Source organism: Phaseolus vulgaris, chromosome 9 (genome assembly GCF_000499845.2).
Source record: "Phaseolus vulgaris cultivar G19833 chromosome 9, P. vulgaris v2.0, whole genome shotgun sequence".
Taxonomy (NCBI): domain Eukaryota; kingdom Viridiplantae; phylum Streptophyta; class Magnoliopsida; order Fabales; family Fabaceae; genus Phaseolus; species Phaseolus vulgaris.
Genome location: NC_023751.2, coordinates 19690802 through 19762890, shown reverse-complemented (window position 1 = coordinate 19762890; position 72089 = coordinate 19690802). Strand labels below are relative to the sequence as shown.

The window sequence follows — 72089 nt, the reverse complement described above, 5'->3', positions numbered from 1 at the left end:
GGAAAAGGTCATTCGGTGGCAGGCTCCAAGTTCCAAGTCAGGGAAGTGTGGCGTTGCATGTGTGATAAGGGGGTTGTTTCTTCCTGCACATCCATACCTTCTTCTGACAGCCTCATAAATATTGTGTATTTCAAAAATGCCTTTTTTTAATATTCTGGATTACATAATCAAATTTTTTTTTCTAGATCCAGAATTAACTTCTGGATTATGTAATTCGGAAGCCTTTTGTGATTAGCTTCCGGAATACATAATCTAGAAGTCTTTTCTATACATAAGATTAATTTTCGGATTATGTAATCCAGAAGTATTTTTTTCAGATGTGTGATTAGCTTCCAGATTACATAATTTGAAAGTTTTTTCTAAATATGAGATTGACTTCCGGATTATTACATAATCCACAGGCTTATTTCGAGTCCAAAAAAGAATTCTGAATTTTATAAATCTTAATAACACTTTTGGATCCAAAAACATCTTCTAGATTATGTATGAGGGTGGCACAAAAAAGGATAAAATGGTATTTTTAACATTTAGTATGGGGTGGCACAAGAAGGTATGGAGGTGTAGGAAGAAAGAGTCTGATAACTGATAGAAATGATGTTTTCCTTTGTGGGCTTTCAAATAAGCTTCATCGCGTGCCAGTCATAATTAATCGGGTGCAAGAAGCAATTGTCTAAGCTTCATACCTGTTCAGTTTTTTTTTGGAAATTCTTCCTACACCACCATACCTTCTTTCTACATCTCGATAGAAGAACTTAAATGACAATTTTGTCCTCCTTTTCGTCTTCTCCCCTCTTCTCCTTTTTTTCTGTTTTAGACTACAATTTAAAATGTAAATTTGTATTTCAAATTCTATAATTCAGAATAAAACGTATTATGGATTCTATAATTTAAAATATAAATTTTATATTTTAAATGATAAAATTTAGAATTCTAAATTCAAAATACATTTTGTATTTTAGATTTTAAAGTTTAAGATATAAAATTTTGTATTATATATTGGAGAGTACAAAAATTTGAATGATTATAAAATCTGAAATAAATAATTTTAATATTTTTAAGAATATGAAGGGCCAGAAGAAACTTTGGAAGAGTATAAGAATTTGTCAAGTTTTTTATGTCAAGAATTTGGAAGAGTTTAAGAATTTGTCGAGAATGACGTCATCTAACTTAGTTAAAGGTATCCAGCATTACATTCATATCATAAGCATGAAGGGCACATTGTTTGGACAATCTACCAGCACTGTTGCAAAACGTGATTTGAAGTTGCACAGTTGTTGTTAGTTTTCTTCTCTTTCTATAATTCACCAAAATCATATCTATGTAACGAGTGTACTCCTAGAAAGAGGTGGCTTTTATATGAACTATTCTAATAATTGTGATAAATGATAAATTGCAGAGGTAACACAATGACCATTTATTTCTATTTAATAGAGAGAAATAGGATTGTTAAAATAAAAAAGAGCAAAAATAAAAGAAAAATTAAACTTATCTAATCAAGAGAAAGAACCGTAAAAAATAAATAAAATAATTTCAAATAATACCATAAATCTCACTATTTTACTCTTTTATGAAATAAAATTAATTTTATTTTTTAACCTTTTCAAATTAATTAAAGATAAAATTATATTATATTATTTATAAAAAATAAAAAATTATATTATATTATTTATGTAAGAACCGAGAAAAATAGTCTTAGAGTAGAAATGGTACAATTAAAATGGCACCTGAATATTTTATTATTAAAGTGAAAAGGCTATATAAATAGAAATTTAGTTATTCAAGTTTCATTTTAAAAAAACTATCATCTCTCTAAAAACTCCTTTTTCCTTTTCTCTGCCTTCTCTCTAAAATTCCGACCTCCTCGCTCATCTGTTTGACGACCGGAGTCCACCATTGGACTCCTGGCAGCGAGATCTACAATATTGACCGATCAGAATCTTTCATAGAGTATGTTCATTTTTGTTCCCTTTTTCCTTTCCTCTCCCTTCTCTCTTAGATTCTAACCTCCTCTTTCGTCAGTTTGATAATCAGAGTCTGCCATTGGACTCTTGACAGTGAACTCTACAAGATTGACCGATCAAAATCTTACATAGAGTAAGTTCATTCTTGGCTCTTTTTCCTTTGAGTTAGTTTTGATCTGGTTGGGTTGCCTTTTAATTTAAGTTTGCATGTGAAGTTTTTATCTACAGAATTAGTCTCTGTTAGCTCAGGGTTCTAGTGATGTAGTTAGATTTGTGATCAGGACTCTGTGGTGCAGGTTAGGGTATCCTTAAGCTTTTGGTGGGTTTGGAGCTCTTAGTGAGCATCTGCTAAAGTTCAGGTAAGGGAAGCTGGTTTAAAATCTTCAATAGAACCCTAGGTTAGAAGATTTGAATGTGAGTGTGACGTGGTCACCAATTCCAAATTTTGTTGCAAGATTTCTTGTTTTGAGTAGATTGTAGTTTGATTGAAATTGAAAGTGTTGTGATTGAGAATTGGTTGTTTGATTTAAATGGTTGTAGAATTAGAAATCATATATATATATATATATATATATATATATATATATATGTATATGTATATGTATAGATGGAGATAATAACTCAATGATTTAATGAGAGTGATTGTATCATGCTGAATAGGAACTACCAATGTAATGTGTAGATTTATAATTTATGAATCAAATGAGATGTTGATTTATAATCCGATAGGTATATTAAGTTATGCAGAATTTTTCTGCATATTTCGCCCAAGCTAGCAAGTTCTAGCTCAAGCTAGAAAATTATGGGTGCTCTCTGGAGGATTTTAGCTCAAGCTAGCGAATTCTAGCTCAAGCTAAAATTTTGGGTGCTCTCTGGAGGATTTTAGCCCAAGCTAGCGAATTTTAGCTCAAGCTAAAATTCTGGGTGCTCTCTAGTGGATTTTAGCTCAAGCTAGCGAATTCTAGCTCAAGCTAAAGTCTAAAATAATAATAATAATAATACATAAATAAAAATAAAATATACATTAAACTAATTTTTATTTGCTTTTAAAAGATTGATTTATTTATTTCTATATAGTTTTTCTTATAAAGTATGTAAACTTTTATTTCATGTATAGTTAATTGAAAATCTCTTTAATTAGACATTTATATGATTAGTCAATGAATTGTTGTGTATTTTGAAAATTTTAAACATTGGTATGATTTGATTGTTTGATGGTGGATATTTTGAGGTTCAAAATATGAATTCTAATCAAGACATAGTATTTTTAGGAAAGAAAATACCGTGTTAAGATTGGTTAGGATGTGCATTGACTAGGGATTCGTCTAGAAGGAGATATCCTGACTCTCCTGGGATAATGGAATCATATAGATGAAGTTATTCAGGTGGTGAGAGTCGAAGGAGGTTCATATGAATGAGTAAGTTGTTTGAAAGATAATTAACTTGACCTGTTATATGAATTAACCCTGTCATACTAGGAGAGAGATGATTTGAGATTAATTATGCGCATAGCTGTGTGGATTTCACAGTGATGTAGTATGACAGGTGCAGATCTATGAGTCTAAGTCAACGCACGAGTCTTTCGGAAATATAGTCAAGTGTCTGTGTTATGAGTAAGTAGAAGTCTGACATGAGAAATATGAATATTGAAATTGTTGATAGACACTTGATGGTTATGTGAAATGCATGAGAAATGATGAGTTTATTGAATTTATATTTGTGTTATAAGTTTTAAAAATACCCAGCTTACCCTTTGTTTTGTTTTGTGGTTGTTTTTCTTTGATATGTGATGATCGTGTATTTTACACGGGAGCAGATGATGTTACAGGTGATAAAATTTCTCGGTATGAAGATGGATAATGGAAAAGGTTTATTTTTTTCTTTTGAAATTTTGTTTTAAATTTTATGTAAATGTTTCAAGTATTATGAAGAGAGAGATAATTTGAAACATTATAATAATAAAATTTTAGATATATTTGTATTATGTTTATATATTTATTTTAATATTTCATACAGATTATGGTTATAAATATGGGAAAATATAGGGATGTTGCAATTTATGTAATTGTTTATGAATTATAATTTATTTTATTATAATTTTTTTATGAAATTCTTTTCTATTCTTAATTATGTTATATTTTTGTTGTTGTAGTATTTTTTTTATTTTTCATTACTATATGGTTTTTAATATTAAAAATAATATTTTTTTATTTATATAAGATTTAATTTATTTTCTAATTTTATAGTACATGTTTATTGAAATTTGTGAGTGATGTAATGATTGTTAGAGAATTTTTTATTTTTTTAAAGATTTAGAATATAAGTTTACAAATTTACCCTTATCTTTATGAATATTTGAATAATGAAATAAGATATTTTTGGGTAGATTTGAGTTAATTAACATTTTGTAAATTAAATTTTTTTAATATTAATTTTTTTTTTAAATACGAGTTATTTATAAGTTTTGGAAGATGAAATTTTTTCCTTTTTTTGTTATAAATTGAATTGTAATATTAAAGATTATAAAAATATGTTTAAAAAATTATTTAAAATAAAGTAAAATATATATTAAAAATATTTATTTTTAAAAATATAACCTTAATATTTTAAAAATATAAATGATTAATATTATTATTCTATAAACAAAATTTAAATAAAAATAAATAATATTTAAATATTCATTATTGTAAGAATTTAATTAAAAATAATTATTATTTCAAATTTAGATAATAATAATACTTTTTATTTTTGTAATCAACGTTGTTATTACATAAATTTATATTTTTACTATAAATAATTATATATTCACTATTATTAATTGTTAATATTTATTTTTAGTAATAATATTATTAAATATCATTTTATTATATTATATAATCGATTGATTACATGTTAAGTTTATAACATGTAATAGATTATATCTATATATAATCGTTATATGTTAAGTTTATAACATATAATCGATTATATATATATATATATATATATATTCGATTATTATATTTATATATAATAATAAATTAATATTTTAAAATTTAAATTATAAAATGATATTTTGTATGATGTCGTTTTCTCTCAAATCTTAATTTATATATATATATATATATATATATATATATATGTGTGTGTGTGTGAAGAGCATTTTGTTACAATAAGATTGATACAAACATGCTTTCTCTCTCAAATACATATTGGACAACCATATTTATGCTGATACAAACAGAGGTTAATTGAAAATAATCTTACATCAACAAAAATATATATTTAATATAGTTACCAACATCATCTATTGTTGTAAAGAAAAAAAAAAGACTAAAATAAGTTAAAAAATAATATTAACCTACACTTACAAAATATAATCTTAGTAATAACCATGGAAAAATAGATGTAATGAAAAAGTTCAGCTGATCATAATGACGTAGCTCTGAGTTTGGTACTGTGATATTGAAGGTTAACACAAGTTGAGGGTTTACATGGCAGCTCAATAATTTGTTAAGTATCTCTTTCTTGAATAATACAATTTGATTATTCTTTTTGTTCTGGATGCCATGCCACAAAGAAATTGATTTTTCATAGGCTAAACATTTTGTCAAAGAATGTGAACTTGATATCAGAAGTTTCGCAGCAATGGCAATAAAGAAATAAGAAGAAAATGTTGGAGACTTAGATTCTCTTCAAAATGTACGGTCAAACCTGTTGTACAGTATTTCAATATCACCCAATCCCATTCAATTGCTTTAAACACCTTCAATCTTCCCCTTTACTACACTTGCTTTATCATGACATATGTATCATACATCTTTTTCTATTTTATTATTTAATATACAAATTATTGAAATTTCATTTTATAATATATAACGAGGGTAAATTTTACTTTTAAAATTTTTTTTATGTGATTGAATTAGATTTAAAATTTATTTTATAAATAATTTTATAAAATTGAGTTAAATTTCAATTTTATTTTTTAATCTAAATTTGATTGCATCTTTAAGTCATCAAAGCTTTTAATATTTTATTTAAATATAATTGAATGTAATTTTTGTGCTTCACACATAGATTAATTTTGTATAGTACTCCATGTTGCTGATTTGTTTTCCTTTTCTTCTCATAATTATGTCCACAGTTAATGTTCATAAAAACACGAAGTTGACTAGGGAAAACATGCGTTTCCCATACGCGTATTGTATTTTTAATAAATTAAAAAAATATTATTTTTATAAATAATTAATTAAAAAACAAATGATATATATATACATATATATGATTTTATAAAAATAGTTTTTAAAAACTATACAATCATTGTTTTTAAACACGTGAAATTATTTAATTGTTTTAAAATAAAAAAAATTATTCAATTTTTTATTTTATTAAATAAATAAATAATTTATTTTTATTTGTTAAAAATAAAAAATTTTAATTAAAAGATGTGATCACACAAAAAGTTACATGTATTATTAATTTATTTCATGATGATGTAGATAATTGATAAAATTTAAAGTCTCATTTACAGTGTCGTGGCACATGAGCAATTTATTAATGCCACAAAATAAGACCAAGGAGAAGAAACGAATGGATTAGGAAATTTGAGAGCGCCACCAAATGAATAGTGTAGTTTTAAAAATTCACAATTGCTTAAAGAAAGATAGAATTAAATAAAGTTGATTCAACATGGTTCATGGAATGCACGTATGACTTAGGTTTTGGAAGTAAATAATGTCACCTAAGGAATGAATTTTTTTTCTCCTAAACTCATTGTCATGCCCTATCTATAATCTATATTTGCTGACAAAAAAAAACCTATAATCTATTTTTTAAAATATTTTTTTTTATGTTAAGCCCTCAAGTAACAACAATCATTTGTCATCACATGAAAGAAAATACAAAAATATGAGAATACTAGACAAAAGCTCATATGTTAACAAAAACGATACATAAGTAAACTATACTTATTCATAAAAAATTATAAACACAGACTAGATGGTAGTCTATACCAATTAAAAGATTTTATATGAATAAATCATAAATTAGTTAACTTATCAACACATGCATCCTCTTCACAAAAAATATGAATAATCTTAAACCTGATTTTCTTACCATAATTAAAACACATATCAATTACGAAGTATCCAAAGCACATTGATTAAAAACCTATAATCTATTTACTATGTATAAATTGCTCGTATATAGTAACTACAGTTTTTTATTTTAAAATTTAATCAATTAATATATTCAACTTCTAATAAATATATCTTTTAATATTAATATATTTCCAAATCATTTTTTTATTTCAATAAAAATGATATATTTATAGAGAGAGTATAATTATTTTAAAAAATAATATATTATTATTATGCTTGCTAGCAAAAATAAATTACCGTCGTTATAGTGTATAAATAATAGCATTAAATCTTTTGATATCGCAAATCACATTTTGATAATGTAGTCACAATTCAGTATTATTTAATGATTTTCATTTGGTAATGTGTAATTATCTGACACTTGTGAAATAAGCTTTTATTGCTAAAACAATTTAATGCAATGAAGAGACTATAATTTTTATTCTACGATTGTGGAAATCCGTTTTCAAATTTCAAACGGCAATATTAAATTTATTTTCATATTTGACAGCATAAATTTAATTTAGTAAACTAAATTTTTTATATATGAATAATATAATAATTTATGCTCCGTAATATAGTGCTAGAAATGGAGTTGTCATCTGGTCGTTGCAAAATTAAAATACAACTAGTTTTAAAAACAACTTTTGATAGTTTACTAATTGACAAAATGATATATTTTATTTATTTTGATAATATTTTAAATTTTTTTTATCTATTTTTATTATTAAAAAGTAAAATTATACTAAATTATTAAAAATTCCTCAAATTACATGTATTATTTTGAATGTTGGACATAAAGATTAATAAAAGAGGTACTTAAGTCAATATTGTTGGTTTTAATTTAAGAAGTCTATGGCTAACTTCGACTCTTAATGTTATTATAAGAAAGGATGGTTTCATTGATAGCTAGTTAAATGCAATTATAAATAGTGCCTCTAGAATATCTTAGATCATTTTATGAAAAGTCATCTTTTTTTTTTCTCTTTTCTTTAAAGATAAACACAAGAAGAAGAATATTATAATTAAAGACTTAAAAAGTTAGCCTATTAAAGTCAGAAGAATATCACATAGAAAAATAATTTTCTTAATTGTTTGTAAATGTGAAAAAAGATTAATGTATGCAAGAAAAACTACATAAGCCCCCACGCAGCCATTTTTGGTCGTGCATTACATACTTTCAGTTGTGTAAACGAAACTCTTCAACCTTTTACTTCTAGACCAAATTAACCATATAAAACTGCTTCAACTAACTTCTTTTGTTTATTTATCCGTTAATTTTTATCATTAATGGCACCAGAAAGAAAATAAAAAGAAAAGAGAAAGCAACAATAATTGTATTTTTTATTTAGTAAAAGAGAAAATATAATTTTTTTTATCAAATTTCCTTTTCCTTTTTTTTTGTTTTTAAATCAGTTTTCTAAAATATTCCCATAAAATTAGTTATCCATCCAAACTCTATCAATTTTTGAAACTACTTTTTAAATAAGTATTCTAAAAGCCAAAAAAAACAACATACACGTATTTTTCTCATTCTCTTTTTTCTTGACATGAAGTAGACTTGGTATGCATGGACCTTCATCCCGTCATGACGGTTGATTTTGCTAACTTTTATTCATAATTTCAAAATTAAAAATTTGAATAAGGAGTTAGTTCAAATTTTAAATTTATAAAAAAAAATACCGAATTAAAATTTCATATGTGATTAAGAAAAACACTATTAAAAATAACTAGTTAGATTTCTAAACAAACTAATGATAAATAATGATAAATAAAAGTTATAATATTGAAGATTTCTCGACTAAAAATAATGATAAAAATATTTTATATATGATTAAGAAAAACACTTCTAAAAAAATTAGTTAGATTTTTATATAAATTAATAACATATAAAAGTGATAAATATTGGAGATTTAGCATCAACATTTCATAATATATGTGATACAAATTTCATCTTACAAGTCGCGGTTTTATAAGCTTATGTTAACTTAAAGTCCATTACTTCTTAATATGATATAGACTCATTTAAAGTTTATTCTAGCGATAATTTATTCTTTTTAACGAGAGTTTGTTAGACTTATCAGTCACTTGTTATCAGACCATTTATAGTATATAATCTTGTGTATGAAGTGTCATGTCCTTTACGTGAAAAAATGTATGTATTGAAAATATCACATTGATTAAAGATAAAAGACATTTCATAATATTTTTTCTAATTTTTTCTTTTTATTTACTTTGTTTCAAACTAAATTTGGGAATTCTTTCCTAAAGAAAGAAGGGTAAAGTCTCTTGATACAGCACTAGTAGCAGCAACTAATATAGAACACTTATGAATAACGTACATAATCATAAAAACACATATATACAGAGACAGAAGAGGAAAGAATGATGATCAGGCTTTGGAAACCAACATCATATTCTTGAACTCCTGAAAATCAAGACGACCATCGAAGTTGGTGTCATAGAATCGAATCATGGTTCCAGAATCATTGCAATTGGTTTCATCCCACATGCCAAGCCTTTTCAACACAGACTCAAGCTCATGGCTGGTGATGAACCCATCTCCATCCAAGTCAAACACCCTGAAGGTTTTGATCAGGTCGCTCTCCAACTCCAATTCCTCTGAGTCACCACCACCACTCGCTCTACTTTCTCCGTTGTAAAAGAACAAGAACTGGCTGAAATCAAGGCTCTGGTTTTCCACCAGCGATTCCAACTCTTGTATGGTATAGTGGGAGTTACCTGTCATTTGAAGCATCCGATTGAGCTCCTCAAGGCTCACGAAGCCATCGCCATTGACGTCCACTTTCTCAAAAATACGCTTCAACTCAGATTGGCTTAGGAGACACATATTCAAAACTCTGCTCTTCTTTTGCTGCTTATTAACTTATTATTACTCACCAATACCTTCATACATGTATATATGAAAAGAGAGAGGTTTGCCAAACCGTGTGTTGCATTTGGGAGTATTTATATAGATATTGTGTGTTTGTAAAGGGTGTCCTTTGTGTACGGGAATAACTATAGTTGTGGACCCCAAAAGTTTCTAATTTCATCAATAGGGGAATGGTCTTCGCCAACCCAATTTCTCCCAAACTTTCCTACTCTTTTCTCTCAAACCTCTTTCACTTTGGTTTAAATATCTCTTTTTTTCTTTATATTTTTACTTAAAGTTAGTCTTTTTCTTTTATAATCTAAATTTTAAACTTTATGAATAATTGAACTAATATAATTATCATTCTAAATGTAAGTACAGAGTGTTTACGATTACGTCAACCCATAATACTTTTGCTGGAATATTTTTGGGATTTATTATGTTAAATTTTCCCTATATATCTGTCAAATTATTGATATGAAATTATTTTTTCTTTATTAAATCCATATAAGCTAAAGTAAAATATTAGTTGAGCTGGTTTTTCTGGGGGAAGTCAATATACAAAAATCGAAAGCATTTTGGTGAAATCTTTGGTACTATCCCCATTATAGGGGTATAAACTATAACTAATTGGTTACCATGATCAATATAATTCATTAGAAAATGTAATAAAACAAGATAAAATAATGCATTAAAGCATGTAATAGAATAACACTTATATATTTTAATAGCCAATTTGCAAATTCCACGTCAATCAAAGATATAATTATTTCACAACGACTTACGTATATTATTTTTCTTTAGCGACTTAAAAAACAAGAAAGCTATGCGCGTTGAGAACGCGTACCATGTCATGTTTTAGTAAGGAGGAGGTGAAGTCAAGGGTGGTTTTAGGGTTTATGAAGACTTGTTAATTCCCATAATAGGCTTGTTATGGCAGATAGAGACAAAATACTAAGAGAACAAACACAAATGCCACACAAACAAAATCAAGGGAAAATATATTTTGTTTCAAAGTAAATTAATTTAAGGTTTTACGTCTGCTTCCAAGAAAGGGAAGGATAAGACCAAAAGAAGAAAAAAAAAATATAATTATTTAAAAATAAATAAATAAAGATTTATACTGCCGACGAGTGTTAAGACATCTAATCAATTATGTAAAAAGACATAATAAACATGGTAATGGATTCTATAATAATACATAATACATAATCTATCATTTTTTAATGTAATTAAATATAATTAATGTATAAGCTTTTATTATAATAAAATAAATCATTAAACTAATAAATAAATTTAATTTTTGGTGCTTTATCAAATAACTTATTTTAATTTTTATTAATATACAATATCTGTTATATGTTTAAAATTTTATTTTATGAATTTTTATTTTAATTTAAAATTTACCTTAATTATAATTAAAATTACTTTTGCATTAAATTATTTTATACATACACTTACAATATTCACTACAAGCAAATCATAAAATATAAATCAATTTTAGAGACAAAAATAATTAGTTACTACAGTAAACTAAAATTTTTTTGGTTTCTAAATTAGTTTAAATGATTTCTAAATTGATATTTAATTAGCTACCAAGGTTTTTGTTACCAAATTTAGAATCTAAATAATTGGTAGTTAAAACTTTGGTAACTAATTATATATCAATTTATAAACTATTTAACAATAATAAAAATTAATTTAAAAACAATTTTTTTTAGTTTATAAGATTGTTTCTAATTTATTTCATGATTTTCTTGTAGTGATTAAATAAATAATTACTATTTTATTAGTAATTACCCGACTCATTAGACGGTTTAACCAAGCGGACAATATACTTTTAAATACTTTTTTAACATTTAATCAAATACCATTTTTCATACAAGAACTTTGATCATATTCTAAATATATTGATTTGTAATTTTTTCTACTATACATCAATTAAATAAATAACTTATAAATATTTTACTCTTTTTTTAACGTAAGCGATCTCATTTTGTAGTTTAGTTTTTTTTTCTTTTTCACTCTCTAATTCAAATAAAAGCTTAATTTAAAATTTTAATCAATTAGATAAAAAAATAAAAAGATAAATGAGTTGATATTTTAGTTGTTTGACTTATATCACCTCAATTAGTGTTCATAATATAACTTAATAAAATAATTTCTTCCATTATGCATATGGCAATTACAACCACACCTTGATTGCTATAATAACTACTAGGTATGATAATGAAAATTAATGTAGATTAGATCACAGTAAAAAATGTGAGGTGAGTTAAATATTTCAGTTGGTTAACTATAACCTACATAGCTTTCTCGGTCATCTATATAATTATTATTTTTTTAATTATTTATTTTTGTGTATAATTATTCTTGTATAAAAATTATTTAGATATTTTATTTATTATTTCATCAATATTATATTTATATATTTATTATATTATCAATAGCGTATCAATACTTTGTTACTTATTTACTTGTAATAAATAGAAAATTCTTAATTTTTAATATCATTTTGTTTGTAGTAAATTTTGATTTTATTGGAAAGATTCAAATTTAAGATGAAAGAGTTGTTAATAGACTTGTTTGAAATTTTTGTGTATAACCATCATTACTTCACCATTGTTAAATTTTTTTGTCACTGTCATTTATTTTTGTCCTTACTATTATAGTGTCATTTTTATAATATTTAATCTTATCTTATCATATTTTTATTTGAACTTTATATCGTGTTTTGCCTTATATTATCCTATCATAATTCTATAACATTTATTCCTACAAGTCTAAATAAAATAGTCTGCCATTTTATTTAAAATGTTAAATTGAATATAATAAAATAAAAGTTGCTCCTATAGGTCTTAGGTGGAATTAGATCCACTACCTTTACGCTGTGTGTTTTTCATGCCATGTATTGTTCACGAGCATGGAAACGCAAGGATGATAAATGTTTGTACTAGTGTGTATGAGGGTGAGTGAAAAGACGAAAAAGTGAGTGAATAAGTATTTTTCTCCTTCTCTCTATAGTGGAGAAGCTAAAGTAAAGTTGGGTAGACACAAATTATTTTACATCAATTGTATTCACTAAACTCTATTTTTTTTAAAGCAATAATTGGTTATTTGCATACATAATTGAGAGTAACCAATGGTTTTGAATGCATAATTAATTATGAAATAATCGATTATGTAGTATGTTATATATTAGACATAATCAATTATCCATAATTAATTAAGTATTTTTTTATAAAGAATTAAATAAATTAAATTAAAGGAAAATTTTAGAGACGTTCCAATCCTTATAGAAACTCACTAATAGGTTAGAAAAAAAAAAACTTAACCTATTACATCATCTTGTAAAACCCTGTTAACATATTTAACAAAACTTATGCATCCACACAATACATAATCTTAACAGCAACGTAAATAAAACATAAAGCTGGACCCGAAAGCCATTTTCTGAACCCGGCAACACAAAGCTCACTACCTAATGCTAGTATAGTGATTTCACATTGTTAAGTGTCAAACTCTTGCTTGACCCTACCTGTCGTGCTCACCACACCAGGATGAACTCCCCAAAGTTCTCTTGATATAGCCAAAGGTTCTCCACAATGTCAACTCCTGCTATTCAACAATCCCAACAACAGAGGCATGCGCAACAGCTCATAGAGTATGGTTCAACGAAGTAGTATGATATAAATGAAACATCATTAATTATCTATTAGTTTTGAAGACATAATTATGTAGTAGTTATAAATTAGACATAATTAATTATTCTCGTGATATATGTCGGTTTAGGGTTTAGGGTTATTGGATTTGTGTTTTTATTTTTTTATATTTTTTTTATAAAATGATTATTTTTTACAGTAATATGTGTAAAATATAGTGTAAATATTGATTTTTATTAGTATTATACAATTAATAATACTATTTAAATTTAATATAAAATTATTTTTTAATTATATTTCATAAATCTATGAATATTTAAATTATTTATATCTATCTAACAAATTTTAATTTTTACATATATTGATAATTTTTCATTTTTTTTTACAATTATAAGTATCAAAATTTTAATTTTAATGCAAACACAATTATTTCCTGATAAATTTACATAATCTGTATTTTTTCAAAGTTCCAAAAATAATATTTTAGTTACAAACAACTAAATATACAAATAAATAAATAAATTATTAATTTTAAAATTATTTTAAATCTAACAATAAATTTGTATATAAAAAATTAATAAATATGAATCACTTCATGATTGATCCAAGCCTTATATTGTACTTTATCCTACTCTTACCAGAAAATGTCTACCATACCAACAAATTGTCTTTTAAGAATAAAAGCATAATAGACTACCGGCCTAAAAAACGAATAATACCTCAAATGTAATAATTGATTCTAATGATACTATCTCTCAGATTTAAATATGTATATGCCTAAATAATATAATTTTTATAACAAATTATAAACCCTAAACCCTTTCTATGTTTCGAGTAAGAGTGGTTATGGATTGGATTTTGGTTAATCCAATCCAAATATTTGGATCAAATTTATTATAATCCAAATTCAAATATTTGGATTAGATTTTAAATCAAAATCCATATTTTTATAAAAAAATAATTGTTTTTTAAATTAAAATTAATGTTTTCTAAAAAAAATTAATATAATATTAATATAATAATATGTTAAAAAGTTAAATATTATGTAAATATTAAGAAAATATAATAAAATTATAATTTAATAATATCAAAAAAATTAAAGATAACATAATATATAAATTCTTAACATTAAAATACACTTACCTATAATACTTTAATTAAACTTTGAAAATATTATATCAATAATATATAAAATATTGGGACAAATAAAATTATAAAAAAATTATAAAAAAATGTATAAAACTTAATTGCTTTTTCACGTGTGTGAGAGCAAATAAAATTCTAAAAAGTAGAGGTGCAGGAGAGAGAAAAAGGAACCGCAAATGAGAGCAACTATAAAAAAATAGTTTAGTAAAAGCAGGAGAGACTATTTCTAAAAATTTGGATTGAAAATCTATATTATCCAATTTTTAAAATCTATATAAATAAAATAAAATTCTGATATGAAAATATAATAAAATATAGATTAGACAAAAAAAATTTAAATAAATAATTTTTTAATAGATTAGAGCAATGTAAAAGTGGATTAAAAAACTAAATTTTTTATCCATCTCTAGTTTTTACAAGATTAAATAACTCGTATTTTTTAAAAATAATTATTCAACCATGAAAAATAATTTACAAATTTTTAATTAACTTAAATCTACACAAAAATATATTATATTTTATTATTCAAATATTTTTAAAAACAAAAGTAAATAATTAAAGTTATATTTTATAATATTTAAAAAATTCACACACTTCAATAATATTTCCTTCCAAATTCTCTTTTAACATATCATAATCTAAACAATATCATTGTTATACTGTATTATAATGAAAAATAGTTGTACTGTATGTTGGGAAATCGCTATGATTATACTATTGGACGTTGCAATATTTTTTAAATTGAAAGAATATTTTTAAGATAATTTATATTGTTTGTATTACATAAATGAATATTTTTAAAGTAAAATTAATAAAAAGAAATGAAACTATTCGTTATAGCCAATTCTACGTCTACATTAAATGAAAATACGAAGATAGAATTATAGGATTAGTTTGTCACATATTTTAAAAAGTAATTCTAATATAAATTATGTAATCATTATTTTCTAGTGATTTTTTATAAAAAATAGAAGCTATTTCATGTTTATTTAAAATAAAATAAAAAACAATTTTTTAAAAGTAACAGATGTGATAAGCTTTTCGAAATAGCTTATGACTTTAATTGGAATCGAAATTATGTTTGGCTTTGACTATTTTTGAAAACTAAAACAAAATATTAAAGTACTTCTTCAAAATATTTTTTGTTGAGTAAAACTGTAACAAACAAACCTATAATCTTTATTAGTTTACTTATTAAAAAAGCTATTTCCTTAAAAAAAAAAAACTAAACTGCCAAATAGGTGTAAATAATGATAACATTTGTCAAGAAAAAAATTATATACTTAAAAAATAATCTATTTTGATTATATTAGGAATATAGAAAGAAGGAAAAAAAACTTGTATAAAGTAGCAATATCTCCAATTATATTTAAAGTTCAACCATAAAGACATATACATTTAATAAAATACATAGTAGCAGAATAAAAGTTTAATAAGATGGAAGAAAAAGAGGTAAAAGTAATAAAAGAGTGAGAATAAGCTTTTTTGGAAAAAATGTCAGCGTGCGCAGACTAGCTTGCTCTCGGGGGAAGTAGCAGATGCGTTACATTTCAAAACAATTATATATTTTGGGATTTAAGATAGAGTAGAGATAAAAATGAAATTGAGTATTAAATATCCTTACAAATTTTTGCCCATAGGATGCAACAAAACAATAAAAATGAACTCAGATTCTTTACACATTGAACCAGGAATGTAAAAAATAGTTTCTCTAATCAAAGTGGGGACAAAACTTATGAACAAAATAGTACACCAAAGGCTAGGAGATAAGAGAGAAATTATGCAAAACTTCATATGACAGAAGAACCAAAGAGTGGAGGAAGGACATACAAATAATAATGAATGATGTAGAATGAAAGCTAAAACATCTTTGCCAGAGCATGCATGTTCAAGCCTTCAAGTGAAATTTGCCGGGCTCAGAGTATTTCGTTTCCAGCTGCTCGGCTTTGTTAAATTTAAAACCCCTGATTCTCAATACCTCAGGCTCCGTCGTATCTTTATAGTCTACAGTTTCAAGGATCCAACCATTGTTTTGAACAGAACCACTCACGTTTACCTAATTTTTTAAAATAAATTCCAGCCTCAGTTTAAAATATTCAACATACAGTAACATGTGCATCAGTGGTGGAGTATAATAATAAAACTAAGAATGGGAAACACTAGATTATGTGCAATTATTGGAGTACGAAATTTTAAGTTGGGAATTTAGTGTTCAGGAGATTCATTTTTTTTAAGAATGTCTTTCATTTAAATTGCGAGAACAGGATTATTTAGTTGGGTAATAATTAAGAAAAGCTAGACTCAACTAGTTTCATGGATTGCTATGTAATTTGAGATCTCAATCTATGTTATACTGTTGAAAATTGAAACTATATCTCCTGTAATTATCTTTTGAATTATCTTCTTAGTACACCCCATTCTACATCTGTGTTATCAACTATGGCTAAAATGTTTTTGACTATTCAACAAAAGTTATCTTCCAACCTGGCACTGGCACCCATGAGAAAAAGCATATCTGGTATGGATAATTAGAAGTATAGTAGATAATAGTGAGGTGAATGAGGAGGTGCACACTCTAGTAATGTCTGTCATACATCAAATGGTAACTGGTCCTCTCAAGCTATTAACATGCAACTCAGGAAAGAAAAAAATAAATTTATTGATAAATTGTATTGCCATACCTCTGCATCATCCACAGCATCAATGATGAGAGCCCCATCTAAGGACAGATTTTCAATAAAAATATTTTGACCCTTGATGGCCAGTGTAGACCTTAGGGAAATGGAGCAATTTCCACTGACTTTGCTCTTAATCCGAGAAAAAGTTAGACCCCATTTGGGTTTCCACGTGACGCGAGGCCAAACTTCAACCTCTTGGCCATTGAAAACCTGCAAAACTGGCTCTGCTACTTGGACACCGGCCTGGCAGGAGAAAAATGCGGGGTTAGCTACTCAGTTGTCTGATGTAGGCTGTAGTTCTAACAATTGGCATCTCAGGGTTAGACAAAAGCACTAATGAGGCAAGACGAGACCTTATAGATATACAGACATAGGAATTCTAAAATCAACCTGGAGACAAGTTAGATCCTCGGAGTTGGAATAACATTCGAAGCAAAAATAACTGTATATAGCAGGCCCCCTATTATAGCCATGTGAGAGCTTCATTGGCAACAAAACAATCTTATAGAACTCTCCTATATAGTTCATATAGAGTTCTAAAAGGAATTCAATTCTATCACAAATACCTTAAAATTACCTAAAATAACAAGCCGATATTTTCAAAACTAGTGCCTATAATTGCAATAAAATAATAAAAAAATCAAGACATTTCTAATAACAAAATAAACCAACGCGTCATGGCATTCAAGACTTGAGGGTAAAAGCACTACATTACCTTTTTGAGAATAATGCTATTTGCACGATAGATTGCCATTTCTCCAGAGGTTGCACTATGGTATGGATTTCCTTTCGGCACCTTCAGTAAAATTAGCAAAATAAATAACAAATATTCTCTCTCTTTTAAAACTTTTGGCGAATTAAGATAACATTATTCAAAATCTCTACCATCAAGATAGCATTTCAAATCCAAATTTTTTAAATGCATACAAACTTATGGTTAGACCTTTCCAGTCTACTCCAATTAAGAATTGCATACACTTCAATAGGGAATCAAGGGCTCAAAACGCATTTTTCCTCTATGTCTCTTTTTATCAACTTTCTTTCTCCATGCAAAATTAGTGTATTACAATTTATGTTGTACCTTAGCAGCATCCTCAGCATTATTCTTCACCGGTGCATAAGCAAACCATGTTTCCATCACCTACAAGATTACATAGGACAGGTTAGATAACAACCAAACATCCATAACAAAGTAGCATGGACGGACTCCATCTGTAGCCTAATAGGTTAAGTCCAAGGATGGGACAGCCAAGCTCGATAAGCAATGATTTGCTAAGATTTATACACTGATCTCGAACAGATAATTTACCGTGAACCCAACCCTGGCAGATGGGGGCAATGTTTTTGGATAGTCTTGCATCATACATTCAAGTCGAGTTGAGGACTTAAATGAAGTTTTGCTGGCATCTTTATATCTGCAGTAAGAAAATATAGCATGATGATGTAACATTGACAATATAACAGTAAGAAGACATGTCCCATAAGTTCCTTAAGGTGTAACAGTGCTTTACAGAACTACAATATGACTAAAATTGATGTTACTTATTTATAATTATGTCCACATCAATATCAATAAACTAAATGAACTTTAGGAGGCTGGTGAATTCAGCTAATAATGAACTACCAGTGAGAAGTAATAAAGGTACACCCTGATCACACAACTAGTCATCTGAATAAACTTTTTGATAGAAAAAAGATCTAGGGCTACTCGTGCGAGTCACTGAAGAACACTAACCAAGGAAGGGGAACCTTAAAGGGGGGTTTCCGATCATCTAGACTAGAACAGATAGTGCGCGAGAAGAGAAACAGAGAGAAGGGTGCAGAGAAACAAGGTATGTGTATTTTGATTGATCGTAAGAAAACTCAATACACGTATGTTTTGTTTATATAGGTAACGATGTAAAACCTTTTTTTTTAAATGTATAGAGGGCAGAAAATTAAACCAGAGCATGTTTTTTGTAAACTGGTCACAAAGATTGAAGCATCCTGAAACAAAGTGTTACAACAAAAAAGGTATATTGACACGTGCACTTTGTCACATTACTTTCAAAATGAGCAAAATGATCCTCAAATCAAACTTATTGAGTTGTGCACTTTTGCTCCAATTCCACCACAACTGTTTAAATAGATCCTAAAATAAGCAGATAGTTGACACATGCACTTTTCCATCCCTTTTATTAATAGTTGTGAAAGAATTGAAGTGAACAACTAAATAAGTTTACGCACATTTTAAACATTATGAATGCAACAAGACCAAAGCACACATGGTCAAATTACGGGAAGGTTTTTAGAATTTTCCCAAATAAAAAGTATAGTATGAGAAAGAACAATTACTTTGGGTTAACGAACTCCTGTATGGCACCTCCTGTTTTTGAGAGCTCTTCAATGTAAGGACCAAGCTCTAAAATCAACTGTTAGAATAAGATATTGTTACTATGCAATCATGGCATAGTTCAGCTAAATAAGGACATAATTAGAATGATACAATTATAACTAAGCCATGGTTATCACAGCCATGTGGTGTTTAAGAGCAATGCAGATAAGCATAATAACCATCCCAACAACAGATAATCGAAAAGGCAAATTCCATGAGAGTGAGGAGTTGGGGTGGGGGGAGAAAGTTGAAGTACGAAAAAGAGGTTACTTGGTTAATATTTCCAGGAAATGGGGAGTAGCCAGTCTCACAATTCACATCACCTTCAGGGTATCCACTTGCTCTTAGAAGAGGATCTAGCTGATTGTACTCCACATTTATCACCATAGACCTCCCTAATAATGCATTCAAATTAATCATCAATAAATGTAAAAATACAAATTCAGGACACTGACGTAATGAAGTCAAGATAGAGATACATTTTTTATATAATATTAATATATATTTGAATAAAACTATAAAGCATCCAAAAGTATAAGAAATACTACTTTAAAAGTCTCGTTAAATTGTAAAAATACGTGGCAACATATTACTTTAGCTGCAGACAATTGTTCTGGATTTCAAACTCTGAACTCACTTCAAATATTTTGTTTTTCTCAAAGGAAAGGATCTCTCCCAGTAACCATTGAATTAAATTTGGTAGCATTTTCAATCCTTGTGAGAAAGAAAAATGAGTGGCGCTGAGATATGGAGAGAATGAGAGGGATGAAAAAACTGTTAACATTTAATTTTCACAAATTTACCATTCGACAATGTGAAGTGTATCAGTTCAAGTGAACACATGGAAGATCAGTATCAATCTGTTTCAGCATTATGAATACCTATGAGTTATCAAAGCAGATACTATACTCATATTCAATTATCATCTTTGTATAACAGTCGGTTAAAGACAAGATTTCCTAATAATGCACAGTATTATTTACAACTTTTTTACCAGTCACAGAAAAATGCAAGCGGTTCACATGACCAACCCTACATCAATATCAAGTTCAATCATATAAACTATCTCTCTTCCACAAACTATCATTCTTCCACAAACTATTATTAATTATGATAAATAATAATATATTCATTAAATTTACAGTTTCTAATTACTTTACAGGTAAGAGAGAAGTTATATCCCGCTGTGACATGCACAAAAAGCAATCCTATTATTCACACCCAAATTAATAACATTAAGTCCAGAATCAGCATTGCTTTCTTTGTCTATGAGGGATGAAACAATTAGCTTACCATCAGAGTGAGTGAGTCTGGTGATTCCACCAATAGCTTCTTTTGCTTTCCGAGGTACTGCAAGAGAGTTAACATTGTACTGTTTGGAAGCACTGACACCCAGTGCTGCTGGAATTGCCTGTATCCTCAAATCATGAGGCAAGGAATATTTAAAATATATTGATAGACAAACCAAGTGCGTCTGAATCTAAATTCAGAAAGTACGAAATGTGAAAATAACTAACCTTGAACAGAAGCCCATTTGTATCTTGAAAAAATAGAACCCATTTTAACCCAGCATCATACCTAACAAATGAAAATCATTATATAAAATTATAAATATATAAGTCTATGTTAGAAGTATACCCTTTGCGCTTCTAATTTCTTGGATTTCCAGAATACAATCCCATCAATTTACAGAATTGAAAATCAATATTTATAGATTTACTTAATAGTTCTTTGGGTGTGCTCAAATATATTCAGAGTATTCTTTAAATTATTTAGAAACATGTATTGAATTTTTTTCAAATGTACAGCATAGAAAATATGAAATTTGCGACACCCAAGCTGACCCTAAAAGATAAATGGACTGTTGAAGTCATACCATACGTTCAGAATCCCACTTGAATAAAGAAGTGAATGCACATCACCATGCCCATGAGGTTTTGTCTACGCAAAGAGAAATGGTCAATAGATTGCACTTAGTTTGAGAATTTAACTGAGGTTAACAGAATACATTTCATTCATTACTTTTTGCTAAATAAACTTCCCAGTCACAATAATACTGGAACCCTGCATATCACTACCTGAATTCTGTACTTGTTTTGTTGTTCCAATGCAAGCCTGGCATCATTATCTTCTAAGCATGCAACTTTTTCCTGAATTACAAGGTTAAGAATTAATTAAAAAAACATCAAACATTATTTTTTCAATTTAGTTCCTAAATGAAAAATCTATTTGTTTTAGTTCCAACATGAAAAAAACCTTTACAAATTGATCCCTGAGGTTTGTCAAAGTTATAATAATATTGGATTTAGCACCTGTACTTCACACCATTTTTTTTGTTTTTCAATTTGGTCCCAAAAGGAAAAAAAATTCTGATACCCTTATAACTTTAAAACATGATAGGGATTAATTGTAAACAATTTTTATGCAAGGAACAAAATGAAGAGTTTATCCAAACAGACATCAAAAGACATACCTGCTTTAAAAGTGTCACTTGTGTGGGTTGCATACCAAAATAAGAATTTGATTCTAATAACTCTAAAGTACGTCCATGAGTGTCATCAGATGTCATAATAGCAAGAGGAATCTGTGTTTGGGATTCACCTAAAAATTGAAGACTACACACATTACTCCAAAGGATTTTGAAATATGATAGTTAACATTAATAACCACAAGAGACTGGACTATTTTTTGTATGAGAGGCGGATTTAAAGGAAAATCTTAAGTAATTGACGACATATTGCAACAGCAGAAACTATGTTCTAAGAAAAAATTACCAGAAAATGTTTTCTAGGAGGAAGCTGTTTTCTACAGGGAAATTTTCAAAAATCAAGTCATGTTCTAAAATTTTATGCGCAAAAGTTATTTTCCGTCAATACAAATGGACTCTGGGTCATCTGAATTGTGTATAATTTAAATAAGCTATTGATTGTCTGAATTAAATAGTTACATGCACCATCAATTTTTCTTTTTGCTTTACCACATAAGCAGCTGATACTACCTTGTGAGCTGGCATCTTGAAGAGCCAATATAGATTCAATGTAATGTTGTATGAAACAAGTTCCAGTAGTGGTTTCTGCAGGAAGAGCAACCTGCAAGAGGCAACGGCTACGATTAAGATTTACGAATCAGGAATTAATCTAAATAAAAAAAGCTACTTTCTCTTTTATGTAAACTCAAACTTTCTTAAATACATATATGCATCTACCACATTACAATACTCTGCTTTGGGAGGAGGGTAAAGAAGATTACTCTATCATCGAGGTAAAATAAAAATCACTAGAATAATCGCTCCTCTAATCAGTGTTTACATCCGCATTACACACAATAGCATAGCAACAAAAACAACGATGACACAGGGCGACAAGGCATACCTTAATCCCACTGTATCCTAAACGCTCACCAAGACCACCAGCAACAAGAACAAACGCAGCTTTGCGAGCTTCATGCACACCTGTTTCCTCAAAGTTGATGTAATTCTCATCACCAAAAGTCAAAGTCTCACCCGTTGGAACCTTCAAAATCACCACCAAACAGTGTCACGCATTTTTCCACGGTTAAACCGAGAATTCGAACGTTATTACAGTAGAATGTAGTACACTTTATAAGTGCAATGTTGAAAACAAGAAGCATATAAAAACCAGGTTTGTTAAGACTTACGGAAGGAGTGAAGCCATCGTAAGGGTTGTTGCCAGCCTTAGAATCAGCCAAGAGCCGTTTGGCGTTTTTGATGTATGATTCTAAACCGCCAGGGTAACTCGAATCGAGCAGAGTCAGCTAATGAAAACGCAGCGTCGTTTAGGGAGAGAATGAACGAAGGAAGTAGCAGATCTATTCAATTGAATTGAAGGAAGAAAAAAAACCTGGTCCAAGAACGCTTTCTTGTGGTCGTCGTCGACGCCGGGAGGAGGCCAATCTCGAAACAGGTGGTCTTGCCCGTTCTCCAACAGCATCTTCACCAACTCTTGCTGGATGAGTCACCGAATCAAAATTCAGAAGCATTCGTCAAATATGAAAATAAATAGGAAAATAGAGAAACAGAGAGAGAAACTGAACCTGTTGAGTAGAGAGAAGGTTGAGGTTCTCGCCGAGGGAGGAAGCCATGGTTGGAAGCGGAAGGTGGTGGTGTGAGGGGACACAAGAACACAACAAACATCAAAATAAATGCAAATTCTATTCTTTTATATTCTTAGGATTTTTTTATTTTTTTTTTCAGATTAGTTGGTGAACCGGCGGTGCCGGTTTGAGTATGTGGATCTGAGTCTGATATCCAACACCGTCAACTTCAGTTCTGACCGGAAGACACGGGTCACGGTCAGTTAGTTAATGAACCCACACTCCCATCACTTTTTTTTCTCCTAATGTTATTAAGATTATCCATTCTTCTGAGTAACAGTACACAAGATAAGTCTGTTACTCATAAATAACTAAAATTTTCGTATAATAGAAAACAGAAAATATTTTTATGTTTTATTCCTGAAATATGGAATAAATCTTATTTTTTCTTCGAATTGAAAAAAAATATTTTAATATTTTAAATTTCAAAACAAAGTCAAATGACATTAACAAAGTGGTAAAAAATTGTGATATGATATATTAATTTTTCGACGTGTGTCTTTTCTTCAACGTGATGTTATAATCTCGTCAATGTTTTACTTTATCAAAATTTTCAAAACAAAATATTTTTTATTTTATTTCTTTTACCTTGCAAGTAAAAAAAACATTTCAGAATTTTAAGAATTCAAAACATAGTTGGTTTTGCTCACAATTCTCTTTTTTTGTGTTGGTTTTCAGTTTGAACAATTCTAACGAACTCTTTACTCTCTTTTTTCTCCCCACTTTAGACATAGAGATTTTTTTGGTTTAAGACTTTAGCATAAAGCTATCACTCTCTTTATTTGTTGCTTTAACTTCTTTTTTTTATGAATAAAATCACTTTCTTTCTTTAACAGAGTAAAAGCTTCTATTTTTTTTGTCTACATAAGTGTACTTGTGCAGCATGTCAAAATTCCTGTACGCATAAAGCCTTTTTTTTTTTATAAAGTGTAGGTGATACAATTCTGAAAATAATATACTATATCAAAATTTTAAACTGAAATAAATCGAAAAATGACAACTTTTTGTTATATAAGATCAAATTTCATATTAGATTTAGAAACTGGTTTTACATCAATTTAAACTAACTTTTTCAGTTTATATAATTTACAATATCCATCTTATATATTAGAGAAGTAATTTCAAAAAAATTCAAAGCCTGGTATATTTAAAAAATATTGAAATAAAATTATTAAATGGACATAATTTATATATATATATATATATATTTTAGATAGTGTTGTAGATTTCACAATAATTAAAAATTAGGAAATTTTATAATATATGGTATCAAAATTATTTAAAACCTATGGTGAAAAATTGTTATACCTAAACTTCTTAATAAATAAATTATAATTTTAGCTTTCTAAGAAATTAAAAACTTTTTTTTCTCAAAAACAAATTTGAAACTTATACTTTCATTCAAAAATAAATTATTTTTAATTATATTTCTATATTGTGCTTTCTACTATCGATTTTGTATTATATATTTTTAATTATTTTCAACTACGTTTGAAATAAAATAAAAATAAGATACACTTAAAGAAATATCCAAACTAAAATATTTGATTCTCATTTAAGTAAGACAGATACCTTAATAACGCAAGACAAATTTTCTTATGTATACTACTAAAATCATATTTATTTTAATACAATTGATTCAAAACAAACAACTTATTAAATAATAAAATATTAAATTGCTATATCCAAAACACATATATAATAACCAATCAAAATAGCATTAAGTATCTCATTTCAAACTAACACAATCGCAAAATACTCAAGGATTTACATCATAAATCCAATAAAATCTTCAGTACTATACATCTAAACTATATCAATCTCATTAATAGATAATAAATACTCTCTGCCAAATAAACTCCTTAATCCATTAACAAAATTCAATTCGACAACCAAATAATCACAAATTTAAATTCTTAAGTATTATCGTGATTTTAACTCATGAAGGTTCCATTATCCCTATTATCAATACTTTATGATAAAGTAGGTAAATAAGTTAACTTCCATTGCATTAATTCTTGTGCTATTTGAAAATTTGGTTTAAAAACCTGGAAAAATTAGGAAAGTTACATATGTTATTATTAAAACTCACATGCAAGAAAAAAAAATGTGAGAAAAGAAGTACATTAACAAAATATAATCGAGTTAAATAATTTTATACTTTATTATCATTTAATTTATACACTATGTAAACAAATGACAAACACAACTTTAAAAGTCTGTAAAATGGCAAGATTTAATATTTTATGAAGATGACATATTTTAAATAAATAAAAATTAAATTAATTTTATATTTAATTAAATTAATTTTATAACTTCTAGATACAAATATTTGTTCAATATTTAATTAAATTGTTTCCTTTAAATTTATAAAATAGTCTTTTTTTAAGATTCACTGTAAGAAAATTATTAATCACTTTAAATAACAATAATTTGTTAGTCTCTAAAATAATATATAATTTAATTAAGTAATTAATTATTTTTTATTTCTAAAATTGATTTTTGTTTAATTATTTTAATTTTTAAGATTATAAAATTGAATATATAACAAAAGTGGTAGAAAAAGAATAGACAAAAAATTATTTAATTAGTTTGGATCTTTAATTATAGATTTACTTCCTTCATATTCTCATTTTAATAAGTGATTTAAAATACGCTTCTTAAAAAATATCATTATATTTAACGAATAAGAAAATTATGTGATTTGTAATCAAATTTTTAATTTGAATAGTTTGTTTTGATTTGATGATTCAAATTTAATGTTTTCGTTTACCATAATAACTGAAGGTCCTAATGCTTGCAATTAAAATAGATTTGAATAACTAATTTTAATTCTATGGTTGTAATTATATTTTTATTTTTCACAATAGCTATGAGTTTTGAACAACTAGTGATTAATTATATGTTATATATATATATATATATATATATATGTATATATATTATGAAAAATAATAATTTTAAATAGTATGTGTTTTTAGATAAGTGTTTGAATTTTTCCTTTTAAAAGTCTTTTATTGAATAAATGGATTGTAGTAAAAGCAAAAGTTACTTAGGTTGGGAGCTTGAATTCAATTTAAGCAATTCACAGTTGAATTTTTTTTAGAATCTTCTGTTCAAAGTGTAGTTTGTTTATTTTGAAAGCATGATTCTTAGTATTTTTTATGCATAGGAAACAAAGTAATAAAACTGAAAAGAAATCTGACTACAATCCACAGCTTCATATATAATTCATACAATAATTTATATAATTTATAGACGAGAAGTAGAGAAGAGTGTGATAAAATAAATAATATAATGAAAATGTATAACATACATATAAGCTCGAATATCTTTTTATTATTTTCAAGTTCAAGATAAATTATTTTTTCTAATTTCAAATTGGAGATTAATATTTTAATTTTCGTAATTTTAAAGATACTTTAACGTAAAAAATAAAAAAAGAATTTCCATAAAAGTGATTTGTAATCCGTTAGTCTTGTAAGTAATTTTTCTAATAAATTTTGAAAAGAAGACTAACTCATTTTTTTTCAAAACACAGAATTTAAAATAATTAATTTTAAACTTGAAAAAAATAATCTACGAATAGAACATTAAAGGCGTATTTATGGGTAGGGATAGAATGGAGGGCCGGTAGTATCTTTATATTGAAACCATTTTTGAAAGTAAAAATTTACATGCAATATTGGGTAAAAATCTTATTAAACAAGTGAATTTTACCATATTGAATTAAATATAAATTTATTTAATAAGATGATATTAGAGACACTTAGTTTTTATCAGAATCAAATTCATTAGCGTTGTCATCTCATCGTTATTTAACTCTTGTTGGTCTCATAAATATTTAATATCATAATTGAGATGTTCATTCATCAGGTAGATGGATAAGAGAAATCATACTGAATATAGATATAACCTATTCATAAAATATAAATGTAAACATCAATGTACAAACTAAATTTGTGAGAAGATTGACTTAGACATAAATCCACCATTGACTATTCTCGTTGGTGTCTAATCTCTATTAGTTAACATATATATCCATACTCATACTTGCACTTGTATTTTTCAAATACTAATTAAATAATTTTTCTATAAAAACAAAAATTCTCTACAAATAAAATATAATATTATCAAGGATTTAATGTAAAATGACATTCATATTCCTTTATTCAATGTGAAACAAAGAATCTTTGCAAATAAAACAGGATATTATTGTTAAGGATTTAATTTCAAAATGATACATATTTTCTTTTATTCAATATCAAATTTGAAGAAAGTAATTATAAGTGCATAAATAAAGTATTAAATAATAATTTCTTTAGTATCAAGTAGTTATAAAAAAGAGAGTAAATAATTACAGTTAATTGAAATTTCATGTCAACTAAACATCTATTATTTTTTATGGTGAGATTGATGGATATAAGACAAATTAAAAGATGTGTAGCGGAAGAATAACTCTTTAAATTAAATGAAACTAATAACTAGAGATAAAGTATCATAAAGATTACCTAATAAACTAATGTGTTTACACAATTGAACCCTCGATATTGATATTCAAACATTAAATTATACAGTAAATAATAATACTTAAAATAAGCATAAAATAAATTATTAAATGTGTATCATAAAAACAATTTAAATTGATTTAAATGAGAACTACTATTCCATAAGATGCAATAGGTTGCTTCAATAAAAAATGCATAAAAAAAATGTATAATTGAAGTTGCAAAGAGAATGAAAATACCTTAAGGACATGAATTTTTTTGATAAATATTGAATGAGAAACGAACAATTAAAAGAGATAATAGAAAATTATGTAGAGAAAAAAAAGATTTTTCAAATAAAACAAAACAAATGACCAAATGTAATATTGAAAATAAGTTTTTCAGGATATATAATAAATTATGATGTTTTAGTATCTTCAAACGAAAACAAGAATGAAATGTAATGAATATGCATATACTCATTTCTCTTGTGAAACTCGATTTAAAAAATAAAGTATGACTTACACTTACACTTACACTTATAATTGTTTCAACAAAATCAAAACGAATTCACACACTATCCAACAATATGATTTATTTATCATATCTCTTCAAGAAAAAAAAATATAAATTATATATATATATATATATAATTATATTTAGATACTGAAGCTTATATATTTTTTTAAATATTGAAGCAAAATTAATATTTGAAAATGCTATTCCAAAAAGGTTAATTTCTAAAACATTTATATTCTTTACTAAAATAATTTCTTTTATTCTTAAGTCTAAAAATGTAAGTGCATCTTAAAAGTCTCTTTAGAAAAAGTTTGGTTCCAAACACGAAAAAGCGAAAAATAGAAAAGTGTAGAGAAAGTTAAAAAAATAAAAGAAAGTAAAAATATGGAAAACGATACAACTTTTTGTTTTAAAACTTTCTCTTCTTCCTTGAGGAGATTTGTAGAGAAAGATGACTTTGCATTATTTTTTTTAAAAAAATAAAAAAATATGATTATATATGTAAACTATTAATTTTCATATTATAATAAAATAATAAATAAAATATTAGTTTTAATTATTAATAAGTATTTTTATTTAATTTAATATTAATTTTTTTATTTTAAATTATTTTAATTCTAATATATATTTTTAATTTCTTTTATAATAAATTCTTTAATAATTTTTAAAAAATTTATTATTTATCAAATTTGTAAACTTACACTTTATACATTTAAAAAAATTAAAATATTTTTCACAATATCACATCAATTACAAACTTCAATAAATTTTTCTCACAAATTTACTCTAATATACCCTAATCCAAACAATCTCACTTTCCTCTTAAATCATTCTAAATCCTCTCTCTCAAATCTCCCTCCCCAATTCAAACACACTATAAAAATCTAGAAGCATCCTCTTATACTCGAGTTTCATTCTTTAGCCTAAAATTAATTCTCTACCAAAAAACTATAACCCAAGTGCAAAGAAGGTTTTTGCTTGTGTATGTGACAGAAAACCACTTTAGTAAAGTAGACCCACTAAAAAAGAGCAAAGATTTTGTGATGCCATTTCTTTTTCCTTTCTGCTGACACGTTCTATCTTTTTAACATCAACTTTACTTCACCTTTTCTAAAATGGAAAGGTGCCATTAAACTAAAGAAAAGGTGTTCAAGGAAGAAAGAAATTCAACATTTAAAGGAGAAAACTAGTTAAGAAACAATGATGAGCCACTCTACCTCACTTTTCATTTTTCACCCCAACCCCTCCCTCATAGTTATGTTGGTATAGTATTTGCTATTGTAACTTCTATTTTTTAAGTAGGGAAAACAACATTAGAATCTGAAGCAAGGAAAGTTATTGAAATGAATTTACTTTTCTAATAAAGTTTTAAATGCATAAACAGGATAATCAAACCCTGTTAATATACTTATGAGATTTAATTATGTATCCACTAACTAAATTTTAAGATAACATAGCAGGGGTGGGTGATTTTACTAGTTTAGTGACATAAGCGATGAACAGAAGCTATATTACAGACAGTAAGAATACTCTGTATCTGTAACTATGTTTTGGTTTGCACTAGTTTCACTCAACTCCAAAAACTATCTAATGTGTTTTTTTTTTATAATTTACAGAACAATCACATGCAAACCACCGATGGTTACTCACTTTTCTTGGAGTATTTCACAAATCATTTCTCAATTGCATCTTCTGGTTTGATATCATTGTTGAACATGATCCGTGGCTTGCCCATGCTGAAATTGAGAACCCTTGCATTCATGTTATACTTGATTACCCCATCGTATAACAGCTTTCTTATGTAGTGCTCTATGTCAGAACCAATCAGACGAAGGGTGTAATCGTTCAATGGAGCACCCTGCTTTGTGTAATCATAGATTAGTATTTCAACACACACAACAACCTAAACCACATATCTAGAATCTCACACCCTCTTTTGTTGGTTTATCAGTTAGACTCGAGACTAGAATTTCTAGAAACTATCGATCAAACCTTAGCATGTAATTAAGAGAATTTGATTAACATACATTATGGTGTGATTATAACTATTTAAAAAAAAAATCAGGTTGTGGATAAAATTGCAGACCTTGTTTGTAGGTAACACTAACCTAAGAGAAACAAATCGAAAATAAATGAATTGTGTTTAAGGAAAGTACCTCGTAGTGATCAACAAGTTCCTGGAAGTAAGAATAGACCATGTTGCTGGTCTCAGGGTTCCACAGAAACTCATCAGTAGGATCAAGAATAAGGGTGAGCTTATCTATTTGGGTTTGATCAAACTCAAAAGTTACAGGGTCGATATAGGCTGCAAAGATCCTGACATGGCGTGTGGTGCAGCTCAACCACTGTCCTCCATATTCCCTTAACATGTTTTTGCTCTTCACATTCACCTGAGGTTCCACTGGCCTTGGTTTGGTACCTTTTGGCTTCGGTTTCTCACTCTGCACTTGTTCCTGCTCTTTCACCTTCACGTCCTCTGCTTCCTGAACATCGCTTTGTTGTTGGGCTGAGACCAGAACTGCTCTCCGGTTTCTGACTTCTCTTCTTCCTCCACTCCAACCCAACATGGATAATTTGGTGGAAACCATGTAGGAGCAACTTGTGGCCATGACTCAAGGTTGTGTTGTGTCGTTGCTAAGGTTTAATTTTCGTGGTCATTGCCTTTATATTAGTTTCAGCAGCTTTGGACCTTCTACTGTGGATAAGATTTCTCATACATAACTGGAGGGAACTTTTTGTGGTCTGCGAAGAAAGAAAACTTTCTTAAATCGATACACCACTTCCAATTTTACCCATGCACACTTTAATTGATATGATCTGAAACGAAGATAGAGAAAAATTATAATTGTTGATTTGGTGTTTAAACATAAAAATTATTCATCTATTATTACTTCCCAAGCTAGCGCTTTTCGCTTTTCATTCATGTAGTTTTTTCTTAATCATCCTTCAGATACAAGTTTTTTTTTTAATTTTTAATTTCTTTCATCAAATTTTACTGCAAAATATTAAATTTATTGATGTATGATAATATTATCCCCTGTTATGTTAATAAAAAAAATGACATCATGTAACATCATCATCGTTAAGAAAAAAACACGTTAATAATAATACCACAATATCGATATAATCGATGAGTTGAAAATAGAAATATTATAAGAAAAAAAGAAAATAGATAGATTAAAAGAAAAAAGTAACATATTTGTAAACATGAAGAATTCAACTCTTAACTGTAACATCTAATTTTTATTTAAAATAAAAAAAACGAGATGAAATATCGTTTTGATCTTTTAAGCCCTGGTCAAGTTTGTTTATGATATTTTAAATTTAAAAGAAAAGTAATTTGAGAATAATCCATCATTATTGATCCCTAATTTGTGGTAGTTTAGTCCTCAATGAGAATCAAAAGTGGACAATTTCTAAATAAAAGACTAAAAATTAATTTAAAATTGAAGGGACCGAAATTTAACTTAACACAAATTTAAGGGGAAAAAATCAGACGGTGTTACTTTATAAATTTAGGAAGCTGGTGTAGTCTTGTTTGGATTGGATGCAAAGCAATGATCCTTATGCTCTAAATGCAACTTCTTCATCTCTTTACCAATATATATTACAAAACTTGATCAAATTGAGATCATGGGAAAAAAAAAATAGAGAAACCATTTGAAGTATAGAGTGACAAGGGGAACTGGCCTATAACAACTTACAAGACCTAGTTTCCTGGTTATTAAGTAAAGGAGGAGGGCACACCCAAAGAACCTCTCATCCTAAATCCATTTAAAACCGAAAGAAAAGATGAAGTCAAGAAAAAAAGGATAGAGCTTCTTCTAGCATTTTGCTGGTAATTTGCTCAGTCAAAGCTTGATGCACGGCTGCAACGGCCTCTCAAGTACTCCTCCAATGTCAAACCTTGCTCAACACTGCACATGGAGACCGAATCATCCACCACATCACCCAGTGCAACATTTATATGTGACTGTAGATTATTACTCGGTGGACAGGCTTCATCATCAACCGTTTCTGCTGCATCCAAAGCGTTATTAACTTCTAACCTTGCCCACTTCATTGTTTCAGTGTCACCTTGAAGGAGCTTTAAGATCTGTGGTCCAATATAATCAATACATCACATTTTCAACAAAGGACTAATTCACAAACAAGAAGATAAAGTTAAGGTGTGCACTATGAAGATATGTACCACAGGATTTAAGATAAGCAAAAACGCAAAAATTCACTTCATATGCAACGAATGAGTCTATTATTATATCTGATATGACGTAGAATCCATAATATAATAAAGTCAAAAGTGGACCACTTACAAGGTTCATTTGAGGCCTAGCCCTTGGAGCACGTTTGATACAGAGTGTGGCTGCCAAGACCATCTTTTCCATCTCCTCATGATCATAGTTATCACCCAAACTAGGATCTAACAATTGTAACACCTTTCCACTATTTAGAATTGGACTTGCCTGCGAAAGTGCCTTTGTGTTATATTTTTTCAGGAAACATATGATTAGGAAAAAGAAGTAAATGAGGAGATGCTAGAGTGTAGGACTACAGAAACATACCCACATGACAAGACTCTCTTGGCCTTTAGGATAATCACGGTTTATGGGCCTTCTCCCCGAAAGAAGTTCAAGGAGCACCACACCAAATGCATAAACATCAATCTTATCATTTACTTTGCCGTACATGAAGTATTCAGGAGCCAAGTAACTGCATAATAAGTAGAATACATAATAATTTAGGACCATTTCAAACACATTATCTCTCTGTAGCATGTGCTCCCAAGAGGGATAGTATGATTATGCGGGGTTTAAATGTACAAACCCGAAGGTTCCAGCAACATCTGTGCAGGTTATATGCGATGACGAGGTTGATGCCCATTTTGCCAGTCCAAAATCAGAGAGCTGAAGAAAATCAAGCACATCATGTGCCTAGATAGATACAAATTATGTTAAAATAAAAAGTAATCAAAAGATAAAATACCTGGGGTTCAAAATCCTCGGATAATAACACATTTGATGACTTTACATCCCGATGGATCACGGGTTGATCATCTTTAGAATGCAGATAATCTAAAGCCTCAGCAATACCCACTGCTACCTTATATCTCTCCGACCAACCAAACGCAACTGAAGTTTTCTTATTACCTATTTCGGAATGGAATAGAAGGAAGTCAATAACACGCCACCGACTAAAACAAAAGGGGATAGATATAGCAAATGTATATTTGCAGTACCATGAAGGTTCTCTTCAAGGCTTCCTCTTGATAATAGATCATAAACCAGAAGAAATTTGCCATTCTCAAAGCAGAATCCCAGGAGGGAAATTATGTTTTTGTGATGCAAGGTAGTGATGATTTCTATTTCTAGAATAAACTCCTTCAATACATCTTCAGAAGGCTTTAGAATCTTGACAGCAAGTTCCTTGCCATCACGAAGACAACCTCTGTAAACCTGACTGCTTCCTCCTTTCCCAATAAAGTTTTCTGAAATCACATTAGTAACCACATTAAAGGAAAATAATCCAGTTTGTTAAATTGAGCTAAGTCAAACTAACTAAGAAACAAACCCGGTAAGAAATTTGATGTGGCAGATACAAGATCTTGGTACCCAAACAATCTACAAGTCGAGGAGTACTTCTCATGAAGGCCCTCCAATTCTTTAGGAATGTTTCTTGAATTGCCTTCAGGCGAAGTAGCTGTCCCTATTTCAGAATCTACTGGAACAAGCGCACCACTTTCCCTATCTAAAACCGCAGGTTGATCTAGACCTTGACCACAACTTTCAGGCTTTTCATCACGATCTGCAGCGTATGAAATATTTCTAGAAGGTAACCTCATTGCCCACTGGACCACGGAGATCTGGGGATGCATCAATGATCTATCAGTAGATTGTGTGTCCGATAAAATTCCGCGGTGTAGTAGTGGCCAACCAGGTTTCGATTCCGTTTTTGCTGCAACAGTGGGTTTCACTTGCACAGGTACTATAGCCAAGGAATTCTCTTTACCATCATCACCAGAAAAGCTTTCTTCAGACTGGTAGCAAGAAGGGTCTGGCCATGCCAGGGTTGTGCCACAAATTGAACAGTTTGGTTTTCTAACAGTTTCTGTAGAATCCAGAAAAAACTTAGCCAAACTGTGATCTGAAATTTGGACAGGTTTCTTCTCATCAGCATCCGTCCCTGAATTGTCATCACTTAGAACTTTTGTGTTCTTACTGAGTGTCCAATGAATCGAACCGAACAAACCATTTCTGTGTTGACGATCAATCCCTGCAAAACAAACTCAAGACTGAGAATTCTACTTACTCCATCAGAATCCCAACAATCAAAACTAAGAAGAATCTAACACCTTGTAAGTCAGCAACACTTGGTGGCGAGCTGTCACGCTTGAACACAACTTTCCTATTGTTAACAGCGAGAACACAACAATCCTTGGATAACTTTTTAGCACAGTATTTAGCTACAAAGGTAGATGACCGGATTCTATGCAGACCATGAGTTGTTCCAACCACAACATGAGTTGCGGAAGAACCATTTGCTTCTCGAACCAAAATTTTCTTCACCGATGAACCACGGCAAATTTTGAGTCTGAGGTTGACCTAACAAAAACAAAAACGAAAAGCATAAAATTCAGTATGTTTTCTTCAGAGACTTCAAAGAAGAAGCAATTCCACAAACTTCAAATTACGTTTTTGTTTTCCAGTGGGAAGTTTTATTTTGTATGTCCTGCATTTCCTACCCAATTTGAAGACAGCAAATGAGTTTGCATAATCCGTTTATAGAAATTGAAAAGAGCCCACACAAAGAAAGAAGATTGAGAATTTGAACCTGTTTCAAGTTGCAGAATCCTTCATAAACGGCAAGAACAGAGTCAAACGCCTTGACAAGCGAAAGCAGCGAAGATTTCCCGTCTCCATTCACAGTTTCTACGTAACCCCATTTCACCAATCAATCTTCACATTGAAAAACAAAAACCCAAAGTAAAAAAGGAAAAAATAACTGAAATTCCCCGAGTACCCTGGTTCCCAAGAACATGCAGAGCAACCACGGTGTCACCAGGGTGAGCAACTTTGACCAAAGCCCACGTGAGCAATTCCTTGCTGGGGGAGTCCATCTTTACTCCGACCACCACCGTGCTGCCACCTGAGCCTCCGCGGGTGGGTTCTCCGGTGAGACCCATTTGCGGCATTTTTGACGTTGATCACGATCAGAGGGACGTCGTTTTGTTGGTGGCGAGTGTTGTCTCTGACAGAGTGACAGAGACTGTGAGTGAGTAATACTTCTAGGAATTAAGTGAGTTTGTTGTTCCTCTGTTGTGCTGTGTTATGTTGTTATATGATTCTGGTTTGGTTTGGAACTACTAAGGTTTGTTCGGCTTAACTGTCGTTGGTTCAGTTCGCTTTTGAAGCTCCCACGCCAAACTATGAAGCTTCTAACTTTTCTGCTAAAATTATTATTATTATTATTATTATTATTATTATTATTTCTATTTATATAGGTGACTTTCTAAATAAAATGCTACTAACCAAGTTTAAAGCCTTCGGTTTTGACCATTCGACCCAACCTCCTATGTCTAACACGTTCAACCTAAAATGTATCATTTTTTCAACAATAAATATTCTTATCTACTCTTATAAATTTATCTATTTTTTAAAACTATCTTATCTTATCAAAATACAACAAAATATTTTTAAATGTTATCATTAAATAAAATATATAAAAAATCGCTCTAAAATCACTACCATTCAAGATAAATTATTTTAATATCTCCGCATATAAATTAAAATCGTTATATTTATAAAAAAAGGATTTTAATTGTTTGTTAACATTTATTGTTTAGCCTCTTAAATATTTTAGTATATCACTTTCAATATCTTTAATTTTAATTTAATTTCAGTATTGTCCGACAGTAATTAAAAATATCATACTACACAGTATAAATTATTTATCTCAAATATAAAATGTAATTTATATGCTAAAATATTTATTTATTATCATTAATAGTTATGCATTGGAATCGAAGCTCTCTTGAATTATAATTAGTAGGTTTTTAGGTATTTAAAAGAGTTTTGAAATGAAATTTAATGGGAGGGTGAATGGTGGTGTTAATTATTTGTGAAGAAATAGGAATTGGTTTTGTTACGTCATTCTCATTTCATAACATCACGCTTTAATTTGCTTCGCTTTCAATCATTGTGTTAACATCCACCGTATACGTATGCACCAAATGGAATTTTTCTTTTCTTTGTCTTATTAAGTTTTAATTAGCTCATTTTTCATGCTCTATTATTCCATTATTCAACAACCTTTCACACTCTTTAATTTTCCTTCACTTTGCAAAACCAAAACCAATTCAAATCTCATTGCAGGTATGAAAGACGTTAAAACCATGTCCAATTATCTATGCAATAAATTTTATTTTATTTTCTAAAATAGATATTCGTGTATGTACTGAAATTAATATTAATATTAATACTTTCCACAACATAAAAATTCCATTCCCATATTTTTATTTTAATATAATTATTGTTAATAAATGAAGGTTTTTAAATATATTTTATATTTCATTTGTATTAAAAATATTCCTTTCACGAGACGTGTACCAGTTGGTTTGAATTGTAGATAGCAAACCGTTAGATAACGAATTTTTATAAACACTTCATTTCAAATATAATTAAGAATCACGATTTAATTTAAAAACTTATTGACCGGATGCTTATTAAGTAAGCGCTTATTAAAATAAGTTGAATTAATTGTATTTTATAAGATGTAAGTTGTTTTTATAAGCTATCTTAGAAAATTTATTGCAATAATCTATTTTCATAAACTCTCATAGACACTTATACAAATATTTTATGTCAAAAAATGTGTTAAAAATATACAAGTAAATTCCTCCAAACAGAGTTAATACGAGATTTGAAATATACACTTGAAACTTTAATAACCAAAGTTATTTCTTATAAGATGGATAAAAATATATATGTGGGGGAAATGGTCAATCTTATTAAAGATACAGAATAAACTATAAAATTAACATCAATATTAATTGTTTTGTTGATACACTATTCCTATCAATTAGAGTTTCGTTTTATCTAAAGAAAAAAAAATAGTAATAATTTCAATATTTTTCTCTCTGTTTTTAAAGGAAGATTTAGAGCCACAGTACAGTTTTTTTTTAAGTTAGAAAAAGTTTTCAAATTGACAAATATTCATAAAACATTTCAATTTACTTATTCTAAAAAATAATTGGACGAGACCTAGAGATCTCGATACCCGATTTTGGCTGATTGATATATTTAAAATGCATTAAAATTAAGAAAAGATTAACAAGATTAAATCATACGAAAAAATTAGATAATATACCCTTAATCACAATCTAAACGTTAATCTCATGTCAAAAGTAACAGACCCATTATAAAATATAAATAATTATAATTTTTGAGAAAAAAGTACGTCATTATTACACATTTATTGCATCGAGCACCAAATACTGAATACTTACTTAAGCATTCAAGCACCTCTTGCACGTGTCTTACCGATCGAGAGCTTACGAAGGAATGAGATCTTGACTGGAGTAGAGGAGCGAGAGTTGAGAAAGGGAGATTAAGTTGAACAAGTCCGAGAAGTGGAAGAAGCAGTGGTGTATACCGACTGACCGAAGCAGACAGATAGAACTCCTTTTGGTTGAACAATTCACTCCTTCGCTATTTTAGCTACCAAGATTTTACCTACCAACAATAAGTACCTTTTTTTTATCCTCCATCCATCAAGAAGAAAGAAAGATTTTAAAATAGAGAGTCAAAGGAAGTGAAACCTTGGATCGTCATTCATCTAATTAGATCTACAAAGCTCTAAAGAAACTTTCTTTTAGAGAAAAATGTCAGAGTCATCCATCTCAGAATCTCTAAAGCAATAAAAGGTAATCTCTTATGGAAAAAGATAGACATAGTCTCTCTTAATATATGCGGGAATCACATAATTTTAAGATCATGTTTTGAGTTTCTATATTATGTAGTTATTGAAAAATCTTAAGTTTTTACTCCATGTTTTTACATGCGGTATCTGAGTCTCGGTTATGAAATTATATAATTCTCCTTATATGTTTTCTCCTGGTTTTATAAACTATATTTATGAAATTTAGAGATTTTTAATTTATGAGGTTTTGAGTATGAAGGGGTATGAAAAATAATTTATTTTGATCCTATATTATGATTATGGAGTTTTCACTGCACATATTGTTTGATTGGATGATAAAGTTGTGTCCTTTTTAAATTGTATGCACAAATATTGATGTTTCCATTGCAAGTTGATTGTGTTTTTTTTTTCATTAATGTTATAATGAGATTGCTAATTTTCTTTTTCTGCTCAAAAGAAAGAGATAAAACAAATATATGAATTGTTTGTCTTAAGATGACAAAATGAAAGTGTATAGTTAATAACACGTGCATGTATTATATTTGTTTGCAATTAGATGTATGATAAATTTGTTAGCCATCAAAGTTGTCAAATTTTTATGTTTATACATATTATTTTGAAGTGATTGAATATTCATACTTCATATTGTTGGATGTGTGGATACAATGAAATCCACTTTAAATTTGGCTATGTATTTTTTTAGTCAAGTGAGAAATATTGTAGAGAAATGTAAACGCAGTCTATTTTATTGTATTCACCATGAAAGTTAAATATGTAACATGTTGTGAGACCACAATTCAGGATAATTGGTTACATAACTTTATTTTAGGGCTTGAAATTGTTAGTAATATTGTCAGGTTGTAGAAAATGTATTGTGATAACTTGTAGAAAATGTATTGTGATAACTTTACAACAATGCTTTTCTCATGGAATGACAAATACTCTGAAAGTGTTAAACATATGGAGATGAAGTACTTTATCGTAAAAGAATAAGTTTAGAAGTAACAAGTGTCAATAGAACATATTAGCAGAAAACTTCTAATATCTAACCCTTTAACATCCAAATTATTTATTGAACATGTTATGAATATGGATATTATTGATTACAATAAATATTGAGTATTGAATATTGTGATTATTTTATTATAGATAATTGATAATTTGAGCTTAAGTATGATATACTTTTGGACCATAGCAAAATAATATGGTTTATATCTTTATAAACTACTAACGTATAAAAAGTTCCTCCTAATAAATATATATGTTTTTCTCTCCTACATCCATCAAGAAAAAGATGTCATAAAATAAAGAGTTAAATCTTGAATCATAATTCATCTAATTAAATCTTCAAAACACTGAAAAACAGTGTCTTATAAAAAAAAAATCATCAATATCATAGAATCTCTAAATTTATGATAATAAAAATACACATAATAATCTCCCTACGTATGTAAGAATTTTAAAATATTATATTAATTTTCTATATTACACAATTATCGAAACGAAAACAATACTTTGATACCGTAATAATAATAACACTTACTTGACAACCACTTTTAAGTTCGTCAAAAAATTCCTTAAATTTAAATTTGACAATTTTAATATTTTTTCAATACCATTTTGCAGATTTCAAAATTTTAATTATTTATTAAAAAATTATCCTTTTCTCACATAAGCATCTCTTATAGTGTCACAATTATTTTAAAACATTTTTTTATTTAATATATAAATTAATTAGTCTCAAAGTTTTCTCTTTATATATATATATATATATATATATATATTTGTACAATACATTAATCGAGGATATCTTTTACATTTATATAAAATGCAGATTAAAAATTAACTTTAAATTTAATTTAATTTTATAAAATTAACTTTATAAGATAAAATTTATATTCCATATATATACTATAAAATATCATTTATTATAAAATAACATTTTTTCTAATATGAAATTTCCAACCAGTTCTGCAACTGAAGTGTATCTCGTTTTACCTTTCATTTTGCGATGATACTTTTACTACAAAACAAGATCATTTACTTTCTTGATTTATATTAAATTTGACTTATAATAATCACTGTTTGGAACTACTTAGTTATTTGTTTTTGTATTTTTTACACTGACCTCAACTCCAGCGTATTCATTTATTAACTGTGGATACAAGACACAGATTACCTGCTGTGGCATAACCCTTTAACCTGTCTGTAGAATTGAGTACTCAAAGAAGTGAATGCATTTGTATTTATTGATTGTGATTGAATTGATGTGTTTCTCAAGTGAAACCGACCATAGGAGGTGTTAATATTGTGGTGCTTTAATGCACCTCATGCACTTTCTAATAAATCATTTTCCACTTCCATTCAACTCTAAATCATCCATTAACAAATACTCACTGCACATCTTATGTTATCCACTGTCGGTGAATCTCATTTCTTTCACGGACTTCAGTTAGAATAATAATGAATCAAAAAACATGTTTCTATTTTTTTATTTAGCTTTTCTAAAATTAATTTATTTATTTTTAACAAAACCATACGTATATATTGAGACAAATCGCGTCAAGTATTATTTCAAAATATCTGCTAATAATGCTTATAAGAATCATGGTGATATATAGATTAAAGGTAGGTGGAGAGTTTGATTTGATCGTTATGAAAACATTATTAGTATTTTTGTTGGCATCATATTTTACAATTATATCTTGGCTTGACAAAAGGAATGGCGCATATTCTTCCGGTGTAGTTGACTCCGTACAAAATTAAAATATTCAGTTCAGCATAAGCCATGCCAAATTAGTGTATTATTATATAAGAAGATGATAAGACAGGAATGGAATAATTTTTTTATTGGAGTTATACGTATAAACAAGAAAGTGTTTGAAGAATATCTTGAAAACAATTGGTATGGTATGTAGCAAAATATGATAAGAAAAAGTGTCTGACTCTAAGCTAGAAGCAAGAAGTAAGTGGTACTCATCGGCAGTTAGAAGCAAGAAGTTGTAGATAACATATCTAGCATTGCTTACTAACAAATCATTCAATTCATTCAGACACAAAAACATAAAAATGAAAGGCTCTATCTATCTATCTATCTTTCATTAACTAATACTACATAGTAAAACATTAATGGGGCACAGTTTCTTTGAGCTTAATTAAGGCCTTAAAACAAGGTTATTGGACATAGCTTCTTCTCACCATTAATAAGTAACTTAGGGGAGAAATAAACAGAGAAAATTATGTTGAAATGACAGTAACAGTGAAGGCAGTTACATGCAATGATTTGATATGGGTACAGTTTGAGTCGATTTCTGGCAATAAATGGGCGTTAAGATGGAGTTTGGAAAACCAAAACGACATATTAACCAAAAAGTGAAACATCAGATAGCGGCAATACCAAATCTCACTCTCTCTTTTCTTAAACTAACTTTGTACAAAACAAATTCATGACACTGAAACTTAGTCTGTCTGCTGGTGAGCTTACTTTTATATGTTAAGACACCAATAACATATGCAAATCTTGGTTAACTTAGAAACTCTTACATCTACCATATCATCAAAATATTTATCAAGAATATTATTTATTAAAAACTAATCATTCATATTGTTTTCACTCCATTTTTCTAATACCCTTTTGGTAAAAACCAAGAACTTATTTGTGTACTTATATTTTTAATTTTTTGGCAAAAAAATATTTTTGCATTTAAATAAAATGTAAAAACGAAACGAAAAAAATACTTATAATAGTGGTTATAAAATTGATTTAGCTTACGGCAAAAATAGTCATTTAATATTTTTCATTAACTATAAATTATTCATAGCTCCCACTTCCTAGTTAATGTGGTTATAGTCCCGTTGGAGAGGTTTTTAGCATTAATTTATTTTGAATAGGATAAAGTTCAAATATTTGAATTATATGTATCTAGAACACCAAAAAGAACATTGATTCCTCTAAAATAGAATGTGCATGTAGAAGTTGAAGTTGAAGTTGTGATCCATAACACCATTTTTTAAGTGAATGGTTGGAGCCTCCATTGGCCCTACAGATTCACATGGTTCCAACACTTTTTTCTGAATAACAAGATTTGGGAGAGAGAGGGATGATGGAGAATTAATGTCTATTTAATATCATTGAAGGTCGTATTTAAGTATACCTTATTTTTTCTTACCATAACTTCCTACAACTTTCATTCCTTGCATGTGATATGTTATTTTTTTTTAATATTCACACAAAGATCAAGACAACATCTAGTTTTTAAAAAAAAAATTAATAACATACCATTTAGATTGAGTTAGAGGATGAAATCTTCACTGATAATATTTTGCATAGTTGTAAGGACGTATCATAATCCAGTATTTTTAAGTAAAAATGACTTCTAAAACCATAGCAATAAAAAAAACTGAAATGCCAAAATATTTTAAAAAATTGTTGGGACTATGTATGTTATATAACTTCTCAATTTTGTAACAGGATTAGAGCATCTGTAAAATGATACAAGTTTATTCATTTTTTATTTGTTGAAATAATAATAAAAAATATCATTACAAATAAAATTATGATATTTTTTGGAATAATATTACTAAATATTATGAAAATAGTTAAAATTTATTTCAATTTGAATAGATTTCTCTCACTAATAAATTCAAGAAAAATGGAATAATACATTTATTAACACTAAAAAAAAAATATCAAATAGAAATTAATTTTTGATACCAAAATAATTAGTTACAATAGTAACTAAATTAGAAACCATTTTATAAACTAAAAAAACGTTTATAAATTAATTTCTATTATTGTTAAATAGTTTCTAAATTGATATTTAATTAGCTATCAAGGTTTTAACTACCAATTATTTAGTTTCTAAATTTGGTAGCAAAAATATTGGTCGCTAATTAGATACCAATTTAGAAATCATTTAACAATAATAAAAACTAATTTATAAACCAAAAAATTATTTAGTCCCTTAAATGATATCTAATTTAGTCACTATAACAACTAATTATTTTTTGTCTCTAACATTGGTTTATATTTCATGATTTTCTTGTAGTGTAAAATTGCTGGGATTTTAGTATATGAAAAACTAAAAAAAAAAGTTAAAATAACTGAAAACAGCTTAAATTGAATTAGATTATTTTTTACCTAACCATTTACTAACAACCTAATAGATTTTGGTATAGTTGAATTATAATTATATTGTATAAATCAGTTTTTTTATAAAATAATAATTATATTTATAAAATAAAATAAATATTATTTTTCTAAAACAAATATATATAGATATATTATATTTATATCAATTATATATAAAACTTAAATTCAATAATATTACTTAGTTTTAAAAATAATTTACTTTATTTTTATATAAATTTTTTTTAAAACGTGTCAGAACGTCCGTGGATCCTAAGGAAAGCTGAACCACAATAAATGGAGTTTCTTCTTGCACCTCCTATGTTTTTCTTCTCCATCCCCACAATTTTTAAAATTCCAAAATTAATCTTGACCTTTCATTTGAAAAAGGCACCTGCATTTTTTAATTACATATTTGTGAATTCAGAATGCATTTTTTTCATTATGGACTCTGAAATCCATAAACATTCTACAAATCCGCAAATCTAGAAGATTATCGGACTCTGAGAGTTTTGTAGATTCAATATTCAAAAAAGACAAAAAAAAACAAAATGCGGATTTCCTGTTTTGTAAACCTAGCGAATTACATTGTTTAGAATCACAATATATATATTGCGGAAATGAAAATCTGCAATAAAAACGAAACTATAGATCCAAAAATAAATAAAAAATTACTTACCTTATTCTCCAAACAGAGAACCTTCAAGAGAAATCACCGAACAATCACTAAGTCCGGAGACACCACCAAGAGAAATGCCTTCTATGTCAAGAGATGGAGTAGCGTCGTCGTTGAGATAGCAATGCAGTCTATCTGTGTGGAGTCTGTGTGTAGAGGAAGAAGAAAGAGTAGAGTGTGAGTGTTGTGTGCATTTTCAAAAAATATTAAAGATAAGTTTGTCTTTGCATAACATTATGGGGGTACAGGAAGAAAAACATAGGGGTGCAGGAATAAATACCATCTATTTAAAAATTGAATCCAATGGGCTGAAAATAAATTCTTTCTGCACCTCATATCTTCTTCACCTGCACAACAATGGAACTTTTTTTAGAAGACCAAAATCCACTCTTCCAAACAACATCTTTCATCATCATAGTACTTCTCAGGCTATCCCAAAGGGATATTCATCTCAAGTAATGGCAATGTTTTGGTGTCATCGGTGTTTTTTTTCCGTAATTTTAAAACTTATGTTCGTGAATGTTCTTTTCCCAAGAAAATAAAAATGCATATTTGGAGAACTCGATTCCCATTTTCCTTCCATATTTGGGATTAGTCATCTTTCATTTAACTTACAGAATAAAATTACGTAAGTCCCATAAGAAAATCAACATCATCATGGATTTTTTTTTGTGTGACATAAATTATGACATTTGCTATATAATTAAACTTTAACCTCTTTTAAAATGGAAACTAAAAAGTTTAATGTGTGTGGTTATGGACCAAATATGCTTCACAACATTTGCAGTACATGCTCAAAATGTTGATTGGAAAGTAAGAAATCTCAAATGTAAATTTTAAATTTGAGTATTTTGAATTATATATTTTATAATCTTCATTTTGAAAATATTTTAAAAATACTTCCAGTAATTAGGATTTTTTTCAATACATTTGGAATAACATTTTCCTATATTTTAAAAGATTAGTTTTACCATTTCATTACAATAGAAGTTGCAGAAAATAATTATGAAGATGCAGAACCAACACGAAACATAAAACACGTAAGCCCAACCCGCTGTGCAATTCTATACTGTAATAGCTGTATTAAACCAAGAAATATCTCACATCTCCAATTAGAACATTATTAAGCAATATAAAAATAATTATTGAATATGCTTATATTAGCTTTTCCAAAAAATTTGGAGAAAATAAAATAGAATAAATTTATTCATAAACTAAAATTAGCTTATTTAAAATTAAAAAAAATATAATTTAAAAAAAAAGTATATTATACAGCTATAGAATACTAATTTTTTTTTAATAATTTTATCCCAATAAACCTTATTAACCCGGATCTCACTGTAATGCTTAAGTGTAGCAGAAAAGAAATAATGATGTAAGTTTATTAAATTGTCAGAATTTTTTTTAATATATTATAGGTATACTTATATGCATACAAGTACGAGTGTATATTTATTAATGGAGACACGTGTGCTCGTTAGTGTGTACATAAATAGATGCAAATACGAAATAAAATGAAGATTAAAATATTTATAAAATTGATTCCCTGTTATTCAGTTTTGAATAATTATCTATAAAAGAAATAATATTTGAACAGTGAGATAAAATTAAAAATATTTCTTTATAAAACAAGTACAGTTTTATTTTTTGAATATTTATGTTGTTAAAGAAAAGAAAGGTTTTTTTTGAGTCAAAGGATGATGGAAGATGGTCCATATATAGAAAAGTGAAAAATTATTAGGTGACAAGTGTCCATTCAGCTGAGCGAGTAGACATGTATGCCTTTGTGTTACAACAGCAACCTTAAAGTGTGACTTTATTTGTTGTAAAATTCTGATCACTATTCAGTTTGTGGTTTCCAACCTTTTAGCAGTCATTGATTTCTGCAATCCAAAAAGACTCCTCTTTGTTCCTGCCCACTACACTCTTTTCTTCTTCATTCCAACCCTTCTTCTTCTTCTTCTTCTCCTCCTGGTATCTTTCTCATCCATTTCACTTCTTATGCTCATCTTCTCTTGTGTGTGCTTTCACTTCATTTTGCTGGGTTTATCAACCATTTTCTAGAATTTTATACTCCTCCTACCTACGAATCAATTGTTTTGTTTTTTTATAAATCTTAAGAACTCCATCACCCTTAACTCATCTAACATCCCCATCTAATATTTATAACTTCTGATTATTGAAATTATCTGAGTTTGGCTGATACCTTTCCTTTTATCAAATCCGCAATTTTTGGGGTTGGATCAGGGTTTCTTGTTGGATGTTCCCTTATTTTTCATATACTTCTGAATGTACACCTTTTTACTCCTACTTTTTTACACAGGGTCATATGTGTATCGAAATTTTTCTTAGGTAAATAATAAATCATTGCTTAAAACTGATGTAATACTGAGAATCATGGATGTTTGTCGATTTTCTGGTATTTGGAATGATAGGAATATATACTTAAATGTGGCTTTGAATTATCTGTCTTGCACATCAATTATTAATTATATATGACATGTGGCATCAGTTCTTCTCTGGAGACTTCTTGCACAGGTTGGCTATTGTTGCATCCCAGCAAATTTCTAAATAATTAGTGACTAGTCAAATATGCCTTTTCCTTTTCTTGACCCTATCTCTCATATTCTCCCTTATTGATTGCTGGCTTTTCACATGGTTTTTGTAGTTTATAAGCTATAATACTATAATTTTAATTTTAATTGTAGGTGTTGCTTATTGACAACTTGGATACCAATGTTTTGTAGACGTCAGTGGTCTGAAAGATTTGTGGTGTTGGTGCAAACATATTTGACTTCTAGCACATCCTGCTCCTTCCTAGTTCCTAAGAGGTGATAAGAAAATGCAATTGTATCATCATGCATTTGATTTGGACAGCCAGAAGGTGAGACTTGCGTTGGAAGAGAAAAGCATTGATTATACATCACACCATGTCAATCCTGTAACTGGGAAGAACTTGGATTCTTCATTCTTCAAGATGAATCCCGGTGGAAGACTCCCAGTTTTCCAAAATGGCTCTCACATCCTTTACAAGACTATTGATATAATCCAGTATGTTCTCTTCCCATCTTATTCACCATCCTTTAATGTTATTTATTCCTTTTATCAACATTTACTTCTTATAAAGTGAATTTTAAACGTAAATCAACCTCCCACAACTGTCACAAAACTGTTTCAGTAAGATAAAGTTTTTACCTACTTGTATATTATAATTTTGTTGATACGAGATCTCTAACACCCTTCGATTGCTGAGAACTGAATATCTTGAGCTTAGATCTCTAACACCCTTCGATTGCTGAGAACTGAATATCTTGAGCTTAGATCTCTAACACCCTTCGATTGCTGAGAACTGAATATCTTGAGCTTGGAAATAGAGGGTAACTCGATAGACTCAACAAACACTCTTTAGGATAGATATTCATAAACGCTGATAACATCTAATGAAATGACTCTAATAACATCTTATGAAATGAGCTTCATTCTATCTCAAACTCTAGGAAAAAAGAAAAACATTGAACTGAAATTGTGTTATGAGACTGTACTAATGTTTTATTTATATTAAGAAACATGAATAAAAACAATAAATCTAGAAAATTTGATATCTTAAGGATATGATACGGGAATAAAGAAAAAAGTTTCTAATAATACATATATAATCTAGATATTTTTTATTATATAGGATTAGATCCTTATTTCTATGATTATGTTGTACTTTGAAGATTTACGCAGCATTTGAAGTAACCCCACGGAAATTAGTTTTTGCTGACACAACTCCTTTCAACATATTTATCAAGGAAGGGATTCTATCATGTTGAGTTTCCACATGACATATCAAACGAAAATAATAAAAACTATGCCTCTTCATAGAAATTAAACAGGTGGGACCATATTAAAATTTGTGTATGTTTAATAGAGACACAAAATTTTCACATGATACGGCCAAGTGGAAATTCTACATGAGAGAATCCATTATCTATTTAGTACTTTCCAAGTCAATTCCCTTGAAGCAACAATTGCAGTATTGTATGTGGTACTTTGGATAAAGGATTGGCTTTTACTGTTGCTTGATAAAGCTTAATCCCTTAACCTAAATGTTGAAGTTGAATTACTTTCACATGCTTTTATTGTGACTTATGAGTGGACATTTTACAGTGGTATTGGGTTTTCAGGTACATAGAAAGAATTGCAGTGTTCTCCTCTGGGTCTGAAAATATCACTAGCAGTAACAAGGAAGTGATTGAATGGATGCAGAAGGTACAGGAGTGGAATCCTAAGTATTTTTCCCTTTCCCATGTTCCAGAGAAATACAGAATATATGTTTCTAAGTTCTTAAGGAGAGTGGCGATTGCTCGAATGTCCGAGTCTCCAGAATTAGCAGGTGCTTACCATAGGAAGTTAAAAGAAGCCTATCAGACTGAAGAGAAATTGAAAGAGTCAGATGTGTTGATAAGGAGCAAGGAGCATTTGATTAGGCTGCTTGATGAAGCAGAGAGGCAACTGAGTGAAACTCCTTATTTGGCAGGTCAAGAGTTTACTATGGCTGATGTGATGCTCATTCCAGTGTTGTCTCGTTTAGTTCTCTTGGATTTAGAGAATGAGTACATAACTGGGAGGCCAAACATTGCTGAGTATTGGGTTTTGGTTCAGCAGAGGCCTAGTTATAGGAAGGTGATTGGTAGATATTTTGATGGTTGGAAAAAGCATAAGACACTGTTAAAAACTTGGTGCTTTGTTCGTCTTAGAAGTTTGCTGAAGAGATTCTAGTGAGGTACATATTGGTTGCCAAAACAAAACTGCATAAGTGATATATGAAAGAGCTTTTTGTGTGTTGTAGATAAGGAGTTGTCATAATAAACCTTGTTTGTATTTTCTCTTTTTGGTTACAAGAATGATTTTTTAGAGAGAAAAGGGGGATTCATTTTTCTTTCTCCCTTGCCAAATGGTGATGCTGGGTACTAAGCTTGGATTTGTTCCACAGAAGGGAGATCGAGCTATGCATGTTAGAGTTCAGTCTCCAAAAAATCGAGGCCTTATTTGGTATTAAGGTTTCATCTTCATTCACTCTCACAAGAAGAGGCAAATTTGTGTTTGTTCAATCAATTAGCAATTTCTGTGCAATGTTGTATACTGATATGGGAATAATAATTCCTTCATATGAGAATCGTTACTTGTTTTGTGTACACTTATTTTGGTATTTGTAAATGCAAAAGCAACAATAAAGTATTCATTTCATACGTTTCTGTCTCCTCAACAAATTTCTCTAGTGCTATACATTTTCTTCTTGTTCTGTTGTATGATAATCAAAGATCAAACGGAGTTTAAGTTTATAATACAAACCTACCTTAAATATAATAAGAATTTAGAATATGTTGAAAATGTAAAAAAAAAGTTTACTATCATCTGAACCGAAATCCAGATTATCGGATCCTTGCAAATCAACTTTAAGATAATTATGTTAAAAAAAATCTAAACTTTTTTTTGTTGGTAATTTAAAACTCTTTAATTATTATTTTTAAATCATTTTGGAGCATCCTCAATCAATCATATTAAAATCAGTTCAATAATAAATTTAGTTACATAAAAATCGACTCAAGTTAGAATAGTAGTAGAAATCCATTTAAATTGGTACGTCTAAAAAATATTGTTTAATAAAAGTTACTTTTAAAATAAATAAAAAGTACATATTTAATAAGAATAACGAATAAAACTAAATACATTTATCAACTATTGTTAATTCCTTATCGTGTAATTTTAAATTATAGTTTGTTATTTTTCATTCAAGATGCAAATTTATTATTGTTTACATACACACTATTGTATACTTTTGATAAAACATAATCATACAAGTATTATGATGGATTTGATTTTCATAATGTTTATCTAATTTACGTATTAAAAACGTATAAAAAAATTAATTTGAAAATGGTGATGTCATATTTTATTATTTCAGAACATTCAGAATCTTAACATTATATTTTAAAAACATGTTAAGCAACTATGAAACTTTATCTTAAACTCCAATTGTTGACAAGTTTGAAGAGAGTGGTACTCTAGCATTATATCACTACTAACCGTCTATTCAGAGTTTTAAGTATATCCTGACCAAAGTCTTCACCCGATTTAATGACCGTTCAGCTTTTACCACTTCGACACTTTTTTTCTCCTCGAAAAGTCAGTAAATCTGCCCGAGTTTGCCTATGAAGAATAAGAACAAAATAACTTCGAAATAAAGGTGCCAACCACTAGCCATTTCTAATCTAGAAGAGAACAGGAAATTGCACCCATACAAAAATAGAAACATTTATTCCCAAATTCTCAAGACATCACAGGTATAACTTCGAAAGTTTTGAACCATATAAAACACCTTGTATCCGAAAAAAAAAAAGAACCAAATTAAAAAAAATAATACAAAATAAATGAGACCCAAAGAAAATAACTGACCTTTGGGATTCAAATAATAAATCATACAGGATTAGAGGAACTAATAATTATTTTTACTGATAGTCTTATCAGTCATCAATGCTGTGGGACAGACAGCATTAGAGGTTTACCATTTTGGGAGAGAATTAGAGGTCAAGAGAAAGAAGCGGGGCATCTTTGAAGGTTTGGGCAGGATGAGTATTAGGAAGTGGAGTTCCCTAGGTAGGGTAAAAAGTGAAGGAGAGGAATGCTGAAATTGAATGATATTTTCATTGAATAATAGATTCAGGAACGAATGAATTGACAGTACATTAATGTATAAGGAAGAAAAAAGAAAACAAAAAATAATTTCTTTTTCCTGTGAACAACATTGCTGCTGTGCATGCTAATAAATATTATTACCACCTTTCTCCTCTCTACAGATTGCATTCTCCGCATCACAAGTATCTTCCGACTCTTTTGGTAAATCTACATCTATACTGCACATATCACCACTAGAGTTGTTCTCATTACATTTCCATGCATTCCTCTGGAACCATGGTCGATGTATTTTCGAGTTATTCCATTTCTGCTGTTTATAATACTTCCTTACCAAATCATGGGAGTCACCCTTCATTCGTTTAGCTTCGTTTTCCTCGAACAGAAGGTTCGACTCTTCAGGATTAGCACCAGTTGTGCTGGGAATCATATCATCTGCACAACAACTGACCATACTACTGTTATGACCCTCCTTAACTTCAGCAGACTGATCACTTATCATAGCTTCAGCAGGCAGATCAATTATCATAGCACTATTATTATTAGAAGGTTGACAGTCTTTGTTGTCCCGAGGATATGGGGGTAGTGGAGGAAATGGAATGAAAGGTATGCCAGGTGCAGTGACCCAACGCTCTGGAAATTCAGTATGAGGTGTTCCATATTGGTGGGCAACAGACCATGGCATTCCATATGCCACAGGCAAGCGAGAATTAAATTTCCTTTTCGAATGACCAACTACTGAATCAGAGGGACATCCAGAACGGCTTGCATTTTGCAATACAAGATTACCAGAGTTTAGGGCAGAAGCATTTAATGGACCTATTGGACACGAAAACCCTGGTGGAACATCCTCATGAATGTTCTGGCTTTCACCAATGGAGCTCATAACGGCATCAGAAAGTGAGTTTGTCTCTGCCGGTTGATCCCATCGGCTTTTGCGCTTCCGTTTTTTAGCTCCTTTGATTTCAACCCCATCTAGAGAGTGGGCAGGACAGCTTTCCTGTGTATCAGCATCTACTGGAGTTGTCCCGAGCATAGACTGCTGACTACAGTCAATTACTTCTGCAGCCCTTAAATCCTGCTCAGGTCTATGACTGTGTGATGCTGAAAATCTGCTACCACTGAAACTTCTGTTAGATTCCATTCTATTATCATCCCTGTCCAAATAGCCATGTTTTCTGTTAGGTCTGGGAAACCATCTGTCTCGGAAGCTTCGAGCAATTTGATGGACCTACACATGCAAACAAAAACAACAAAATTTTTCAACGATTCTATTCCTTGTACCCAAAACAGATATATATATAAATGGTTGAAATATCCTCTAAAAAACATTTCTTGGCACTTGTGTGCACTTTAGAAATAAACAAATTAGCATAACAGATACCTGCTTGTCATCATGCTCTGTCAGAGAAAGCATTGACTCTCGAAAGCTGAACATAAAAAAAAATTATTAGTGCAAATTACATCATTTAAGTCAAAATAAAAGTGAAAATGCTTTGAAGATTCACAGCAATGAAATACTTGATTCCACCTCAGGGTTCAAGACAAACTACAGAAGGGCAGAAAATTTAGTGTTGTTTTACATCAATAAGCAAGTGACAATGTTATCAATCGGTTTAGAATGAAACAAAAAATCTACATACATGTGACATGAGTACCAAGAATTACAAAAAGCTTCAATCCTAATGGGATGAATATCAGGACAAGAGGACTTAATTAGGAAGAAGAAATAAGGGTTCATTCAGATAACTGGTCATTTGTAAATTGAGCATTGGCTCTTTACAGAGGGAAAACCCTTGGGAGAAACGTCTATCCTAGAGTCTTTTTCTTTTCATCCTATTTGATAAAATATATCTTTTCTTTATCAATCCATCTTTTGGTTCCTGAAAATTTGGTCTAACCTTCCAGATCTTTGAGCGAAAATCAGTGTTAGAGATGGAGGAAGCACACATTTGGGCCCAGAAGATAAGAGCTGCTAATCTGTGTGAGGGCAGACCCCATTGGGTGGGATTGCCAGGACTGAGAAATTGAAGTTCAAGAAATCCATTCATCCAATACATTGTGATTGGAATTTATAAGTGTGAAGGGTGTGGCAATCTTTGGTTGTATACCTAGAGCCAAAAGGTCCTAAATTCAGATTGGGAATAATTTTCTGCAACTTTGATCAAAAGATTCAGAGGTAGCTTTGGTAGCCACGCCTTTGAAGAATTGACTACCTCAAAGCAAGAAAAGCAAACTGAGACAGAAACCCATCCAAGGGATAATCATAGCAGAGGGCAAGACCAGCAGCCAGATTCTTGGCAAAGAGTGACATGAACTCCAATAACTGCGCTGAGACCTGTTATTGGGCAAGAAACGTGGGTGGCAGATTGCACCATTGAAAAGTTCAGTAAGGTGCAGTAGATGAAGGCAACAGAGACAATATATGAACAACCCAATACTGATGTGAAGTCAAAACATGACTCGGTGTATGTAGATTGCATGACATTGGGAAAGAGGTGGAGCAACTGAATAAAGGATTCAGGTTTTGAAAATCATTGTGAGGGTAATAAAGAAACAAGAAATAAGAAAAGGTGTTGTTGGAGACTCAATGCAGCCCAAGGAGCAAAGAGACAGGAACCACAGTCAATATGACGGTTTAAATGATGACAGAGCTATGGAATTTAGGCCAGGTCAGATGTTACAAAGAGCAGACATCAAAAACTAGGTTACATACTGCCTACACCTCCACCACCACTGGAGCCACCAGATGCCAGCTTACATGCAGCTAGCCCAAAATCATAAAGGGGCAGAATTGACACCATATTCACTGAAGATAAATTGTGCACAGTCGATTCTGCTCAAACATTCATTGGGATTTTAGCTACAAAAATCAAAATTTCCTTCCACTTAGGTGGCAAGATATATCAGTACAGTACTTAATACATTATGATGAAAGATGAATTATGATCACGGACCAACAAGTTCATTTTCAGGGCCACAAAGCAAAACAAGCAAAATTGACCAACATGCTTATTGGATATGAATAGAGGAAGAAGGATACACTAAGAAAACTTGTCATTTGAAAAATGAGCATCAGCTCTTCGTGAAGGGGAAATCCTTGGAGGAGAAATTTCTCTCCTACTACTGTTTCATTTATCCCATTTGTTGAAAGGATTACTGACAACAAAGGTCTCAGAGGATGGTACCACTCTAGTACCATGTTGAGAAAAGAGAAACCAAGAAAGAATATAATAAATTTTGTATCTTGGCTACACACAAGAGTATTCTTATTTAAAATAAAGAGATACAATATTAAGTACAAAATCAACATACAAAATCCCTATTAAATCATATCATATCTCTATTTAAAGCAATCAAATCATATCCCAAACAATATTCAGTAAAAGTTATTTTCTTTCTCATTCTGATTCTTAGTTTCTAATACGTTTTCTAATTACTTATCAATTACTACTAATTGCCATGTCATACAAGTAAAATATAAAAAAAATGTTGAGAAAAAACTGTAAGAGATTCTACATCTCCCAATATAAAGGGTAAGTAAAAAACAAACGGTCAATTGATTCAATTCCCACCTCCCAAAACTACGGAATAGGAAAACGGTGATGACTTGAAGTAAACATATTTCATGCTTAAAACCACTTCGACAATAATTTTTTTTGTATTTTACGTCAGTCAATCATATTCATAATAGCCACACAAAAAAGGCAATGAAGAAAAGTCATAAATGAAAACTGCTACTTCAGTGCTACAATACAACAAATAATACAATTACCCGGGTAAATTTGGGGAGAAGGATATAATTTAAAAATTTCTAACCTCTCCATTCCATGACAAGGAGGACCACCATTAATCTGTTCAGGTGTCAAAATTTTGCTTGCTGCTAGGTACTCTAAGACCTGCAAAAAAAAGAGGTGATTGAGCAAGGGCCATATATTATCTTAATACTCATACTTAGAGAATGAAGAACAGCACAAAAAAGACTAGGATCTACCAGCAATTAACTTATTAAATAATATAGGATGGTCAAATTTATACACATAATAAACAATTACCAGATTAAACATTCCAGATAATGAAGAGGAATAAAATATATTATCAGCTTTCAGAGTTAACAACATTGCCATTGGAGAAAAGTTGCACAATATATTTTTATGTTTAAGGTAAATATAAGAAAATAGTATCATAACAATCGTGTAACATGGGGAATTCAACACAAAAGTCCCTGGGTAAGAATTTTCAATTTTTAAAAGGATTTAAAATACCATAATTCGAAACAACTTTAAGAGTATTTAATCCAAAGAAAATTTAAAAGATGAAAAATTTTCATGGGATTTTTTAAAGCAAAATGAAAAGATTTCTACAAACTCCTAAAAAAGTAATTCCTTCATTTTTCCAGAGTCTCGCTGTCGACTCTCACTCAGAAATTTTATGTGCACTCTGACTTCAATAGCACCTCTCTCCCTCCTCCCTTCCACACTTCTCTCACATTCCTTCTAAATTTATTTGAAGCAACTAAATTCGTATGCATTTCAAACCCCTTTTTAGTATAAAAGAAATCCTTAAGAATTTTGAAATTCTATATCCAAAACTACACATATATATAACCTCTTAGTCAAAAGTAATATAACAAAAACAAAAAAAATACAAGTAATCTGAGCACCTTAAGAAGCTTTCGCAGTATTGGAATTTTTTTGAAGTCCTGCCTGTACTGCTTCATAATGTTATGTAACATCTGTAAACCTGAGAAGCAACGATATAGTTACACAGAGAACCAACAAAATGTTCAATAAGTTTTCCACATTTCAGATATATAGGGAGAAAACTGAATTACATAACAAGAAAATAAATATTACCATTTTTGTTAATTATATCATTCAGCACTGCTCTAGATTTTGTTTTCAGAAGGGCATCAAGTATCATGGAAAGATCTCGATTACTGCAACCAAAGTTTAAAATCTCCGTTACAAAGTATTTACAGGTCCATGAAACATGGAAAAATCTAATATAACTGTATATAATGCGCGTTTTAATGAAGAAACGGCAGAGAAGAGAGGACCTTTGAATTGCTTCACCGTTGCTTCTATCACCAGATGCCACAGTGAGAAACAAAAGCTTCAAGTACCCTTTGGTGGCGTCCTGTTATAACAAAAAGGGTGAGGGCAGTCAAATGGTTAGCAACCCTGTAATAACGCCAACATAAAGCCATTCAGAAGTAATAAAATTGAAAAAAAAAACAACTGAAGACAAAGTACTTCTCATAATTGATTACAAAACAAATAAATTTAAGGTCAACAGCAGTAGAGAATGATATCACTTCTTGCTTTATTGCATAACCAGTATTAACTGTGAAAAAACAAATTGGAGGACACATGCATGCCCAAGCTTCCAAATAAATGTACCTATTTGAAATATTATGTTCACTTGGCAACTATAAAGTACTTACCTTTCTTTTGCTTATTCCCCCATCTCCATCTAGCAACTCATTAAGTTTCTCCTGAACTGCAGGTAACAAAAAGGTTTATACATTAAATTTGATTTTAATGAGCATGTTCCTAAAGAAATGATGATGACCAACCTGCTTCAAACCGTCCATTGGAAGAACCTTCTAGTTTTTTGTGTTTAACAGATGACAACTGCAATCGATTGGCTGACACCTCAGCTTTAAGGCCATTTGGAAGATTAGCATGAACCTTTCCTTTTTTAACAGAACTCTTTAACTTAGAATTCTTCCTGCCTTCAATTATTTCAGACTTGGACTCCTTATTACTACCAGAATTAGATAACATTTTGCTAGCAGTTGTAAGGGGAGAAGTAGTCTCTAATCTTTGAGTGGAGGAAGTTTTGTCTGCAAACTCTGATTCCTTTTCCTTTTCATATCCTTGTTCGGTGGACATGGGTTTGCTTGTTACATCCTCCATCTGTTGAGAAATTTCTTCAACTTCAACAGAAAAGGGTAACTTGCCCTTTGAATCCTCCATTTCTGCTGGGCTGTGCAACAGAGAAACAGCAGAGGCAGGGTTCACGGAACTTTCTTTCTCTGGAGAACCATCCGAATCTATAGCAGTTGTAGACTTTTCCAATATATCCCTGCCTTTTAACATATTTCTGGCAGACTGTGTATCAACATTACTAAAATACTTGGGTATGGGTACAGCATCTTCAATTTTACCATCTTTGGAAAGCATAACAGGTTCTGGGAATTCTTCTTCTGAATCACTTTGAACTATCAGGTCAGCATTAAGTGGATCACCGCCACCTATATAACCTCGACAACTAGGTGAACTACAATAACATTTTTTTGCAGCAGCACCAAAAACCCTTACATAGTTGTAGTCAAACGTCAATTCTTCATCCTGGGGAAGGTGTTGGTAAAAAAGTTCAGTTTGGCACACAATACTAAACATTAAAGCTTAGCATCTAGTTTCATAATCCAAAACCCGTAAGATAAGAAAAGGACTTCCAAGACCTCAAACTAACCACAAATCATCTACCTTAACCCCCACAAAAACAAGAGAATATCAATTCAGTATATGTAAAGAGAATTCAAATTGATCTATTTTATCAACCTTGTGCATGATTGTTAATCTTGTATAACAAACGATGTTCAAATAATTCTGGGAAGGCAGCAAGCATGAAACAAACACTGTTCTCCCTTGAAAATAATAAATATAAGTAAAAAGACCAGCAAAGCATAAATAATAAAGGGGTAGGTAGAACAGGTGCCGTCCAAGCAAGATATTAAATGACAATGAAAACTTTGTTAGAGTGGAATAACTTAACTCTGGGAAGAAAGAGCCATAACCATTAATCAGCCAACCTTCTGTTCAATTAAGCATATATCTGGCTCAAATGGCCAAATATTTTATATTTCAACTTGTGCAAAGGCAACATAACCAACCCTTTTCATACTTAAAATACAAAATTTTGTAAAGAGATTCACATTTTCCCACATGTTTGCTAATCATAATACACAACAGACATGCACACAAGAAAAGAAATTGAAGTTAATAGTTCAAACTTCCAAACACTTTGAAACGTAAAAGCAACAATGTTCCACAACACAACTGCAAAATCTAGTGGAATTAACAACACACACATGAAAGTAGTAAGTAAAGGAAGAATGCAACACCTGCTTAATATCCCTCAATGCAAACAGTCCAATACAGATCTCCCCATTCACCATCCACTGTTAAAAAAAGGATCAAACACAAGGTCAAGTAATTGAAAACAACAGCATAACTATGAAATTCATACTCATGGAACTAATATGGGCAAAATGGCATAAATAATATGTTCAGGAAAAGTCATCCACATTTCTTGGTAAAAGATAAGTAGAATGCAAAACATATATTCAGGAAAATAGTTCCCAATAATTAAAAGAAAAGGTTCTTTGGTAGTAGTATCATTGCCTTTATTAAATAAACCTAAAAATGTAATAATAAACACCTTTTCGGTCCGACAATTAGGATCACAACTATGATTAATGAAACGCCCCAAGTTTCCTTTCGCACTAGCATCTATCACCTGAAAATAAATAATTGTTAATGACAAAGTAGTCTTTATTAACTAAAAGCTGAAAAACTAATAGCAATAGGGAGACAATAACAAATCACGTTGAAAGAGCCAGATGACATAATTCCCAAGACCCAACTAATGCTTGGACTAGTTCCGATAATGAAAAAATTGAAACATGTTAAATATCCAGATGAGATGATATGTTTTGCGGCATCCAGATACAGGCAGTCACAAAACACAGTCAAAATAAATACACATTCCAGATTAATCAAAATAGAGGTGTCAAACAGCCGTCCTTCAATTCTAACATTTCCATTCACACAAGCTATGTTAAGACAGATGGGTAAAAGATATTTGCTTGGGAAAAAAAGAAGGGTTCATGTTAAGAACAGTTAGTTAGCATGACTATTTTAGATAATTAAATAGGAGAATGGAAGGGTCGTTAAGAGGAATCATTATACATTGTTACTTGTTAGCATTAGAGAATTCAGCAAGTCTGAACAATGAAAGAGCCTTTAGGAGAGATCTTTCTCCTTTTTTGCTCCATTTTCAGTCAAGAAATATAATCATAATTTTAATTTCTCCATTTCAATTGTGGGTGGATTCCCAATCAAGTAGTTGGCAGAAGAAGTAAACCAGAATATTCATTTAACATACTATGAAGATTAAATTATTTTATATTCCAAACAAGATACGTTTCACAATCAATTATAGGATGGCAGGGCAAATTTCCCTTCAAAGGCATGGTTTTCATAATGAGATGGTTTCTGGTTTCCTAACTCTCTATGGGGCAACTACTAAGGGGAAGGTAACATGAATGTTGTGCTCTTCTAAATTCCCGTAGCACCTAGAAGATCAGGAGATATAATGCAAAAGAATTCTATTCCAAGAAAATAGTTTTCTTCCCTTATTAATTTTTCTTTGAAGGAAGGGAAGGGAAGAGAATTTCCACAGCACATGCATAGGAATGCATTATAGGGGAAATTAAATGACATCTACTAACTATCTATTCATGTAAACAATTGTGTTGTGTAACACACTATCATGAAAAAATCCATATGCACTTCCGGCCCAACCAGTTAAATTTTACTTTGCTAAAAAAAACAAATATACAGGATAAATCCATACCTCACTGCCATTCAAGGTCATAAAATAGAAATGCCGATGACCCTTCAAAGCATATTCCCTTTGCCGTGCCTCATACGTATGCATATCAAGCACCTGTTTGGACCACATATATTGGATATTTAAGTACCTAAAAGTGAATGATGTGCACAAGTTGTGCATCACCTTTGCATTTACAACATAAAGCGCATATATGTTCTTATATAGAATAGCAGTGCAAATTATACCACTATACGATTAATTACAGAATCCATCCAATCTTCTTACTCCAACTCCATCAACAAGAAAAGTAAGTTGATTGTCAGACATAAGCTATTCTTTATCCCCATACCAGCATAGACTATAAGTTTGAGTGGTTCTAAGTGGATCAAATCAATCCTAATTAAGAAAACACATTCATCGCTTACTAGTAAAGCCAAACTGTTAATATTTTTCAATGCCTCTTCACTGTTATTTAAAGAGTAATTCAAATACTAAAAAAAAGCAAGACAAGCTTAAGGATGCGCATGGTGGTGATCACTAAAACTCAGCAAAAGAAATTATTAAGGGGAAACAAACAAAAGAGAAGACAGTGTGACAAATTTAACATAACTGCAGTCTGCACCTATAGCTTCGAATATGATGACAAAAATTGATAATCAACCTCAGCAGTCAATAGTTCATGTATGTACCATAACAAAATAACAAGTAAAATTGCTGAATTGGTGGTATAGGGATAATAAAAAGGAAGATTGCACATTTTACCTCTCCAACATATTCAATAAGAAACTGGCCTTGAGCTACATTCCCAAGTGCCTTTAGTCCATATCCCTTTTTCCCACATTTAAACCACCTCAGATTAGCATACTTGCGTTTTTGGAACTGAAATCAAACATTTGTCTGACAGTCATGCAATTTGTCAAAAAGACCAAATATTAGTATATATTTCATAAAAAAACCAAGTTTATAAACCTGCTGGTTAGAACAACGGTCCCCACACGGGCATGTTCCTTGTACACATTCAATATTAAGCATCCGATTTAGGCATTCATCACCACAGCCTAACTTTCCTTCTTGAGACGCCTTGCAATGACAGACCATTATCTGATACAAATTCAGAGGAGTAATGAATTCAGGAATATAAAACTGATGCACAATTTTCAAATTCCAAAAAACTTAATTGAAACCGAAATGTTATCCATCATGATTAAATAATAAACCTCAATCAAAATGTAAAATAAAATTGACAGTAACTATTGTAATAGCAAAAGAAAGACATATTTTAGAAATTAGAAGCAAGGCAACAGAATATGCAGTTCTCCGAAATACACAAGAAAATAGTATAAGGTCAACAATTCATCCCATCCTCTACAGAGCACCATCCAACATATAAGAAAAGAAAAATTAAGTTCATATTTAGGCGGGACCGAACTTTGCTTAAAAAATGAAGGACATGGCCCTGACAAGTTTTTCAATTCTCTATTTTATATGTAGTCATTTTATATATAATACAAAAATCAATATTAAAGAAGGTGGATGAAATTATTTCATCAAAAGTACTCAAAATTTACAATTTGACAAGTCTTACATAACATATCGATTATATTTATGGTAGGCACAAATTTACAATACATTAATAATAATAATAATAATAATAATAAAAAAATTATATCAAGAGGAAATGTTAACCGATATTCTAGCAAACATTACTTTTCCTTCAAATAGTAATTTAATGACTCAAATCTACTGTATAAGGTATGTGTGTGCGTGCAAGCAATATGGTGACTTGTAGTAATTCAATCATAATAATTATTCTTCCAAAATCAGTAAACTTGCTCCAATATATGAAACTAGTGTGTAGTGTCTACAAAATGTGAAGTAATCTGCACATAAAATTACTCTATACAAGACCATTGTATTAAAATATTATTGCCCAAACATAACAAATTTTATGATAAGAGATAGAAATAGTTTCGTTTAAAAGGTATTTTATGTATTTAACCACCCCAACTAACACAGTCTAGCTCCACCACTGTATTTAGGTATCTGCTCTTGATATTGATAAACTCTGATGGGCTTCCACGAAACTGTAACCTTTTCCACATTTCTTAAGGAAAATTAATAAAAGAAGGTAAACAACTTGAAGGAGATCAAAGAACCCTCCTGGAATAAAACATAATGCATATGTACTCAAGAAAGAAAGAACGTATGCAGATCAGCACAACAAAGCTCTCAGTCCCTGTGCAAGTCATAAAAGGAAATCAACATAACCAGTTTCACTAATCCAACATTATCACAAACATACAGGTAACACAACTTGATCAAATTATGTAATATGATATTCATTTGTAATAATTAAAAACTAGAATAATTCAGTACCTCATCAATAGTCTGAGTTTTATGGCTACGGTGTAGGAATTCATTGGTAAAAATATGGGTAAAAGTTGACCCCTGGGAAACTGCAATGCATAGAGCAAATTAAACATCAGACAATAAGACAAAATGATATTCCTAAAACAGTATAGGTTCAAGCTTAGATTTCATTTAAAAAATAAAAAACTAATGACAAACTTGCTAACAAATGTAACATACCAAATGGAGGCCGATATTCTAATTCCTTAAAATTTTTGGAGCCTTCATATGCATCTTCTTCACCGGAGGCATCTGATAATCCCAACTCTGCATTAATCTCTGCATTTGACTTTTCTTGAGGAACAGCACAGTCAGCAAAGGCACTATCACTGCTGTCCTTACATGTCCTTCAAAAGAAGATCACCCAAGAAAATATGCAAGTCATTTAAACCAGAAAAAAGGCGTTTAAGGCATTTGCTTTACACGCCTCTATATGCAATGATATAAGAGGACTGAAACAATTAACTACAACTATAAATCATGACTAATTAATGCAAACTATGCAATTAAAACCCCAATGATCATGGATGCGCAAGGTCAATTAATTAAAAGTGAAGAAAAAGCTGTGAAAAAATCTATTACAAACAAATACATGATTATATCATATTCTGCCTCTTCAGCTTCAGAAACAGGTATCATAGAAAAATAATAATGGAGTAACATGAATGAAACAAGTCATACCAGGTACGGTTAGTTTCATCAATTAGGTCTGCAAGCACAGCTGGAATTCGCCTCCACTTGTAACAATCATCACATCGCACCCACGCATTACGGGGAGATGGAAGTTGCCCACCCAGTTCAACACCAGACAGCGTGTCTAATTTAGATATGTTGACTGATACTTTGTTGTCCTCAGCATTAATTTTTCCGACAGCATCCAACTTATAATTTCCAATATTTGCATCTAAGAGACAAAAATTAAACATATCCTATTTACATTTAATTTCTCAAACCATATAGCTAAGACAAATGATTAAGAAATAATAAAATACAAATTTAGATAATCATGTCAGTCTCAGGTTAATCCAACATGCAAAAATCAATGTCACACATGATGCTGTCAATTTGGCACATAAAAAACTACCTGCATGTGGGCGATCTTCCATTTCACATGTAATTTTAAGAGAGGCACCTTTTCTCTTGACTTCAGACTTATTAATTGGCTTTTTCTGTTTCTCCTTGCGTGTACATGTAGTCTTTTTCCTGTCAGCCGAGTCAGAAGCTTTAAATTTGGTCCTACTAACTTTACTAGGTTTAAGACTTTTAGGTAGTTTACGACCCAAAGGTGTTGCAGAAGACAGCATATTTTCAGAAACTTGAGATTCTGAAAATCCATTGTCAACTGATTGTTTTCCACTTATCATGTCATTTTTAACTTTCAAAGCCTCAGAAGAGCCTCCAAGTTCAGTCTCTCCAGAAAGGGACAATGATTCTGGGCACAATTCTTTACTGCTCACAGATTTTGTCATCTGAGTGAAAGTAGACAATTCCAAAGAGCTAACTGCATCTCTACAATTTTTCTTACCCCTGCGGTTCTTTGACTGCTTACCTCTACTGTTTCTAGGCGGACCTTGGCATTCATCTTCAGTGATACAAATACCTGAACAGATAAGTTTGTCTTTCTTCTTCCCTCTTCTACTGATGGTAGCATCCAATTTAGAATTTAACTCTTTAGAAGAACCTAAAACAGCATCATGTAAATCTTCTTGATGTCTCTCTACAACCTGGATTTCAGGAATTGAATTGATAACTTCAGAATCAGGTGAAGTTCCAGGATCCATACCCTTGTTATTGATAGGTTCAATCAAAGCTTCAACCACCTTCTCTGGAGGAACTGCAAGACAATGTTCCTCTACGTCCCCATCTGCCTTCTCAGTTATTTCAGTATTTTCTTCTAAGGGGCTATTAGCCACTTGTTCATTTCGAACAAGATCATCCTTATCCAGGTCATTGTTGAAAGATTCTGAATTGCCCAATGTCACCACTTTCAACATTTTATCTTCGAGATTGCAGGCTATTTTCTCAGAAGCTGAACCAGACTCCAAGTGGGAAGCAGAAGCCAAGCCTTCAACAGAGTCTGGAGACAAGACATTTGAGCAACATAAATCAGGTTCTTTCCCAAATTTGATCTTTAGACGAACACGAGAGGTTGAAATAGGGCACTTCTGTACTGAACTCAGTGAGCCAGTACTTGCTTTATTCTTAACTGCTTTCCCACTTTGACGCTTGCTTCTAGCCTTCCCCAATTGGCACACAGCTTCACCGACTGCACGCTCATTATCTTGCTCAAAAAACTGTTCAATATTCCCAATTGATCCCCAGATAGAAGAACGAGCTGGTTTGGAGAAACAACTTCTTTTCTTTCTGGCAGCCTCTGAGTATAACTTCATATAATCCCCATTTGGACATGTCACCTTGGTTTTGTTTTTTCCTCTTCTTGAAGCCTTTTTGGTTTGTGTCTTACGGCCTACTTTACTTCTTCGACTATTCCGTTGAGAAAGTAATGGAATGCTTTCAGTGATACAATCAACTTCAACTGCTTCTTTTCCATCATTATCCATCTGCCCCAGATCGTCCACAGCATTATTAGTAGCAATAGTAGTGGTAGTAGAAACATCACCATTACAATGGAGGTCAGAAACATCCTTTGAAGAGCAGTTGGCAATTGAAGCAACAGAGGGCAGGCCTGATTCTGGAGTAGATGGCTTTCTAAAGGTAGAGTTGCCCACATCATCACCCTTACAATGGAAATCAGAAACATCCTTTGAAGAGAAGTTGGCAATTGAAGCAACAGAGGGCATGCCTGATTCTGGAGAAGATGGCTTTCTAAAGGTAGAGTTGCTAGTTTCCTCTGAGGAACAGTCCTTCAATTTACAGAAAGCATCTTCTATTTGTAGTACAGCATTCTTCATTTCACGCCCTGCATCCAACAAGGCAGGCTCACAAGGAGAATCTACAGATGAGCTGTCAACAGTCCCATGGCAACCTGGAGACGAAGATATTTTTACACATGAATTAATGAAAATGATTTCTTCATCAACAAAATCTTTAGCCTTTTCTTCGCAAGTACTATTCTGGTCCTCACCATCTTTCAGATCACTTGTGCTCTCTACTTCTGTATCCGCACATAACGCACCAGATGGCACTTCCATATCCAAGGTAGGAGATATCTGCCTGCAAGCAGCAGCTTCAGTCCCAATTAAAGCATCACAATTTTCCACAACATTCAACAAGGGGTCTGCATTTCTCATAATTTCCTGCTGCTCATTTTGCTGGTTGCAATCAACTAACAAGTCAGCCACAGATTCTAATTCCAAAGACATTTCAGAATCTCTGAAATCAAGAACATGATTGAAAGCATCACCAAGACCAGTGTCATCGATTTCTCCTTCAACAACGACGGACTGATTTCCTGTTGCAGGTGATTGTTGAGAACAAAGCCTCTGTGAATCATCAGTGGTCAAAGACCGTGACCGCAAATCAAAGTTTCCCTCACCCTGAACATTCCCCTCAAAGACACTGCTTTCACAGGGAACTTCGATGCCCCCATAAGAAACCCCCAAACAATTCAGATAATCATCTTCGGTGGTTTTCTCCAGTGACAACAAATCAGCATTTTCACATTCACTTGCCAAACCCAAAGCATCGCAAGACCCCTCACCTAGACACCTTGCAGAACCCACAAGGTCCTCTCCCACACAACCATCAGTCACAGTGGAGAGGTCAGCATTAGAGTCCACAACATTGCAGGCCTCTTCCAAACAAGACTCCTGTACAGAAACAACCTGCTCCGCAACCTCTGAGCACAAATGCTGCTCAATAACAGACCCTCCAGAGCGATCATTAGCGGTAACAGATCTCCCACACGACCCCATCTCAATCATTCAAAAATCATAAATGGCACCGCACCACCACTAACCCGCCACACTCTGATTAACTTCAAAAATCCAATAAACGAACAAAGGTAAAAGAATCGCAACAATGCATCAAGCACTACCTATCAACACAACCCAACGAAACGGTACCTCGAATTAAAGCAGAGTAGCGAAGACTGCCTCCACGGGAAAACCACAGCCCAAAAAGAAAACCCTAGAAAGCGGCATTATCCTGAGACGCTCTGCACGGAAAGAGAGGGGAAAATTTGATAAAGAAAACCCTACTTACAGAAAATGCAGACGCTGACACGAGTTCCTAGGTGCAATTACGTTAACCGAATAATAATCTATATAGCGAAAATTGAAGACAAAAAAGAAAAAGAAGAAGAAAATTGAGATACGAAGTGGATTAGAGACAATACCTGCTCTCAGGATGTGCGAGAATTGAGATTGAGGATAAGGAGGTTAGGCCTCGGCGTTTTCAACAATGGTTTTTTTCACAAAAATAATCATAAAAAACGAAAATATTCTTTTCTCTCTGCGTCGAAGAGAGAGAAAGAGTTGGGTCTGCGTCGCGCGCAGAGGAGAGAGAGAGAAGAAAAAGATGGTTGGTGAAGTTGTCAACGAAAACAAAAATAAAAACAAAAACCAAACCGTTTGAGAAAAAAAGCACAAAACAAAACCAAAGCGCGAGAGAGAGAGAGCGTCCTTCTTTCTTTCTTTCACTACCCAAGCCAGATTTTTTATTTTTCTTTTTCTTTTTCTTTATAGATATATAATAAATAATCTGGGAGGACCCAAATTCAATGTGATTAGACCGTTTTGCCCCCACGCGCCTTCATCACTCATCCATCTTTTTTCTTTCTTTTTTGCCACCTTATTTTTTTCACATCTGTCTCAAAACATAATTATAGAAAACAATTATTAAATTTTATTTAACAAAAAAAAAATGAAAATAAAAAAGAATCCTTTTGATTGAGATTCGGAATACTTTTAATGCAAACACGCTAAGAACCAAGAAATTGCCATCGGTGGTGTTTTGATATTTGCGACGGTTTCTTTGTACTTTGTTCATATCTTCTTGATAATTTTTTAAATGTTATTGGCTACTACTAATAATTTTATTTCTTTTCATTCGTAATATAATAACTAATTATCCACCAAAATTAAATATTAAATATGTACTCGCCGAAATCCATTGCATTCTTTTGGAATGGGAAAGATTTTATAATTAGGTTTAATTCGATAACAATTTAATAAATTATTACTTATGTGTTTTGGTTCTTTTCATAAATAAAATCCTCTTCTTTTAGAGAATAATTTTAATGGCTAAACTGTTTTTCCTTTAAGAATTAACGCATATAAGAAAAAAAAAAATGGTATTCTAGATAAGTAACTGACGTGGCAATTTTTATTTAATGCATATAACATAGTAAGTTGAATTTTATTTTCTAAAAATACAATTAAATTATTAATTAAGACCATGCGATTTTTTTAAATATTCGTATTACTCTGTATTAATGGTAAAGAGAAACTGTCTATGTATATTATAAAAAAATAATAACATTAATCATTTTAATTACGTAATGGATAATAATCATTGTTAATATTTGAATACTTTTTTATTTTTAAATATATTAAGAATAAAATAAAATATTAAATTTGTATTTTTTTTATATTGTTATATTTTTTTAATTCTAAAATATAAATTAAATATGAAATCAAATATAAAGTATGTACAGGAGAATCCATTTCTATATTATTATAAATACATTGCTATAGATATAAAATAAATAAATTATTATATTAAGTAGATTACTTAAAATATTTCTTGTAAAATTAAAAATATCAAAATTTTAAATTTTAAACATAATGTTAAAAGAAATACAATTAAGTAATTTTGTGTTTATTATTAATATATTTTAATTAATAACCAGAAATATTAGATAAACATATAACCGGCATTAAAGATTGTTATTAATATCTTACTTAAATAACTATTTAACATCATATTATTTATAGATATCTAATATTATTTTTGTCAGTAATGGAATGAGGGATTAATAGTGAACTAAAATTATTTAAATTAAAAAAATAAAAGATCAATAATTAATTTATTATAAAAATCAAAATTGCATATTTTTCTAACTAAAGAAACTAAAAGTAGCTTAAATACTAATTTATTTATTTTTAAGTAATCTCGTGTTTTATTTTTTTTAAGACTATTTATAAAAAAAATCAATTTCTAAGTCAAAATATACATGGAATAAATTACCTGAATAATGAAAAAGATTAAATTTAATGTTTTTTCAAAGACCTTGTTAATTTTAATTACGTTGAAGAATCAATAAGTAATCATTTTTATTATATGTTGTAAATTACAGTATCTAAAATAATAGAAGTAAAGTAAATTACTTACTTCACTCCCTTAGGATAGAAAAATCGATGAGGAAAAAGTATGTCAAATACTCAAATTAATATTTTTTTTAGATAAATTATGTTAGTTATTTTTTAGATAAATTGTGTCATGATTCAATGTGAGACTTTATTATTCCCCTCGTTTTCATTCTCTCTATTGAATCCAAATATTTATTTTCTTTATTTTTAAAGTTTTATTTATGCTCTCTTTATCTCCTTCATATATTCAATTTCGTCACTGCTTAATAATATGATATTTTCAGCGAAATAATTTTTCAATTAGAGTTTTGTAACTTTGGGATAAATTTTACATGAACAGAAAACTCTTTAAAAAAAAGTTCAAATAATAAAAACTACTTTATCAAATAACTTTCCAGCTAACAAGTATATATTACTCGATTTAACTCGGCAATTTTTCGTAATATCTAAACTACAAGAAAGTAAATTGCAGTTTACCCTTAACACTTGTTAAGTCACATAGTTAGATAGTAAGTCAAAATCACTTGAATCACGTGGTTATTAATGAGATTTGGATGCATTTAGTGCTCACATGATTTTATTTTATTTTTTCAAAGTTGACTTGATAGAGTTCAATCATTAAATAAAAATTAATTATAGAAAAAAATAATTAATTATTATATTAATTGAATTAGATATTAAAAAATTATTAACATAAAAAAATTGTATTATTAATAAAATTTATAAATTAGTTTTTAAATTGATATTTAATTAACTACTAAGTTTTATTTATTAACTAATTTAAATTCTAATATCGATAATCAAAATATTAATATTTAATTAGATATTAATTTAAAAAATAATTTATATATTTATTCATAATAAAAACTAATTTAGATATTAATAAAAATTTAATTTCTAAAATAATATTTAATTTATTCTAGTGATTAATTAATTATGATTTCTAAACTTATTTATATTTAGTGGTTTTTTTAGTGATAGTTCGGTCTTGATGCTTCTAACTTATCTATTGAGTGCTTATTAACCCTAAAAGTAAATAAATAAAATGGTGTGCAGGTAACAGTATACATGTATCAAATTTCTGTGGCTTATTAATCACTATTAAATTTTGTAATTATTAGTATAATCATCTTAAAAATAGATTAACATTTGTCCACGCATGATAATGATAAGAGAGATCTGAAGAAGCAGAAAACATAGTGATTGATAGTTTGATAATCCAAATTCAATGATGGTGGTATAACAAGTCTCAGAGTCTACACCGAGCTATCATAAATAGGTCGAAATAGGAAATGACATAAGTTTTGAAGGGTTTGAGCAGAATTAATTTGACAGCAGCCATTAATCTGCATTCATTTTTCTAGATTTGGTGTTAGGGTATAGCTGCATCTGGCATAAAGGGAATTCACTCCCTTTAATTATCATCTTCTCAAATCCATTGTCCATGCATGTTTCCCACACCTTCTAGTGCCAAATGTTGTTGCTGTAATACATAGATAACAAGTCAAATAATAGTGTTAGTTTCATTTTATGCTTCATCATCTTCCCACTCTGGATTATCCTATAAATTTCCTTCAACAACATACCAAAATAGAAAGAGTGACAAAAATGGTGGTCATGATGCTAATATATGTATTAAGATAAGAGAGAGACAGTAATGATTGCCTTTAATTTTGGAACATGACACAAGTTTGTCTTATTAGATTTATTTATATGAAAACTATCAAATTCAACTTGTTCTTTAACTACAAATAGACACAAAAATTACCTAAAGTGGGTCTAATGCAAAACTAACAAATTAAAAAAAGAGAGTAGTATCAAAAAAAAATTCTGTGGTTGCTCATGGAACTCAGTGTACACATAAATTTCACGATGTTTAAGATCTTTTCAGTATAATCATCAACTGGATTCAATAATCGTGAATAAGTATAATAGGTTAAATTTCTCACCTTAAAATAGTTAAAAATGCGTCAAAACTATCTCCCAAAATCGAACAACATTATTTTAGGAAAAAAATTACCTAAACTTAAAAGATTTGTTGGCAAAAATAATTTTTAAAAAAAATATAATTTAAATATTTTATTTTAGATCTCTCCTTACATTCATTATCTTTTTATATTCTATAAATATAATATTTCATACAAAAATATCTCTCACCTTCTTATTCTTTTTTATTTAAGAGATTTGTTCACAATAACAAAAGTAAGTTTGAATTTAAAGCATTATGCAAATATCTAAAACCTGTGCTTGACTTGTACTACAGAAAATCACTATTCTTAATCATATGCTCCACACACACATATGCATATATAGGAACAGTTGAAGCTACGTGTTAATATAAGCTGCGACAAAATGTTTCAATTTTTCATTAGAAAACTTGAATTAACTGAAATGCATTTTAGTTAAAAATCAAATCACTATTAAACATCTGCAACTATATATGTGATACCAAATCCTTCATACGAACAATGATATTGATCCAAATCAGAAACATGAATGATAGAAGTTGTGAACACTCATTAATGCGCATATACACACACATATTGCCACTTTACCAGAAGAAAATTGAGTTCCTTATTTTGCTCCTCCAAAATTTTGCCCTGAACAATATCAAAGAATTAAACAAGAGTCAGTATCCTTTTTATCATATATATATATATATATATATATATATATGTTAATAGAACCAAGTGGGAATAATTAGTTATCTTAAATGATAAGAATGACAGATAAAAATTATTTAAAAGGGTAATATTAAAACAAAATATTTTTGAACTTATGATATAAAGACTGATTAACTTCTCATCTTATACACTGGAAAAAGACCTACATTTCTCTTGAACATCCTGTGCACTTCCACCTATGGCACAAACAAGAAAAGGTTTGAGGAACTTGTTTTTTTTGTGTTTGATAACCAATAATGAAGCTGTGATAAGTTTAATCATTAAATCATTATTACCTTTTTCTCACGGACGCCATTGAGGCCATTTTCAAGGGCATCCTCTAGAGCCATCAGTTCCTTGTAATTCAGTGACGTAATATCCTCCCCTTTCAAGTGCCTGAAATATATATACACTTGATCAGAAAGACATGATGTTGGATATATAATCAAGGTGCAATAATTAATTAATGTTATACATATATATACCTGAGCTCAATTTGCATGCTGTCATTCTCTTTTTTGAGTCTATCAATTTCATTGCTGAGGTTCTGCATCAACCACAATATTGTGTTAAATCAGAACATACATATATTATGTCCCTAGCTAGTTCACCCCAGAAAGAAAGAGAAAAGTGGAGTTGAAAGCAAAATTTGTCAAATAAATGAACATTATTTGCAGTAGATCTGGCTCTAGCTAGTGGCTGGTTTCATTGTCAGTGAAGAAACGTGTAGTCGAGAGAGATCCATCGACCGAGTACTCACTAGCTAGGAAGAGACATTTGTCACATCTTTG

At 29.9% G+C, this 72089-nt stretch overlaps 6 protein-coding genes and 1 pseudogene across 8 annotated transcripts; 1 reads left to right on the top strand and 6 right to left on the bottom strand.

Annotated features, from left to right (window-relative positions):
* Positions 1-9284: 9284 nt before the first annotated feature.
* Positions 9285-10053, bottom strand: LOC137822564 (probable calcium-binding protein CML44). The gene has a single exon (XM_068627477.1). The coding sequence runs from the start codon at positions 9927-9929 to the stop codon at positions 9471-9473; it is 459 nt and encodes a 152-aa protein (XP_068483578.1). The 5' UTR covers positions 9930-10053; the 3' UTR covers positions 9285-9470.
* Positions 10054-16342: 6289 nt separating this feature from the next.
* Positions 16343-24185, bottom strand: LOC137820402 (UDP-sugar pyrophosphorylase 1). The gene is made up of 17 exons (XM_068624475.1): positions 23867-24185; positions 23674-23778; positions 23471-23587; positions 23185-23325; positions 22812-22902; positions 22287-22414; positions 21892-21963; positions 21690-21754; positions 21331-21391; positions 21107-21224; positions 20084-20208; positions 19774-19850; positions 18749-18854; positions 18521-18580; positions 18155-18235; positions 17443-17682; positions 16343-16817 (listed from the first exon to the last, which is right to left on the bottom strand). The coding sequence occupies exons 1-17, from the start codon at positions 23912-23914 to the stop codon at positions 16650-16652; spliced, it is 1803 nt and encodes a 600-aa protein (XP_068480576.1). The 5' UTR covers positions 23915-24185; the 3' UTR covers positions 16343-16649.
* Positions 24186-30411: 6226 nt separating this feature from the next.
* Positions 30412-31726, bottom strand: LOC137820168 (NAD(P)H-quinone oxidoreductase subunit M, chloroplastic). The gene is made up of 2 exons (XM_068624036.1): positions 31089-31726; positions 30412-30790 (listed from the first exon to the last, which is right to left on the bottom strand). Exons 1-2 carry the CDS (start codon positions 31539-31541, stop codon positions 30605-30607), a joined length of 639 nt encoding a protein of 212 aa, XP_068480137.1. The 5' UTR covers positions 31542-31726; the 3' UTR covers positions 30412-30604.
* A 770-nt stretch (positions 31727-32496) lies between these two features.
* Positions 32497-36345, bottom strand: LOC137821939 (protein kinase STUNTED-like). The gene is made up of 10 exons (XM_068626752.1): positions 35950-36345; positions 35761-35858; positions 35282-35531; positions 34501-35202; positions 34169-34417; positions 33916-34079; positions 33757-33836; positions 33495-33642; positions 33246-33395; positions 32497-33028 (listed from the first exon to the last, which is right to left on the bottom strand). The coding sequence occupies exons 1-10, from the start codon at positions 36119-36121 to the stop codon at positions 32780-32782; spliced, it is 2262 nt and encodes a 753-aa protein (XP_068482853.1). The 5' UTR covers positions 36122-36345; the 3' UTR covers positions 32497-32779.
* A 10049-nt stretch (positions 36346-46394) lies between these two features.
* Positions 46395-49885, top strand: LOC137821885 (glutathione S-transferase TCHQD). 2 transcript variants are annotated; one of them, XM_068626678.1, is made up of 3 exons: positions 46395-46625; positions 47399-47702; positions 48821-49885. In XM_068626678.1, exons 2-3 carry the CDS (start codon positions 47494-47496, stop codon positions 49413-49415), a joined length of 804 nt encoding a protein of 267 aa, XP_068482779.1. In that variant the 5' UTR covers positions 46395-46625; positions 47399-47493; the 3' UTR covers positions 49416-49885. The 2 variants fall into 2 exon arrangements, with proteins under 2 accessions (XP_068482779.1, XP_068482778.1); XM_068626677.1 differs by having other exon boundaries at positions 47360-47702.
* A 1437-nt stretch (positions 49886-51322) lies between these two features.
* Positions 51323-66986, bottom strand: LOC137823144 (histone-lysine N-methyltransferase ASHH2). 2 transcript variants are annotated; one of them, XM_068628286.1, is made up of 19 exons: positions 66661-66986; positions 66389-66480; positions 63448-66300; positions 63045-63267; positions 62544-62710; positions 62331-62410; positions 60924-61055; positions 60717-60833; positions 59976-60068; positions 58779-58856; positions 58462-58518; positions 56908-57685; positions 56776-56831; positions 56389-56468; positions 56186-56268; positions 55993-56072; positions 55149-55228; positions 52714-52759; positions 51323-52560 (listed from the first exon to the last, which is right to left on the bottom strand). In XM_068628286.1, exons 3-19 carry the CDS (start codon positions 66245-66247, stop codon positions 51457-51459), a joined length of 6054 nt encoding a protein of 2017 aa, XP_068484387.1. In that variant the 5' UTR covers positions 66248-66300; positions 66389-66480; positions 66661-66986; the 3' UTR covers positions 51323-51456. The 2 variants fall into 2 exon arrangements, with proteins under 2 accessions (XP_068484387.1, XP_068484386.1); XM_068628285.1 differs by having other exon boundaries at positions 63448-66480; positions 66661-66974.
* A 2829-nt stretch (positions 66987-69815) lies between these two features.
* Positions 69816-72089, bottom strand: part of LOC137823042 (agamous-like MADS-box protein MADS9) — a 3166-nt pseudogene continuing 892 nt past the window's right edge.

Bases quoted from the DNA above. Each gene is read 5' to 3' on its own strand.
- LOC137822564 (XM_068627477.1), bottom strand. From the start codon at position 9,929: ATGTGTCTCCTAAGCCAATCTGAGTTGAAGCGTATTTTTGAGAAAGTG.
- LOC137820402 (XM_068624475.1), bottom strand. From the start codon at position 23,914: ATGGCTTCCTCCCTCGGCGAGAACCTCAACCTTCTCTCTACTCAACAG. The intron at 23,326-23,470 runs GTAAGTCTTAAC...GTGATTTTGAAG, and splicing joins ACGATGGCTTCACTCCTTCC to GTTCCAACGGGTGAGACTTT. The intron at 20,209-21,106 runs GTAAGCTAATTG...ATGCATTATTAG, and splicing joins CAGACTCACTCACTCTGATG to GGAGGTCTATGGTGATAAAT.
- LOC137820168 (XM_068624036.1), bottom strand. From the start codon at position 31,541: ATGGCCACAAGTTGCTCCTACATGGTTTCCACCAAATTATCCATGTTG. The intron at 30,791-31,088 runs GTACTTTCCTTA...TACACAAAGCAG, and splicing joins AACTTGTTGATCACTACGAG to GGTGCTCCATTGAACGATTA.
- LOC137821939 (XM_068626752.1), bottom strand. From the start codon at position 36,121: ATGCCGCAAATGGGTCTCACCGGAGAACCCACCCGCGGAGGCTCAGGT. The intron at 34,080-34,168 runs GTACTGCAAATA...ATTCCGAAATAG, and splicing joins CCTTGAAGAGAACCTTCATG to GTAATAAGAAAACTTCAGTT. The intron at 33,643-33,756 runs GTTTGTACATTT...CTTATTATGCAG, and splicing joins GATGTTGCTGGAACCTTCGG to TTACTTGGCTCCTGAATACT.
- LOC137821885 (XM_068626678.1), top strand. From the start codon at position 47,494: ATGCAATTGTATCATCATGCATTTGATTTGGACAGCCAGAAGGTGAGA. The intron at 47,703-48,820 runs GTATGTTCTCTT...TTGGGTTTTCAG, and splicing joins AAGACTATTGATATAATCCA to GTACATAGAAAGAATTGCAG.
- LOC137823144 (XM_068628286.1), bottom strand. From the start codon at position 66,247: ATGATTGAGATGGGGTCGTGTGGGAGATCTGTTACCGCTAATGATCGC. The intron at 62,711-63,044 runs GTATGACTTGTT...CTTCTTTTGAAG, and splicing joins GATGAAACTAACCGTACCTG to GACATGTAAGGACAGCAGTG. The intron at 60,834-60,923 runs GTTTATAAACTT...GTTTGATTTCAG, and splicing joins ACCGTTGTTCTAACCAGCAG to TTCCAAAAACGCAAGTATGC.